This window comes from Phasianus colchicus, chromosome 1, assembly GCF_987193195.1.
Source record: "Phasianus colchicus chromosome 1, bPhaCol1.hap1.1, whole genome shotgun sequence".
Taxonomy (NCBI): Eukaryota; Metazoa; Chordata; class Aves; order Galliformes; family Phasianidae; genus Phasianus; species Phasianus colchicus.
Genome location: NC_143436.1, coordinates 153,227,467 through 153,299,555, shown reverse-complemented (window position 1 = coordinate 153,299,555; position 72,089 = coordinate 153,227,467). Strand labels below are relative to the sequence as shown.

The window sequence follows — 72,089 nt, the reverse complement described above, 5'->3', positions numbered from 1 at the left end:
CCTGGCCACACACTCACCTGAGGTCAGATAGAGAATTGCGTATGCTCACAGTCACTTCACACCCATACAGAACTGCAGGGACAGCATCAAGGTCTAGCAAATCTAGCTTTGTTAGAGTGTAAGAGCTCTGTGGGAAATGGAAAAAGAGTAATCAATGTTGCTGTCATAAAGTCAGCTGTCTCTAGTTCAAATTTTTTTTATAATTTTGCTTCAGCATATAGATAATGAAGAAAACTTGCATAAGATAAAAACACAGTATAGGAAAAACAATCAGAACAAGTAGTGTAATAATAAAACAGTAATGAGGAATCCATACTGCAAAAAGTCAATCTGATTATCATATATATTTCTCTCCCAGGAAAAGAATAATCAGCAAAATAACAAGATTTTGCACTTGTCAGTCAAAATAACTGTCCTTATCTCTGTGCAGTAAGGATCCTAAACTTTACACCATCAAGAATTTCTTGTCTTTCTTAAAATTATTAACCTGCAGAAGTTTTGAACTGAGTCTGAGGTGGAGTCAATCTCAGAAAAGAAAGGAAATGGACTAGTGCCTAAAAACAGTTTTAAGAAAATATAGAAGAGGTATCTGTGGACTTGTCTTCAGTAGAACTAGACATTAGGAAGGCTCCAGTACTCTTGTTATGTGGCCTGAGAATAAGCAACCAGGACTGGATACAGTATGAACACTACAGATATTGTAAAAGGAGGGAATTTAAACAGAATCTGGGTTCTTAATGATGTGGGTTTCTTGAGCTTTGATTTTAGCTAATTGTCCTTGTTTTGGTTGGAATAGAGTTAACTTTCTTCCTAGTACCTGGAATAGTGTTGTGTTGCTGGTTTAGGATAAGAATAATGTTGATAGGTCACAAATGTTTTATTTGTTGCTGAGCAGTACTTATACTAACTCAAGGATTTTTCAGCTTCTCATAAGGCCATACCAATGAGGAATCTGGGGGTGCACTCATTCTGCCAGCGGAACAGAACCAGGTCAGCTGACCAAGACTGGTCAAAGGGATATTCATAATGATGTAGTGTTATGATGAGCTATGAAACTGGAGGGAGTTAGCACAGGTAGGGTGGGTTTGTGTGGTGCTACTCCCTATCGCAATTGCTTTGTGCATCTTTTGTTTTGCATATTCTTTTATCACTATTATTACTATTATTTTCCTTTCCTTTTCTGTTTTGTTAAATTGTCTTTACCTCAACCCACAACTTTTACTTTTCTTCCAGTTCTCTCTTTCATCTCACTGGGAGTTTGAGAGTGAGTGAGCTGCCTGCTGGGTTAAACCACAATGCATTTCCAGCAGGCTTTAATCATCTGAAGTTCAGAGAACTGAGATTTTGTCCTGTTCTTAGTCCAATTACTTTAAAAAACACGTAATAATGTAGCACATTCAGCGTACACCAAGATTACAGTATCAGCTTTGTATAATGGTATTATTATTTTCTCACATTGTTATAAAAAACCATGAAACCAAGGGATAATAAAATAATAGTTGAACTGCAGAAACAACTGCAACAACAAATGAGGCATCTAAGCCATTTTGTCATCTTTCATTTGACCTTTTTTTTTCCCAGTTGGTTCTTTAATAGACTGAGAGACAATATGAAAGTAATGCACTATGCTTTCAGCCAAAGAATGTACTAGTGCTGGCATAGATTTCACGACCCTGCAGAGTTCAGGTATTTATGTAGCCCTCACATCTGAATCTCTCTTCTCCCTTTGTCTTATTAAGATAACTTGAATTTTTTCTCATTGCCATAATGCTTTTCTTTTTCTCTCACCTATCACAAATTCTTGTTTAAAACCACAAAGAAAATTAAGGTCACTTCAGCTTTAAGTAGTCTCACTAACTGACATGAATAAATACAGAACATTTAATTTGAAGAATTTATTTTTATTCCGTAAACTTTTACATGTGTACATACATTCCTATGTCTCTTTGTGGACAGTATGCAGACTGATTTACAGATAGAATAAAAAGCCTTGGAACTTAATGTCTGGTTATAGAAGTGCAACTTGGTAAGCTCTAAAATGATCACAGAACTCAAGACAGAAATATACCCCGAGTAACTACTTCTGAACAGTGAAATAGCCCAAAGGAACTACAAGGATAATATATTTTTTACTCTTTCAGAAAAGCAGAATAAGTATTTCACAGTAATAAGCTGAAATACATTATTTCCTTCCTTCCTCAGCTATCTAGGTTACAAATCTGTTATGTAAAAAAGATATATAATATAGATAGACAGATCTATAGTTTCATAGGCTTGAGAAAACATGACTAACATTTATATCTTTCTTTGTGAAGATGTATGGAATTACAATGACACACTTTGACTATGACTTGTACTTACTACTTCATGGTGAAATTTTTGATTTTTTTGAGTATTTTGGTTTATTTCCTAGTTTTTGTTTGTTTGTTTGTTTCTAACCTATTTACAGACTCCCACTTAAAAAAAAGAAAAAAAAAAAAATTGCATTTAGTTCCTTTTCCTAAAGATAAAAGTTTATGAAAAATTACTTAATTCTATGTGCTTGCAGATATTTGATTGTCTCCACAGCTGTTTAATTGACAGGAGATACTTTACTAATACTTTAATCTTAAATTGTTTGTTAATTTATTTACTTGTTTACTTTTTTTTTTTTTTTTTTTTAAGAAATTTTTAGAAATTAGTTAGAAATCTTTCAAACTATACTTTAACTCTCTTGTCTGTGAACATTGAAGTTTCAAAGCAAGGTGGCTGGAATGCGTAGAATCTTATCCAACGTGTTGTGGGGCTTTTACTGGTAAAATAACTAAGAACCATTGTGCCATGTTCTCACTTCCCAGCCCCAGAACGACACTGAGGAAAAATATAATGAAACTGAAAACAAGCAGATGAGGTAAGAAAAAGGAAATGGCTTACCAATTACTGTCACATGCAAAACAGATTCAGCTTAAGAGAGATTTATGTAATTAGTGTCTATTGAAAACAATATAGAGCAATGAGAAACAAAATCAAACTAAAAACACCTTCCCTCCCATCCATCCTTTTCTACTTCCTTCAGTCAAGAAATAGAAACTGTGATCAGCCCATAAGGCTTTGCTCTCTACCATTCTTTATTCCTCATTCTATTCCTCTGCTCTGATGTGGAGTCCTTCCATGATCCTTCCCGAACTGATCCTGCCCACAGACTGCAGCTCTTCAAAAACTGTTCCAGCATGGGTCTGTACTACAGTGTGAAATCCTTCAGGAGCACACCGCTCTAGGTTCCCACAGATGATAGATCCCTCAGATCTTCTGCTCCACCATAAGCTTCTTTCCACTGAGACTGTTCCATCAGGCCATGTCCATCTGCTTCACTGTGGGCTTCTCCGTGAGCTACACATGGAGATCTGCTCTGTGCGGTACCTCATGGGGTACAAGGGGCCTCAGTTTGGCTGGTCCTGGGCAGCAGGGAACTTTTCCTACATGGCTGGTGCACCTCCTACCCCTTCTTCACTCACTTTGGTTGAATACTTTGCTGGTTATTTTATTTTATTTTATTTTACTTTATTTTACTTTATTTTTGTTTTTGGCCATCTTGTTCTTTCTAGTCCCAGATTATGGGGGAAGAAAGAAAACCACATCTGGACATGAATTTCTTACGGTTCTGTACCATCTTCATTTATTCTTTTTTTCTCTAAATTCAGTGTGATTCACAATACTTTTTAAAATTCAGATTTTGAACTGTTACTTATGTAGAATAGCACCTTAAACATAGAACAGGTATTTTTTGAAAACAGTATCAGTACAGAAGTATTTCTCTAGTTATAAAGAATAGCAGCAAGATATTCCCTGGCATACAATTTATTTTCTCTTTAATCAGGTAATAATGGACAATCTTTCCTAAACAGTAATTATTTCCCCTTGAGCAATCAGAACAAATACACACAGACTACTTAATGTAAAACATAGACTATTCAGCGTAGTTAAGCATACATTGCTTTGACTTCCAGCTGGCCCTGAATTCTTTGCAAAATACCTGAAGTTCTTTTCTTTAGTCTCTGATTTAGCTTACAGCATCAGTTGATAGGTTGCAAAAAATTGGAAACTGCAATGTAACAATTCCTTATATAAAATTTTTGGACCTACCGGAATACAGTTCCTACTTTATGTGGTTAAATATTTTGTTTCCATAACCATTCAGATCTTCTGAATGATGCTTGAAGCTTTGTTTTCTCTATCTGGAACACAGCACACATGCTCCAATGATGATGATATCCACTAAAACCTTATAGATCACCATCCCTCAGCTGTTAACCACAGTTTTGTAATGGGTCTGCAAATCATCTGGGATCTTTAATTTGGATCTGACTGTTCTGCTTTAGATAGGCACATCTGAAACAGTGAAAAGCTTTCTAATCCTTAATGCTTTTCCTTATAAGAGTAAAACAAAGACCAGCCCAAAAGGCAAAATCAAAGCACTAATGCCCTCAGAATAAGTGAATATGAAGGATATAGAAGAAAATATAAATTGACCCTTGTAGAATGACATCTCTCTCTCTTTGTCTTTTCTTTTCCCCCTTTGTCTCACTCCAATTTATAGGAGGGAGAGGAGGTTCTTTGACATATGTATACCCAGTGTGAGATTAAGAAACAGTAGTTCAAATGTTGATCTGACCAGTTTATTACAAATCTTAATCAGGGTGATGGGGCAGGGGAGAAGGGCGATAGAAAAGATAGGAAATAGAAGCAAGGAGTCTTTGTAGGAAGCAAGAGGGAGATAGCTACCAACATGGATCCAGCATGGTTCGTAGCTCAGTCATTGATCTTCAGTAGTGGTAGGCCGTTGGGCATTGTTGTTCCCTTGATGACAACAACCTTTAAATGGTAGTACCAACTTATTTATAAGTCCAAAGTGGTTGAGTCAGCTCTCTTTGGAGTGACAGCTCAAAACCAAAGTGGTTGAGTCAGCTCTCCTTTGAGTGGCAGTTCCTGTCTCTGAGGTCTTAACAGAAACTCCTTTGTTCCCATCTTCTGGACCTTGTGGGTAGATAAGAGGGAGCAGAGATGCTCACCTGCATCCTGTTTTTCACAGGTCAAGATGGTATCATTCCCCAGTTTTCCCATACCAAGCTGGAGCTATTTAGTCACAGGCCAGATCTTCCACCAGTAAACACTCCTGAGCACTCTCTTCTGGAGGCTCTGGTTTCAAATGTCCACAAAGTGATGTTGATTGTAACACATTAGCACCCATCACTTGCCTCCTCAATAAATCAGTTAAGAGTCTTATCACAAGAAATACCTCAGGAAGCAAGCTTTGAGCCAAAAAAACCCCAAGGATTCTCATACCTTTACATAACTTTTAAGAATACTTGGGGTCACCAAAATCTCTAATAAGCCTCTATATGTAGAAGAGAGTTATTTCTTCTGTGCATCCAGGAAACATACTACTTTCTGTCCGTCTGAGCTATTTGGTTTTTCACAGAGAAAATGTTGTCTTCCTCTCTTTCTATGGATTTCTACCCAACTTTGACAATCTGAGAGAAGAAAGCATTCCTTTCTGTGACCTGTGGAATACTTCTAATAAAACATACCATTGAAAAGGTAGACAAAATCAAAAAGACAAAACACTCCTCATAAAACAAAAGATTTAAAATGTACAAAGTGATTTACTTAAAGAGGTATCCTTAAAAGCTAGGTATTGACCAAACACGTTAATTTCTTCTACTAAATAGCACTAAAATGGAAAAATGCAGAATGAAAAAATATATATATATATTATTTCTCAATGCTTTGTTTTTATTTTGTTTCAACACATATTGTAAATATTAATGTGCTAGGATAATATATAGCCTAGAATGTTTTCTTTGATTTTAGGGATCTTTGAACTCAGCTGACATTAAGTTTAGCAAATTTTTAAACTTAAATTCAATAACCATCACTTTATGCATTTCTGGTTTTACCTTACCTTATACATATCTAGGAAATATGCTAAATACTCTAGTACAACTCTAGTCATGTTTATGTGGAAGACAATGAAATTTTCTGAAAAGCATATATACTACTTACATGCGATCCAAAGTCATATGTTACTCATTTAGGAAACTCTTTTTTAAAAGTATTATGAAATCTTGAATTATTTTCATGAATAGAACATTTATATCCAAATACATTTTTTTTTTTTAATTTTTTAACAGTAGTAGACACCTCTTTCTCTGTCCTGTGACATTAAAAAGTGTTTGAGTCTTCTGAACTCTTAATTTAACCACCTTGTTTGTGTTGAACTAAATAATGTGAATTGAGTCCTTCATATATGCATATATATATACACATAAGTCCTCATTAGATGCTACATTCAGTATGTTTTCCATCTCATGCGTATGCACACATACACATAAATATATCCATATATAGATATATAATTTCAATTATTTTCTTGTCAAGTCAAAAATGATCATAAATATCTTAATAATAAAATAATGAGATTTTCAAAATGAATATTTTTTTATTGCTTACTGCACCTGTTACATAGATTTAGAATACACTGGGAGAAATATTTATGCAAATTTACACACATGATATGTTATAATAAGATATGTTCATGTAGAACTGTTCCTTTTAAATCAAAACGTTAATTAATATTTCAGGAATTGCATTTATCTAATAATTTCAGCAGTATTTATTCGTGAAGTTGACACGCAGTGAGATTAAAAAAAAATAAAATATAATAAAAATAATAAAAAGTATTATTTATATACTTTATTCTAATTTTAACTTACAGCATATACTGGAAAACAGCCATTTTATTCTAGAGCAATTGGGAAAAAATATTAAAGATATATAATTAGAAATGTGTAACAGGGAAAGCTGTATTAACACTCCTAAAGTGAATACTCTGCTTTGTTCGTATAATAAATCTAGTGATTAAATATGGAACATTCATGGAACATATTTCAGATATAGTCTTTTTTATTTGTTTATTTATTTATTTATTCATTCATTCATTTATTGCTGTTGGCTACTTTATTATGAATTAAACTTCAAATACTATTGTCCACTCTGATAAATGCAAGTTATAATATTTGAATTTCATGAATAATCTAGAGTTTAAAATCTACAGAGAGCAAAGAGACAGGCATTTTTTTTTCTTTGTTTGTTAGATTTTTAAGCATGTAGAAAAAGGAAATGTCCAAGAAAGTAGTACACACCTTTATTTCTTTATTTCTCACCCATATGTTGTAATTATAGGACATAATTCCAACCATTTGGATGCAATGTTATTACAGCTATTAGCAGTTATCTAACAGTCAAGTTCATGTAAAAGAAATATTTACTCATTGAAATTTTTACTCATTTTCCTACTAAAGAAGTTTTTTTTTTCTCACTGAATATCAGAATAACATGATAGTAATGTACTTTTCCATGAACTGTTATATATATAATTATTAAAATTTAGTTTTTTTTTTTTTTTTTAAAGTGTATACAAATGTGCTTTAAAAGCAAGTACAAATCCATTTTGAAATGAGTTTAATTGTGCTAATTCTTTGCATTTTAAGTCAAGAGTACAATGTGGTCATATTTTTCCATTTTTACTTCAGAAAACTTCCTAATTTAGATTTCCAGTTTAACTACATAGGGACTGAAAAAGTCAAGCCTTAAGTATTATCACTGTAAATACATTAGATCCTTTGAATACTCTGAGATGAAACGCATCATTCCAACACTCAATAAGAATATACCAGCTTGTTTGTTTTATATGAAGGACAATTTATCTATCTATCCATTCATCTGTCCATCCATCTATCTATTTATCTATCTATTTATATGTGTATTTATCTATTTAATTTTAAACGGACAATTATTAGAAATAATTTAGAGAGCATATATGCATAGGCTTTATTTTCTTTTTTCCTTCTTTTTTTATTCTATATGCTGTATTTTAATCAATCATATATTATTATTTCTAAACAATACAAAAAGTCAACTTCATCACATCGTTGTTCAGATCTAGATTAATAGCTCCAATGTCAAATAAAAAATATTCTTTTTTCTTTTTTCTTTTTTTTTTTTTTTTCCCCCCACTATTATATTGTCCTTTCTTGGTAATGTGGAGGCTAACATAGGTGAATAAAATGTTTAATAGTTTTAGCTGAATAAAGATTTAATAGTCAGCTAAACCTTACTTGGAATATAATCCTGCAAAATTTTCAAGGAAAATATAAACCTACATAAAGCTGAGATAGCAAGAAAAAGATTGTTTAAAGATGTTTTTTGTATGACTCCTGGTTCACAGGAGGGTTCAGATTTTTAGGTTGCTTTTGTCCTTTAGGACTTCTTTTTAAAGTGCCTAATGAAACTAATATGTATACACACACGCAGCATTCCAATCTCTGTCATGTATTCTAACAGATTTGATCTCAAATTTCATCATATTGAGCTTTGGTAAAATGGTGCCCTTCGTCTATCCACACCTCCACTGACTTTGATACTAAACTACACCTGAAACCATAGAAGATTCACAGGCAGAACTGGATTGTAGTACTAAAAAACAAAACAAAACAAACAAAACAACAACAACAACAAAAAAACAGTCAACATTCTATTACATTTGATATATAGTATTTTATGAATGAGTGAAAATGTAGATATATAATTTTATTGATCAAAAAATTATTTTTTTTTTACATATGACAATGTTGATGACATTTGATTACTGAACATTCAAGCCATGAACATTTTTACTATGTAATAAAATAGTTTATACAACAATTAGATAAATAGCCATTAAAATCTATTTTGTTTATCCAGTCTTTATCAGAAGAAAAAGAATGTTAGTTACATTAGTTATATATATATATATATTTTAGTTAGTTAGTTAGTTTGTTTGTTTTCCCTGAGAAGTTGAACCTTTTTCTGCTATGACCCTTATGACAGTTAAGCATTTCTCATTAGTGAACTTCTGGTGATTACAGTAGATCTCATCTGCCACATTTTTTTTTTTTTTTAATGTCTTACCTCTCCGGGTTTATTTCTACACTTTTTGTTAATCCTTCCCTGCCATCAACATCTTAAGTTTACGTTACATCTTTTAATGACGTTGGTTTTCTTTTATTTTTTCACCAATAAAATTGTTTTGGAAAACCAATAAACAAATAAACAAAAAAATTACCTTAAATATTTTGAACACCAATCTGGATTTTTACAAATATGTTGCTCACAATTGCTATTGACAGAAAATTAATAGATTAATAAAAATTGTAATAAAAATAAATAAATGAATGAATCAGAATGCATTCTAAAGTCAAAGTTTTTTTTCATTCTGACTTTGTCCTTTTCAAGAGTCAATGCACCACAGAGATTTCATGACTATGTTGGCTGACCCGTGAAATTGCCTTTTCCTACTTATGCATATATTAACAAACATTGATTTATTATGTCCTTCCTGAAGTATATGGGTCGATGGTCATTGCATTGTGGAAATGTAATACAGAAAATCTCTATACTACTTCTTAGCACGTGCACATGTACTGATGATTTCTTTTCTTGTTTTTCCTGGTCTGATCTGGACTGTTCTTTGGAAAGAGAAACAGAGGATATGACTGAGGAGTGTAGGAGCTAAACAGATCTTTTTCTTCTTGAGCTTCATGATTGGATTAAATTGATATTACTTGTTAGAAACTCCTATTTACCTTTTTACTACCAAACATTTTCTTCAAGGTAAGTGTCCAAAGAAGCTGAAAAGTTTGGAATGATTTTCATTTCTATTTTGAAAGAAAATAGAAGAAAATAAAATTAGTCTGCTGAAACATAAACATATCAACAAAGCACAGATATTAAAAAATAGGGACTCCTTTTAGTGCACACTATTTATTTATTTATTTATTTTTAACTGAAAAAATGCAGAAGTCATAACTACAAATGATCTTCATCCTCATGTGAAAATACACTTTAAAAATACATTTTCTGTGCACATAATTATTGTAAAATGTATCAACTAGCATCAGAAATTAGTATGTGGAAAAAATAGAGAGTATGAATTTTGAGTATGGCACAAAAATACAAAAGTAAGATTGAGCTGGCAGGTGGCATATATGATTTAAATGTTTAGAAGCTCTGTTTGTAACATAAAAGAAAGTGAAGAAAATATGAAATAATGAGGGTATGTGGAAGTCACAGAAGTCATAGAAGTAATTATTTTACTTGAGTAGACAAGCAAACTATGCTTCAGTTAGAAGACTTACATGATTTTGAGTGACTTTGGTGATCCAGCCTAGGATGTATGTATAAAGGCCTTTCAGTGTTTTGGTGGACATATTATTTTTAAGCGTTTTCCTTTTCCTGTCCCTTCCCCTCCCCCTTTCCCTTCTGATCATTCTTATATTATTTATCAGCTCTTTTGAGTATCCCATCTCCATTTTATTCCACTTTTTTTCTCTAGTGACAGCTTTTGCCTTAGTGATACTTTATCCTTCGCAGTACAAATCCCTCTGCAGCAGAACATGGAATTAGTTAATTGCTTAAAGATTTTTATTTAGTTTGTATTTTTTTTCCCAATGCTTTTATTATTAATATTATTATTTAATTTTATTCAGATCTCCTGAATTTCGCTTTGTTTTCACTTTCTACTCCTATCATGAGAATCATTACATTCTGTAGAATAAACATACAACTTCTTTGGGCATTTTGGCTGTTAATGCTCAAGTTATGGGTATCTGACTGGAAGAGAAGAAGAACTACAGTCCCCAGGGGGCTTCGTGGTCACAGAGAGTCTTGAGATATAACTCCTGGCAAGTTCACCTGATGCGCTCTTCTTTGCCTGCTCTTCTTCGCTTGTGATTCTTCATTGGCCCTCCTCCCGTCTCCCTGCTGCTCAATTGCACTGTGCATCTCACATCAGAGTTGTGGTGAGGCCTATCCACCTTTCGGACATTTTCTCTCTCATTATATTTGATTTATTAGCTTCAATTTTAATTATATTGTATTATAGTGTGTTATCTTGCATTCTGATACTATATTTAGTAAATTAGTTTGTTTCTCCTCAGATCGTTGCTGTTTTTAATTATTTTGGGGTCCCCTGTTCCCTTTTTCCGGAGGCGTGGATTTTGTAAAATCCCTCCACCCCGCTAGTCACGGAACTGGGTCAAACTGGCCCATAAACCGTTGACAAGTCATTGCAATGAGGTGGTGAAATTCCAGCTGAGTGTATCCAGCAGTGTAAGGGAGATGAGGCTACCTCAGTTCTGTGTCTCAGAATCCTACCAACAGCAAGACTAAAGGTGTATTATCAGCAGATGCAAAAACATACATATGAACATAGAGACCACAGATATGTGTATACATACATACATATGCATGTATATGTGTGCATCCCAGGATTCTGAAGGAGCTGGCTGAGGTGGTTGTCAAGCTGCTCTCCATCATATTTGAAAAGTCGTGGCTGTCAGGTGAGGTCCCGGATGACTGGAGGAAGGGTCACATCACTCCCATTTACAAGAAAGGGAGCAAGGAGGGCCCAGGGAACTACAGGCCAGTGAGTCTCACCCCTGTGCCTGGGAAGATCATGGAACAGATCATCCTGGATGTTGTATTAGGCGCCAGCGAGGCTACGGTATGTGATGCAACAGGACCTCCCCTGCTCAGTGACTGGACAATGCATGCTTAAGGGGTGTAGATGAAGTAGAAGATGAATGCATTTAAACAGATGCCACATGGTAATAAACGCCATTTTACTGTCCACTACATTGGTGTATGCCGGCAGTTCTTGGTACTGAACAGGGGGGGACTGATCAGCTGAGCAAACCTCATGCGCATGGTACTCAAATCTGTACAATATACACTTTGGAAAGAGGAATGGTTGTCTGAACTCAGGCGGGTAATAGCAGCCGCACAAAATGATCCAGGTCACCCTGTGCATGGCACGAACCTGCTGAGGCTTACAGGATCAGCAACAGGCATGGTTACTCCACGCGGTCAGTTAGCTCAGTTGCGCCCAGGGGAATTAATAGCAACTACTGATGTGGCCTTAGGGGCCTTCAGGAGGTTCGCCCGCCGTGCAGAACCATCCACACCATAGATGGAAATAATCCAAGGCCCGACTGAATCATTCCAAGACTTTGCCAATAGGTTAATTAAAGCGGTTGAGGGGTCAGACTTACCCAGGGCTGTTCATGGCCCTGTAATTGTGGACTTGAGGATATTAAAAATCTACTTTGTACGGCCCCTGGAGAGATCACCACACTAGGAGAGATCATTAAATATGTACCAGACAAACAGAAATCCACTCCCTTGACTAATGAGGGCCTAGCAGCCGCTCTTGCTGACACAATGGCTGTGGCTTCAATGTCGCCTAAGGGTCCCTGCTTCTGGTGTGGGCAGTATAGCCACATTAAGGCCCAGTATAAAGCCATTAGGGATGGGGAAAGGGACAGTGTCACCTGTCAACTGTGTGGAAGAGAGGGACATAATGCTCAACAGTGTAGGTGCTTTAAAATGCAACCGCAGGGAAACAACAAGGGGAAGGTGCCTAGACCCAGGGCCCCTCCCACAGCCATCAGAATGGGCCAGTACAGCAGACGTCCTTGCCCAACCCACCAGTTCTGCCAGCCCCGCCGTTGAAATTTATAACACGCCCACCGTGGCATTAACCCTAGACTGCCAGGACCGCCCACTGGTCAGGATTTTCATGTCGCACATTAGCCTGCCGCCTGAATTCTCAGGCCACTGTTCCATCACGGTCACAGCCCGTCTTGACTCAGGGGCAGATGTTACAATGGTTTCTGACGGAGACTGGCCCAAGGAATGGCTGGTGGGCCCAACTGAAGTCATCAGAGGAGTAGGGGGGGCTATTTCTGCTAAAAGGTGCCTAGGAGAAGTAGAGATCATTTTAGTTAACAGGGACGGCTCCTTGGAGAGACCCTCTCTGCTTGTCCCGCTCATTGCCAAAATCCCGGGCATGCTGTTAGGGCGGGACTTTCTGAATAGGGTGGGTGCATGTATCACAAATTTATAATAAGGGCCACTGTCTGCCAGCTATCTACTGCATACGGGATACCCTTGCAGTTGAAACGGGATGCGCGTCCCATTTGGGTAGATCAGTGGCCCCTTCCTCACGACAAACTTAAAGCACTCGCACAATTAGTCTCACAAGAACTTCAGTTAGGGCACATGGAGCCCTCTCTCAGCCAATGGAATACTCCGATCTTTGTCATAAAGAAATGCTCTGGTGCCTTCCACCTGCTGCATGATCTGTGTGCAGTCAGTGCTCAACTCATGCCTTTCAGAGCAGTGCAGCAAGGCAGGCCAGTACTGTCAGCCATACCCAGATGATGGCTGTTGGTGGTCATTGATCTTAAAGATTGCTTCTTCTCTATTCTTCTTGCCGAAGAGGATCGGGAAACGTTCGCTTTCATGGTACCAATGCTCAATAACCTGTGCCCCACTGAGAGATTTCAGTGGCGTGTCCTTCCACAAGGAATGACATGCTCTCCCACTATTTGTCAGCTACTGATAGGTAAAGTGTTGCACTCGGTTAGAAGAGATTTCCCTCAGTATCTGATCTCACATTATATGGATGACCTCCTGCTTGCCGCTCCTACTGAGTTTAGGGCTGCAAATGCTCAAGTCACAGGTGATAACCACGCTTACCGCCGCTGGTTTCACCATTTCAGAGCAAAAGATACAGAGGGGCCTGGGAGTGGAATACCTGGGGTATAAGTTCGGCCCAGAGATGATCCAGCCAATGGATCTTACCATTCAACCACACATTAAAACCCTATGGGACGTGCAGAAACTGGTAGGAGCCCTTCAGTGGGTTCGCAGTGCCCTGGGAATACCCCTCGACTAATGAAGCCCTTTTATGATCAGTTAAGGGGCTCTGACCCAAAGGAACATAGGGACTTGACCGATGAAATGGCCGCAGCTTGGCAAGAGATCATGCATAGCTGCATGGAGAATACGCTCGCTCAGTACAACCCCGACTCAGATCTTGAAATAGCAGTGACTCGATGCGAGGCCGGTGCGGCCGCCATTTTGGGCCATACCCTTGATGCCAAGCCACAACCTCTGTGGTTGTGGTTCTCAGTGCAGCCTACGGGAGCTTATACCTCATGGCTTGAGATTTTAGCAATGCTACTCAGAAAATCCTGACTGCTATCATTGTGGGCCCTAGCAAGAGAGCCTGATGTGATATATCTGCAGAGCTCATGATGTGGGACCACTCCCTGAGGCCCTTTTCACAGCTTTACAGGGCTTCGGAGGGAGCATTGAGTACTCTGACTCACTTCCTATTTTCGACTTAGCCAGGCCTCTAGAGATCTCTCTTTGATCTTGTGTCCTGACTTCTCTGCTCAATGGACCCACTCTGTTTATAGATGCTTCTTCGACTACAGGTCTAACTTACGAAGTCTAACTTGTCTGCTGCACAACACCATTGGGCTGCTGCCATTGCTGTAATGGGCTTACCTAGGCAGATTAAGACCAATAATGGGTCCTGCTTCATCTCATGCTCAACCCAAGAGTGGCTAGCACTATGGGGCATATCCCAGATCACAGGCATCCCTGGCAACTCTCAGGGGCAAGTGATCATAGAGCGTGCCAACCGCCTCCTCAAGGACAAAATACGCGTCCTTGGGGAGGGGGAGGGATATAAGGACAGGATCCCTGTTGCCAGACAGGCGAAGATCCTAGCAAAAGCTCTGTACGCCTTGAATCACTTTGAATGCGGAGATTGCACTCGAACTCCCGTACAGAAACACTGGCAACACAAGATTTTAAGTGAGGGGCCTCCAGTCAAGGTTAGAGTGGACAGCGGAACATGGAAGATAGGCTGGAGGGTATTAGTATGGGGAAAAGGATATGCCACAGTAAAACAGGAAGAGACGGGCAAAATTGTATGGGTCCCATCACGGAAGGTTAGACTGGACCTCAAAAATAACACTGTCAATCACTTCTCACGTTCCTATAGTGAACAAGATAAGAGCTCTTTCTTTACAGAAGCTGCTGGTGGAGATGCCAAAGCTGGAACCTGAATGACCAAGAGACTCACTGCGGGACAAGGAACCATTGCTTAAGAACAAGATGGGTCTGTGTAGTATGTCTGTTACACTCCTACTAACACTGGGAAGTCCCGGGAAAGGGGTTCATCTCTTAGCACAACACATCTATGCCAAGATGTGGAAGGTATGTTCTGCTTCAACCTAAGTGACCTGAGTGAATCTGTACACAAGAAGCTGGAATGGATGAAGGGACATACTCAGAAGATAAAAGAATAGGTCGACCCATTTGGTGATTGGATTCAGGGACTATTTGGTGGGATTGGACCGTGGTTTACTCAGATACTTGAAAATATAGGCCTAGTACTTTTAGTCTTTATCTGCATTATGCTATGTATGATGACATGCTTGATCACATGAGGAATGGGCATGTGATGCGAGACAGCCAGCATGGCTTCACCAGGGGAAGGTCATGCTTCACAAATCTGATGGCCTTCTATGATGGAGTGATGGCATCGGTGGACAAGGGAAAGGCAACCGATGTCATTTACCTGGACTTGAGCAAGGCCTTTGACATGGTCCCCCACCACATCCTTATCTCCAAACTGGAGAAATGTGGATTTGATGGGTGGACCACTCGATGGATAAGAAACTGGTTGAAAGGCTGCAGACAGAGGGTGGTCATCAATGGCTCTATGTCCAGATGGAGGCTGGTAACGAGTGGCATCCCCCAGAGGTCTGTCTTGGGACTGGTGCTCTCTAACATCTTTATCAATGACATCGATGATGGAATGGAGTGCACCCTCAGCAAGTTTGCTGACGGCACCAAGCTGAGTAGTGTGGTTGACATAGTAGAAGGAACATTGAAGAATCACAAAGATAGTGAAAGGACTGAAGCAGGAGCATCTCTCCTATAAGGAAAGGCTGAAAGAGCTGGGATAGTTTAGACAAGTGAGGAGAGTGTCTGTGGGGAATCTTATCAATATCTTAAAGTATCTGAAAGGATGTAACAAAGGATCATAGAATAATGGAATCATTCAGGTTGTAAAAGTTCTTTAAGATCACCTAACATAACCATTAACCCAGCACCACCATCCCCACTAAACCATGTCTCTAAGTGCATATCTACCCTTTTATTGAAAACCTCCAGAAACAGTGACCTTAGCACTTCCCTGGGCAGCCTATTTCAAAGCCTCATTACTCCTACTGAGGAGAAATTTTTCCTAATATCTAAACTCCCCTAAAGCAATTTAAAACCACTCTATACTGTCCTGCCACTATGTATCTGGGAGAAGATGCCAACCCTCACCTTGTTAACCACCTTTCTGGTAGCTCTAGAGAGCAATAAGATATCCACTGAGAGACCTGCACTTCTCAGACTAAACAATCCCAGTTCCCTCAGCTGCTCCCATAAGACTTGTGCTACAGAATTAGGGGGTTGGGTACCCTGAAAATAACTGTTCTGACTATGAAATACACATATAAAGAAGGCACTGAGAAGTTCAACTTCTTCCTCATCCTCAGTGATAAAGTTCCTCATCTCATCCTATATAAAGTGGAGATTATCCTTGGCCCTCCCTTTGCTCTTAATGTATTTGTAAAAAACATTTTTTGTGTTGATCAGATTAGTTCTAACTTGGCTTACGTCTTTCTCATTTTCTCTTAAGATATTCTAGCAACATCCTTGTACTCATCCCAGATTGCCTGTCCCTTCTTCCAAAGATGGTAAACTCTTTTTTTCAGGCATCTCAGCAGAAGTTCCTTGTTCAACCTTTCTTCCCTGATGACTCATGTTATAACATAGGGGATCAGCCTGTAGAAACCAGGCTCTTTTTAACAGGGCCAATCATCAGGGCAAGATACAATGGAACAAAATGAAACACAGTATGTTCCACCCCCACATCACTTTTTTTTTTTTTTTTTTTTTTTTTTTTTTACTGTAAGGATGGCTTATCATTGGAACAGAGTTCCCAGGGAGGTTGTGGAGTCTCCTTCCTTGGAGATCTTCAAAAACCATCTGTGTATAGTTCTGGGCAAGCAGCTCTGGACATCCCTGCTTGAGCAAGGGTTTTAGGCTAGATGACTTCCAGGGATCACTTTAAGCCTCAGCCGTTCTTTGAATGTTTGATTCTGTGACTTTTTTTGTTTGTTTTCAAGAAACCAATTATGGAAAATATAAAGTCTATATGTTCTCACTTATGTAACAACTATTTGAATTATTTATCATGAAATTATGGAGTTAATTATCATGTCTGAATTTCACACTTCTGATCCTGATGTTAGCATATATTAATGCATCTTTTTTTTTCTTAGCCAGTACCTCTAACTACAGGAATATAATGCATACAAAAAAAAAGGAATTGTGTACAGAGAGACTTCTTAATCTGATATGATTACTTTTTATATACATTCCAGTTTTTTTAGAAAAGTCTGAAATTCAGTTCTCTTCATAGGTGAATCCAAATTAGCTTACAGTGAAAAGCAGTTCTGACGTCTTTAGAACTGATGGTAAAGTTTTCTAGTTTTATAAGGATTTTAACAATTATTTTGAGGGAAGTAGTTTAAAGCATAGGGAGATATAGTTAAATTAGGGATGTTTTCTTTTTTTTTTTTTTTTTTTTCCTTTAAAGAAGGAGGCTATCAACTTTTTTTTTTTTTTTTTTTTTTTTTTTTCCTCCCCCACTAGCAAATAAGTGTTGAGAAACTGGAACTTTGTCATACCCATCTACACAGTCATTTAAAAGGAGATTTTCCCTCAGTTAGATGGCATATGATATTCAGAGTTACGACCTGTCTAAGGCTGATCTTTTTTCCTGTTTGTGAGTTCTGGGCAATTACCAACAACATTAAATGCAGTAAGATCAAGTGCCAGATCCTATAACTAAGACAGGATTAGTCCTAAATACATGCATAGACTGGGGAATAAAAGGTTAGAGCAGCCCAGCGGAAAGTGCTGCGGGGGTTCTTGTTGATACAATATGCCCTTGCAGCCAAAAGGAACAAAAGTACCCTGGAATGCATTGGGCACAACATTACTAACCAGATCAAGGGAAGGGATTGTTCTGTTTTACTCTGGTGCAGCCTCACTTTGAACACTGTGCAGTTTGGGGCACCAAAATATAAGGATATGAAACCATTGGAGAATGTCCAAAGGAGAGCTATGAAGATGGTGAAGGTTCTAGAGGACAAGACGTATAAGTAGCAGAGATCAATATGTTCATCTTAGAGAAGTGAAGACTAAGGATTGTCTTGGTTTCAGCTGAGAGTTGATTTTCTCTTTTTCTTCATAGTGACCTGTGTGATGCTATGTTTTGGCTTTAGGAGAAAAACAATGTTGATAACACAAGGACGTTTCTAGTTGTTGCTGAGCAGTGCTGTACAGAGCTAAAGATGTTTCAGTTTCTCAGCTTCTCACACTGTCCCATCAGGAGCTAAGATGGGGGCTAAGAGGGTACAAAAAGTTGTGAAAGGATAGAATCAGGTAAGCTGAACCTAAACTGAACAAAGGAATCTTCAATACCGTATGACATAATGCAAAAAGACTTGAAGAGAGTGAAGAGCTGGCCAAGCAGGTGACCACTGCTCAGAGACTGGCTGGGCTTTGTTCAGTGAGTGGTGAGAAATTGCTTTGTGTATCACTTGTTTTATGTGTGTATATATAATAGTATATATACATAAGTATAAACAGTATAATAGCAATGATAATTATACTGTTATTTCTTTTATTTCTCTCTTCCTTTTCCATCTTAATAAATACTTTTTGTCTCAGTCTATGAGGGTTTTTGTTTGTTTGTTTGTTTGTTTGTTTGTTTCCTTATTCTCTCTCTCATCTCATCTGGTAGGAGATGGAGTGAGTGCGGATCTATGTGGTGTTCAGCTGCTTGCACAGTTAAACCACAACAAGGTGTTAATGTCTTCTCTGGTGACCAAAGATAAGACCGGGGGAACAACATGAAGCTGCATTAGAGAAAATTCATATTGTATGTTAGGAAAAGATTTTTCACCGAAAATGTTCCGGGCACTGGAATAGGCTCCACAGGAAAATGATCATGGCACTATAACTTCAGAAGTTCATTAAGCACTTAGACAACACTTTGAGTCACATGATTTGATTTTTGGTTAGCCCTGTGTGGAGTCAGGACAGGGACTCAATGATCCTTGTGAGTCATTTCCAATTTGGAAATTTCTAACATTTTATGATTTTACATCTAAATATAGCTGCATTTGCTATCGCTTGATACATTGTTTTCAAATTTCTTTTACAAAACAGCATGGAGTCACCTGTAGCCACTTTTTTTTTTTTTTTTTTTTTTTTTTTCAATTAGTTATCTCTATGGATGTCTAACCACTTTAGTTACAATGATACCTTTTCACACGCTGCCAATATCTGCATTTTGTAACTGTTGCTAGGTTTTGTGCTAATGACTAGCTGTGAACAAACACTGAACCAGCTTTCATGTAGCCATAAAGAAGTATTGAAAGATACTATTAAATGTATTTGTATTATGAAAATATTAACAGTTTGGTCGTTATAACAAGAGATAAACAGGCTGGACAAACACAGATTCAAAGTGCAAAATAATTGTGTACTGGCTGATGCACACAGATATCTGAGAATATCTCTCTACTGTGTTAAGCATTCACCAATCCCAATATAAAACATTAAATGAATTTTCTGATGCTGTTGGTCATATGGGAAATGTTCAGTACCTCCTTCTCCTTGAAATGAGAGTGATCATGGATGATGCTCAACTACTGTAGTGAAACTACTTCCTGCACATCCTCCCTTTCACCTTAGGATTCTATGTATTTACACGTCATGGTTTGCTTTCATGAAATCTTGAATCTTTTCAAGAATCCTACTTTTTGTTTATTTATTTATTTATTTTCTCTCCTGTATCTTTTACTATTTCATTTTGCATAGTCTGTACTCTTTTTCAGATATTAGCAATCTCCTCAAAATTTGCAGGAACCTAGCATAACAGTACAGTTCTGCTTTGAAGTACTTCTGGAGAATTTACTATAAAGACAGATTTCTAGGCCAAAAACCTACTTTAAAAAGCAACTGATTTTGTTGCATTACAGCAAGTAAAAAGTGATTTATTTTATTTCCTCCCCTTGCATAAAAACAAAGATGAAGCCATACTTTTACAGAATTGCAGCAATAAATTAATTGAACTTTCATTCTTCTTCTAGCAAGCTAAGCGTGACATGTTTGCTTGGAGTGAATTTTAAAAAACTGCTTAGTAAAATTACTGAAGGAAATGCATTTGAAAAATGTTATTGGGGAAAATAAAAAATAATAATAAAAAATAAAACAGCATCAGCAACATAATAACTTCTAGTACTCTATCAACTGTTAGAAAAATGTTCTGGTAATAAAGTAACAAAATTTTTCTCTGGAGTCTCTTTAAAATGAACGAAGTGTATCAAAAAAAGTAAACTACAAAAGAATGGGGTAGGGTGCTTCTCCATAAGTTGTACTGGATGTGGAGGAATAGTTTACCTTAATTTCTATAGATCAAGAAGGAAATTATGAATGAAATTACTGGGAGTATAGGTAATACTTGGAAATGGGAATATATAATAAAATTAATTTTTGTGCAGGAGCCAAGCGTATGATTCTTTTAAATAGTCTACTTTAAATGAAAGTTGTGAAAAAGACTGATGAAGAAGTAATAGTTGGAATATAACTCTTGAGAATAGAATAATTAAGATTAAAGCATTTTTAAGGCTTCTAACTATCAAAGCAGGTGGGCTAATCACTCTGAACTTTTAAACATACTTACAAACACAGCTAAGAAATTCAGGTGCTCAAACTGGTCCTATAGAATTGGTGGACTGGGACTTTAACTTCATAGGGATGAAGTTGCTTTCCCTTTGTCTTTGACACTCGGGTGTGACCAAAACCAAAAAGACTGCTAAATATAAAATGTACACCTATTTACATCAATTCAAAGATTGCCAATAAAATCCTCTGAAATGTATCAGTATTAAATTAAAATATAGAATTATAGAATTATTTGAGTTGAAAGGAAGTTCTAAAGATCATCTAGTCCAACTTCCCTGCAATGAACAGGAACATCCATACCAGGTTGTTCAGAGCTTGGTCCAGCTTGATCTTGAATGTCTCCAGGGACAGGAAATCCACTGCATCTGTGGACAGTATGTTCCAGTTCTTTACTACCCTTACTGTATTTATTTATTTATTTATTTTCTTCTTGTTTTCAGCCTAAATCACCTCTCCTTTCATTCACCTGTTCCATCACAACAGGTCCTGAAAAAGTCTGCCTCCTTCTTTCTTATGGCCCCTTTTTAGATACTGAAAGGTCACTGTCAGGTCACTCCAGAGCTTTCTTTCCTCCAGGTTGAATAATCCCATCTCTCTCAGCCTATCCTTATAAGAAAGTGTTCTATACCTTGGATGATTTTTGTGACCATCTGGATGTGCTCCAGCAGGTCCATGCCTCTCCTGTACTGAGGGCTCCACATCTGGACACAGTACTCCAGTAAGGTCTCACTATTGCACAGTAGAGGGACAGGTTCAACTCACTTGTCCTTTTAATGCAACCCAGGATGTGATTGGCTGCATGGACTGTGAGGGCACATCGCTGGCTCATATCCAGCGTATCATCCAATATCCCCAAGAACTTTTTGGCAGTGCTGAGCTTCACCCTTACATCCTCCAGCTTGTGTTGATAGCAGCGGTTGCCACGACTCAAGTACAAGATCCCACACTTGCTTTGTTGAACCTTACAATCTGCTCCTGGACCCACTGGTTGAACCTGTCTAGGCCTCTCTGGATGGCATCTTGTCCTGATTTGTGTTTATTGTATCACACAGCTTGGTGTTATATGCAAACTTGCTGAGGATGTACACAATCCCACTGTCAAGTAATTGATGAAAATAATAAAGATCATCAGTCACAGTAATGACTCCTGAGGGACACCACTCACCACCAATCTCCATCTGGACACTGAACCACTGACCATCTACAATCTTCAAACCAATTCCTCTTCTATTGAACAGTCCATGTATTAAATCCATATCATTCCAATTTGGAGAGAAGGTTAATTTGTAGGACCCTATTGAAGGCCTTACCATAGTCCAAACAGATTATATCAGTGGTTTTCCCAGTACACATTGATGCAGTTATGCCATCAACTTATGCACTGGTGCAGCTATATCTTTCTATTTCTCTTTGTACAATACTGACAAGCAGTTTGTTACTGGTGTTCCTGTTCTGAGATAAGCTTCTGGGAATACAGGGCCTGGGTTTGTAGGTTTCGTTTTCATCTTTCTTGTAAAAAGACATCTTCTAAATTTGGAGTGGATGTCTATTTTAATCTTATGGAATGAAACACTGTAAAACACTGCAAAAAATCAGTGGAATAAATCTTCATTTCTCCCAGGTGTTTTGCAAGCATTTTCAGGTTCTTTGTTTCATTTATATATATATATATATATATCTTTAAGATACTTTAGATTTAAAAACACTGTGTATGTGTAGAAAGCAATCAGAAAATCACCTCAAATCCAGCTTACATCCCATCATGTAATTCAATCAGTATTTGTTACCTGATTAAAATATTCACAAAACTCCTGCAGTTACACATCATGAGGTAAATAAAAATTAAATTAAAAATAATAATTAAGGTGACTGAATTCTATCCTAACAAATGAGAGTTCATTATCTTCCAAAGCAGTCTAAAACAAAAGCTTGTTAAAGAACAACATCTAGTAAAGATTACAGATTAACAATGTTTATTCATATGGGATAAGTTGTTATGAGATTGTGAGGTTTTTTGTTATGCTGTGCTTTGCATATGCATGAAAAGTAACTGTTCTGCTGAGAACAAAAGATCTTCACAGTTTTGGATACCAAGGATTACTTCACTAAAATCAGCCAAGCAAATTTAACTACATATTAATTTAATCATACCTTTCTATATATTTATTTAATTTAAGGCAGTAAGAGTCATAATGAATACTGAGTGGCAATAGCTTTCCTTTCTTTCCCAGATACAAACAAATGCTGATAAGAATTTCTGCTTTTCATCTAAGAGCTTTAGGTATTTCAATTTTACTTGGGTACCTGGAAAAGAAATGGAAAAAAAGTTATTCTAGGAGTTATTTTAGAACACCTAAATGACTCTGCAGTTATTGGTCATACCAACGTAGGTACAAGAGGGGAAAATCTTGTTTAATGAATTTAAAATCCTTTTATAACAGTGTTACTCAATTAGTTGCCCCAGGAAAACAGTTGCTGTAATCATTTTGAATTTCAGCAAAATATTTGGTGCTGTCAGTCACAGTATCCTAATGGAAAGAATATCCAGCATATAGTCAGACAGAAACATAATGCAACGGGTGAACAACTGGCTGACAGGTCAGTGTAAAAGTGTGCTCATGCAGCTTCATCTCAAGTACAGAAGGAAATTTTGGACACCACAGTGTAAGAAAGACACAGAACTACGAGAGCACATAAACGAGGGCTACAAAGATCGTGAAGTGTCTAGAGAGCAAGAGTGGTTGAAATCAGCAGATATGTTCAGTCTAAAGAAGAGAAGACTGCGGGGAAACCTCATTACAGTTTATAGCTTCCCCACAAAAATGCTAGGCAGTGGAACAGGCTCCCTAGGGAAGTGACTGTGACATCAAGATTGCCAGAGTTAAGAAGCATTTGGACAACACTCTCAGAAATGCAGTGTGTATCATCCGAAAGGATGATACTGTATGGAGCCAGGAGCTGGACTTAATGATCCTTGCTGGTCCCTTCTAAATGAAGCTATTATTTTGGCTATTTTGGCTAATAAGAAGAAAAACAATCAGATAGCAAATATAAATGAAATACAAATTTTATTCTTTATTAATAAAAGAAAGATCAATCTATTAAAACTGGACTATGAGAAAAATAAAGAAACAAATATATTATAAAACCATACATGTGAAAGCAGCTCTATGTCTTTCTAAATGCCAATGAAAAAAAAAATATATTTTTTTTTTTCTTGGAGCTAGAGAAATCAAATTTCTAAATTTCTATGTATTACAGTGGATAAGGGCTTTTTTTTTTTTTTTTTTTTTTTTTTAAGGGGATTAAATGATGGGGTGACAGTAGCCTGCTGTAAAAAAAAAAAAAAAAAAAAAAAAAAAAAAAAAAAAAAACAAACAAAAAAAAACAGATAAAGATTAATAGAAATCCATGTATACACCATATTTTGTAAGCTGTATTGCTTAAACAGCAAAAAATGCAGTTCTTAAATTCTTATCAACGGAAAATGTTACAATCTTTCAAATTATTCTGTGTGTCGTATATATATGACTAAAGCCTGATTAGATTTTAGACAAATCCCAAGAGATTTTTATACACTTTGCCAAGAGATCTGATGAAAAGTGGAAAATTAATTGGTTAGTGATCAATCCAAAGTAATGAGATGCATAATGAATTCCCAGGAAGAAATCTATGCAAAACCTCTCTTCCTTTGAAATACACATACACCCCTTCCTCAAACCCCGTGACTAGATATTATTTACTTTAATAATCACTTGTCTGTTTAAGATTAAATCTACCTAGTATTCTGTGGAATTGTGCTCCACAGATCAAATTCATGTTGAATACGCATTTTCACAATACTGTGATTCCTTAGTTAAACCAGTAACTTTTAGCCAGAAAGTATCTTATACTATATATTCAGCAGAAAGAAACCATAATGAAATTTTCAGTAAGACTTGATTGAAATGAGCATGTTCAAGCAATAAGCTAGAAATCTAACTACTACTGATAAACGTGTTGAGAATATGTAACTTCAGTATATTTTAAATACTTGAATAAATTAGTTTCTTGCTGTGGTTAGTCCAAAACTGAATTTCTGGCTAGAGAAAATCAAATTTTGTAAGAAGAGTTGTTCAGTATCCCTCTCTTCCTTACTTATAGTCAGTGTGTATGGAAGGTGTCATGGAATTCTCTCCATATCTCTCTGTGTCCGTAACATTTGGACAGCAGGCTCACAGGCCCACTGGCCTTGAAAAGGGGAGGTGGGGAGAGGAGGGAGTGTCAATGGTTTATGGGCCAGATTGGCCTGGTACTGTGACTAGGGGATCCATGGACCCACACCCTGAGAAAAGAGGAAGGGGAAAAAAAAGGAAAGGGTAGCAAGATGAGAGATGGGCCTAAAAATGTAACAGCAGCTTCTGGCTTTGGGATCTCAGCAAAAATTCCTTTGTTCCCACCTTCCAGGCCTTGCCAGCAGATAAGAGGGAGAAGGGATGCCCATCTGCATCCTGTTTTTCACAGGGCATGATGGTATCATTCCCCAATTTTCCCATACCATGCTGGAGCTATTTAGTCACAGGCCAGATCTTCAGCCAGTAAACACTCCTGAGCACTCTCTTCCAGAGGCAAGCAACTCTGGAGGAAGGGGCTTTCAAATGTTCCCAGAGGGATGTCAATTGTCGGTAGCACCCATCACTTGCCTCCTCAACAAATCAATCAGGGACTTATCACAAGAAATACCACAGGAAGCAAGCTTTGAGCCAAAAAACAAAGGATTCTCACAAATACCAATAACAAAAATCATAAAACCATGACAGATGGAAAACAAAACAAAACAAAACAAAACAACAACAACAAAAAGAAAAACACATAAAAGTGGAAAAATGTTTTCTTTAACTTCTGTTAAATGTGAAGCCAGACCAGAAACACAGCTGTGCCTCTTGCTATTTTGGTGCTACTGAAGAAAATGATAACTAAAAGTTTGACCTTTTATACCTCAGAAAGCACTAAATTTCAGCCTGAACCCCCAGCATTTTTACACTTTTATGGAAAAAGAGTATTTCAATCATCCATGTGGCATAGAAGAGATATTCCTTCATTCTGATCATAAGTTCCATTCAAAGTAATGCAAAATGGATTTGTTGGATACTTCCTCTTGTTCACTCCAAAAAGCTTCATTTAAGTCCAAAAAAGCTAGACTAGAAAGTCTATCTGCTACCTTAACTTAAAATAATTATAATAGTAGTAATTGATAGGAGCTACAAAGCTCATATCTCCCCATGAGGAATTTTAGAACTTATGTGAACTGTTCAGGATTCTGTCTGGCAAGAATAGATGCAGAAGAAAAAACTGCCTTAAATCCACTGATTTGTTACAACTTCAGGCCCATTAAGTTTAAATGTGCTTTAAACTCATTAAAATTAATGGGAATCAAATGCTTTTTAGTGTTTTTCTGAAGGTAACAGATTGGTGAACTGAGACCTCAAATACTGTTTTCTCTACACAATACTTAAAACATTTTTAATGTAGACTAAAACCTCAGTCTCTCAGGATAAAATAAATTGGATATAAACTTGATCTGTTCTTATTTTGTGACTTTTTTGTTTTTAATAACTATAATATTACAAAATATTTTCACATTTAAAATATGGGGGGGAGGGGGAGAAACATTAATAAAGTAACAGTATGGAGATAAACATGCAACTTTCTCTGCCTTGGTTTATTGTGAGCTATAGACGACAAAGTAAATCCATTATATTCTGTAAATTAACAGTTCATTACACTTCACAAAACCACAGAGAGGATAGTCAGGATGACATCAATATGTCAATCAATGCTGCCTTGCTCTTCTCAAAGCAATTTGAAACAGGCTGCCCAGAGAAGTTTTGGATGCCCCATCCCTAGAGGTGTTCAGGGACAGGTTGGATGGGGCCATGGGCAGCCTGGTCTGGTATTAGATATGCAGGTTTGTGGACATGCATGCAGCAGATGAGTTGGAACTTGATGATACTTGAGGTCCCTTCCAACCCAAGCCATTCTATGATTCTATTCTACAATTCTATGTACGCGCTCCTTGATGACCAGAAGTATACAAGTCATCACAGAATCACAGAATGGCCAGGGTTGGAAGGGACCTCAAGGATCATAAATCTCCAACCCCCCTGCCACATGCAGGGCCACCAACCTCCGCATTTAATGCTAGACCAGGCTGCCCAGGGCCCCATCCAATCTGGCCTTGAACGCTTCCAGGGATGGGGCATCCACAACCTCTATGGGCAGCCTGTTCCAGTACCTCACCACTCTCTCTGTAAAGAATTTCCCCCTGATGTCCAACCTAAATCTCCCCTCCCTCAACTTAAAACCATTTCCCCTTGTCCTGCTGTCACTCACCCTTCCAAAGTGTTGCTTCCCCTCCTGTTTGTAGGCTCCCTTTAGGTATTGAAATCCTGCACTGAGGTAACCCCGCAGCCTTCTTTTCTCCAGGCTGAACGAGCCCAGCTCCCTCAGCCTGTCCTCATAGGGGAGGTGCTCCAGCCCCCTGATCATCTTTGTGGCCCTCCTCTGGACCCTCTCCAACAGCTCCCTGTCTTTCTTGTACTGGGAGCTTCACATAACTAAGATAAGAAACAGAAGATAAGAGACCTGAGATTTTTTACTTGTCTGGCAAATTCTTGGACCTTGAATATGTTTACTGTAATATACTGTCCTCTGTCTTTCTGTTTTGCCTGGATGTTTCTGGTGAGTGAAAATGTTGTCAGTAGTCTTTTTATGTATAGGTACAAATACTAGGATAAGAAACAGAAGTACTAAGCTGATACTTTGTTTTGGAACACTGACATCAGAAACTGTTCTCTTATCCCACAGAATGCAACTGAACAATCCTTGTAACATGAAAAGGAATCAATCAATCAATCAATCAAACAAACAAACAAAAAACCCACAGCAATAAAAATTCTATAATTAGAGACATATTAGTAACAAGTTTTTAGGAAAGTATAAAATGTACATATGTATACACATTCACCATGCATATAGTGCTATGACCTGGATTTCTGGGGCTTCTGAAGAGTAGTAAGAATATGCATGACAAAGAATGCATTAAGATTTTCCTGAATTACAAATGGAAAAGCATCCTCCAGATACTCTGTATTAAATCTACTTAAAAGAAAATTGGATATGTATAAGAAAATTTTTAAGATGAATTAGCAGAGAGTGTATACTTTGATGATTTGTCCAAAGAGTGGATGTATGAACACACTGAAGTAAAAGAACCTTCCATGGGGGAAAAAAATAGCTGTTATAATAAGGATCACACAATTTAGCCATAGGGAGAATACATCAGGATTGGCCATAACTAATTAGATTAGAGGCAGTTGGCTGCCTGTAGATTAAGTAAATATAACTGTAAAACTCACATTCCTGAGTTGCTCAATTACATTTTTTCAGAATCAGGTATGCAAAATCGGTCAGTTTAGTATCCCACATTGATACAAAGTTTACTACTACTTAGTTATCAATAAAGAAATTACGTATTCTACCACTATTTAGTCTCATACCTTGCCCTTATAGCCTGGATGCAATCTGGATGCAATAGCAAAACATGTGCTACGATGCAACCTAGGGCCTGAACACTTCTCTCTTTGGCCAGTGACGTGTCCTGGTCACAGCATGCTGCAGCCCTGATCTGAGTGGTGCCTATCTGTTCCCTGGTTGCTATTAACAAGGCACTGCCTGGATGGACACCTTGGGGTGCTCTGAACAAGTTTACCCTCACTGGTCCTGATTTTCCTATCACCTCAGTCCAGTATCATTGCCTGGCCTCAACCTGTCCCTGTCCATACGGAAGTGCCCTGTGCTCAGGATTGGGTCTCCCTGGTGTTCCTGGCTACTCCGAGCCTGGCTAGGGCAATGAGCTGCACCCTGGTGCCAGGCCCTGCTCTGATACAAATCGTGGCAAGACCCTGTGGATCCCAGCACCCTGGCCACATGGTACTACTTGTCTACTGTGTGCCCAGTCAGTGTGCTCCCTCGTGTTCTGTTGTTGTTTATTTTGTGATAGTTTGAAAGGAACCAGTTATCTGAAGAAGACTGTGGCAGCCTGTCACTTGGCTGTACCAAATGTTACATAAAGGCATAAAATAACTCTCAAACCACAACTGTTATGTTGAATATAATTTCTTCCTATTTTCTTTTTATTTTCTTCAGTACAGATATTTATTACACAAATAGAAGAGGAGTAAAAAAAAAGATAAATCAGGGAAAAATAAGATTTAGAATAGCTTATAGCTTAAGGCTACTATAATGACATCCTTATGTATTGAATAATGTATTCTGGTATTAATCAGGCAGATAAATAAGAAAAAAAAATCATCACTATTTAATAATGGAAATTTATAAATAATATCAAATAAAATAAAGGACAAAAATTAATATTTAACAAAGTCAAGATTTGATTGTATTTCACTATTTACAAAGCAACATTTACAACCTACATTTAGTAAATAGTATGCAGTAAATCAATATTTAATGATAAAATCAATGTAGTAATAATTTTAAAGAAATGAAGCTAGTGCAAGCATTTTATTTGTAACACTAACTTCAGCTGATTTTTAAATGTCGCTTTTCTTCTCATTCATCTTCAGTTCCCCAACTTTAATTTTACATTAAAAAATATATATATATATATAATAAAATAAGGAAAGAGAGAAAGAAAGAAGCTTTCTGTAGCCATCTGTGTCTTTTAGTTCTCCACATTATATGAAGGAAAGAGTGATCTGCCTCCTCCAGCTACTCCAGCCCAGTGCTTCTTCTGCCTGGCCACTAAGGCCCAGCCCAGTCCAGTGGTGCCTGGGATCCCTGCTTCAGTCAAACTCACATCTCCAGACTCAGCAGCCTGCTTGTGGATGCCCGAGCACAGGCATAGCCTTTCTGCCTTCACAGCAACCTGCCCAGATTTCAAACACTCTCACCCACCCCTTCTCATTGGGTGCTCCAGTGTGAAGTTTGACAGTAAATGCATATGCACACTCCAAGCAGATCTGGTTCAAGGCATATATAGATGCTGCCCCAGCAGCCAGCAGCAAGTACGTGGGATGTGACCTGTGGCCCTGATTATTCACCAGCATGGAGCCTTCGCTCGCCCGTCTTATCCTATGCTCCAGCAGTTGGTCTGGGGATACACACTGCTCCTGTCCCAGGATCTGGGAGTTGAAGACTCTCAACTATTCCAGGAGGTGATTCTGAGACCTCACTGATTCCAGCAGCTGGCACCCTGAGCCACACAGAGGCTCACAGAAGTTCATTCCTCCTCATAAAGTCTTCCCAGGAGCAGGAGTCCCTGCAAAACAGAGACAAAATGGGTTAGCATGAGAATACATTGAATTAAGAGAAGAAGTAGTAAGACACAAAAATATGGGACAGATTGTGGTAATCATGAGCAAGGTTTAAGCCAGACAAGGTCCCATTATACATGTCCGTCCTCTTTTATACTCTTTTCTGTTTTTCTTCCCCCTACACACTCGGAGCTCCTATCTTATCCTTCTCCTACACATTACATTATCAGTTTGCAAAGTCTCACCATTCCGTCCAACATGGAATCATAGAAAACAATGTTTGAGTTGGAATGGTCATATAGTCCAACTCCCCTGCAAAGAATTGGACACCTATAGCTAGATCAGGTTTCTCAGAGCCCTGTCCAGCTGAACCTTGAATGTCTCCAAGGATGGGACTTCCATCACGTCTCCAGGCAACCTGTCCCACTGCCTCACCATGTTTATCTTAAAAAAGCTTTTTCCTTCTTTCCAGTCTAAAACATCCCAGTCTAAAAGTTATCCAGGCTATTATGTCAGACCCTGAGGTATACAAGTTAATATTTAGCAAGAAGATAGGAGAAGAAAGAACAGAATGCAGGGATCAGGCACACTATTCAGCCAGACCAAAATACTGACCAGTCCAGTTTACCCTATTTTTGTTACTCCCTTCTCCCATATCCTTCATGGGTTTACACAGCTCCACCAATTCCCACCTATTCTAGTCCTTAGCCCCCATGGTTCACAGTCTTAAGCTGCAAAGTCCAGGTTGATCTTACTGGAAGATGTATCTGTGTTTTCCTCACAGCCTGTCAATTAGCAGGACTGGGAGATTTGTTCCTTGTCATTTTTTTCCATGTTTGTTGTGTAATGTCTGTTGGCATATTCTGTTTCTGTTTCCCCCTCTTTTCCTTTCGTTTCTGAACACAGAAGGTATCCAATTAGATAACTGTTGGAATAAGCATTCTTACATTCATCCCCTGCCCTCATAAGTGTGACTGACCAGGTTTGGTTCTCATCACTTCTTCCCTTATCTTACTGTTAGGTTTGTGTTCTTTTATGTTCGAGTTTATGACTTCTTCCTTGTCTTATTTTCTCCTGTTAGAGTGAAAAAGATCCTTGACTAGATACCTTTAATGGAGAGGAAAACCTCCTTCCACACTTTAACACATTCGAGATTTTGTTATTTTCTTTTTAATGTGATAAAGGTAATTCTTATTCAGTTAAAACACTCCAGATTCTTTCCAACAAAATAAAACTGTAATCCACTAAACAGACCTGCTTCAAAAAATAAGAAACTGATAATTGCAGATGCATTTTAACTTTAATTTTATTTTTCATACGAAAAATAAATTCTTCTAGGGTTTTTATAAACATGCAGTCATATCTAATGATTTTTGTTTTATTTATTTATTTATTTATTTATTTATTCATTCATTCATTCATTCATTCATTCTTTGTTCTTCTGTATTTTTATCTCATACAATTCCCTGTTTCCCCAAAGTCTTAAAGTCTTACATTTTTGGCTATCATTTAGAAAAACTTTTTTTTTTTTTTTTTTTTTTTTTTTTTTCCCCCAAGAGACATACCTATACTATCTGCTTCAGTATTTTCTGTAGTATTTTTGCTTTGGATAGCTGTTTTTAATGAGCAAAGCATCAGGTTTCACATGAGATATGTCTCATATGATTATCCCAAATGAAAGTTACAGTTTTTTCCCACTAACTTAAAAATACTTCACCAAGCCTCATCCATTTTTACAGAACAACAGAATTCTTTTAAAGAGACATGTAATTGTGTTGAATTTTGAAAGCATTGTAAATTATGCACAATCAACAAAGCTATTATGTGGTACTGCAGAATGTACAACTAATGAAACTGTAATCACCAGACCTTATCATTCTAAGTGAAGTTCTAATTTAATAGTATAGTCTCATATCCTCAAGAGACATCTAACATTTATTTATCATGCCAATTTCCATTACCTGATAAAAAAAAATATGTGTTTATTCTTTTAAATAATGCTAATAGCATCTTGAAAAGGTCTACAGTTTCAAAAGGTTTGTGGCAATGTACACATATACATCACATTAATATGTACATGCTGTAGTATACCTCATTAGCAAAGGATTTTATAATTAATAATTTGACCTTGCAGATGTACCCTTCTGTGACCAGGCCACAGATTCAATTGGTTTTGTACCTACAAAGGACAAAGAATACATGAAATGCACTGGATTTTCATCTTCTCACTTCACTTCAGGTATTTGCTCACTGACATTATTTTCATCCTCCTAATGTCCCACTTCTGAAGTTCAGTTCAATTTGCAAACTAAGACTTTATTTTGCATGCAACAAATCAGTAATAAGTATTTATAACTATTGTGGAAATATTTTGTGAATACTGCATGACTTGGCCTTAGCTGAAGAATTGTATTGCTGATAGAACTTTCATACAATTCCCATCCATGCTGGAGCAAAGAGGGACTCAGAAGTGAGATGTCAGTGAGAAAGGCTAAATGTCGTTTGCTTAGAAAACACAGACAATTCTGGTGTGAACACCACTCACCTACCACATACATCTTGAAAAAACAGAAAATTAAACATTTCTAAGCACCCTTGATAGTACCTTCCACTCTAAAATTCATTTACAATATATTTTAGTGAGGAATCTAGCACAATGGAATAAACATGGAAATTTCAATAGTAATAAATTCACAATTTATGTTCAAACACATGATCATATTATCTCTCTAGTTCCAAAAAATAAGTTTCATTTTTGTTGTGTAGTTATGTAACTAGTCATTTCTACCTTTCTCTTCCTATGCTGCAGTTTCCTCATTCACTTTCTATTAAATAGGGATGAAAAATCTGAACAATCCATGAGAACTGTCTTCACCTTCTAAGGGAACTTTTCTCTCAGCTAATATTGGTATATTGGTTAGAATCTTATTCATGGTAGCATAGGAAGATATTAATAAATATTCTTTGTAGCCTGAAGAGTTTATGTAAATGTTTCTTTGAGTTTTATCTCTTGAAGCTGTCTCACACATTGTTTACAGAATGGCCAGGATTGGAAGGGACCTCAAGGATCATTAATCTCCAACCCCCTGCCACATGCAGGGCCAGCAACCTCCCCATTTAATACCAAACCAGGCTGCCAGGCTGTTTAGTGCCTCTAGGATATCTACTAAATTACCAAAATCACTCGAGCTTTTCAGAACTCTTGCCTATGCACAAAACAAAGCATCTAAATAATTTTGTCCTTATTTCACTTAAAAAAAAACTCTACATAGGCTTGTCTGTTTAACATTATTCAGTGATAGATGGTTACACTTCTTCACAAGATTATTGATAATGGTGTCCTTTTTATTACCAGTGACAATAGTATTTAAGATATCCAAAGTTCAAAATATAAATCAGTTTTGCTCAGATCTTTCTTATAATAAAACATGTTTAATAACTGAAATGTAAATTATGTTTTATGTAATTATTTCCTTTGCTATCAAAAAGAAGATGCCTGAAGAAACATCCTTTGTTAGTGATGCATCTTCCTGCTTACCAAGCAAGTTGTCAAAAATATTTTAAAAGGTTTATGTTTCCATTTATAAAACTAGATATTTTTCAGTATAATGAACTCTGTCTCCAGACCATGGAAATAGAAGTACTTTACTTCTTGGAAGTAAGTAAGTAGTACTTTTTTCATGGAAGTACTTTAATTTAATGGGGTCATGGAAATGAGCATTAAGAACAGGTGAGAATGCTTTCTGGAAGTGGGCAACAGTACTTATGCTTTTCAGGACTTATTAACAGTTTGCATGATACCAGTGAATAACTCATTTAAAAAAATCTACAATTGTTGCTTTTCCCTACCTAAATAAGCAGGAGCTAAAAAAAAAATAAAAAAATCACTGATTCATAGAATAATAGAATTGCTCAGGTTGGAAAAGACCTTAAAAATCATGGAGTCCAACCACAACCTAACCATACTACCCTAAATCTAACAACCCTTGGCTAAATAATTTCGTTGAGAACCACATCCAAATGGTTTTTAAATCACCTCACTGGAGAACATGTTCCAGTGCTTAACAACTCTTTCTGTAAATAAATTCTTCCTGATATCCAACCTAAACCTTCCCTGGTGCAACTTGAGGCCATTTCCCCTTGTCCTTTCACCTGTCACCATCAAGAAAAGAGCAACCCCGCTTTCACTGTATGCACCTTTCATTTATTGGAAGAGAGTAAGAAGGTCTCCCCTCAGCCTCCTTTTCCCCAGACTAAACAGTCCCAGTTCCTTCAGTCTCTCCTCATAAGGCATATTCTCCAAGCTCTCCTTGTTGCCGTTCTTTGGACATGCTCCAGCACCTCAGTGTCCTTTCTGTGCCAAAGTGCCCAAAACTGTACACAGTACTTAAGGTGAGGCCTCACCAGTGCCAAGTACAGGGGCAGGATTAATTCCCTAGTCCTGCTCGTCATACCATTCCTGATACAAGCCAGGATGCCATTGGCCTTCTTGGCACCTGTGCGCACTTCTGGCTTACAGACAGCCGACTGTCCTTCAGTACACCAAGGTCCCTTTCCATCAGGCAGCTTTCCAGCCACTCCTCCCCAAGCCTGGGGTTGTTGTGACCAAAATGCAGGACCCAACACTTGGCCTTATTGAAACTCATACTGTTTACACTGTCCCATCAATCCAGTCTTTTCAGGTTCCTCTGTATGTTTTTCTCCCCTCAAGCAGATCAACACTCCTTCCCAACTTGCTGTCATCTGCAAACTTACTGAGGGTGCACTCAACCCCCTCATCAAGATGATTGATAAAGATGTTGAATAGGAGTGGTTCCAGTACTGAGCCCGGGGAACACCACTAGTGACTTGCTGCTAACTGGATTTAACTCCACTGACCATAAATCCTTGGGCCCGCATCCAGCCAATGTTTCATCCAGTGGAGCGTACATCTATCCAAACCATAGGCAGCCAGCCTCTTCACAAGAATGTTATAGGAGACAGTGTCAAAGGCTTTACACAGTCCAGGTAGATCACATTGACAGCCTTACCTTCATCCCCTAAGCGGGTCACCTTGTTATAGAATGAAATCAGGTGTATCAGACAGGATCTACCATTCTATAACCCATGCTGACTGGGCCTGATGCCCTGGTTGACCCCTTGGTTGGTCCATGATGGCTCCTGAGATTGTTCCATAACCTTCCCTGGCACTGAGGTGAGACTGATAGGTCTGATAGCTACCAGGATCATCTTTCTGGCTTGATAGCTACAGACCTATCAGTCTCACTTTAGTGATTCATTGAATCATAGAATGGTAGAAATGTTTGAGTTGGAAGGGACACATAAAGATTGTCAAGTTCAACTGTCCTGCATTGAACAGCTAGATCAAGTTGCTAAGATCTGCATCCAGCCTGACCTTGAATGTCGCCAGGAATGGAGTATGGATCACTTCCCCAGGCAACCTATTCCAGTGCTTCACTACCCTAATTGTAAGAAGCTTTTTCTTATATACTTTCTAAATCACCTCCTCTTTTAGTTTGAAAACATTTTCCCTTGTCCTATCATAACAGACCCTGCTAAAGAATCTGTCCATTTCTTTCTTATAGCCCCCTTACAGATAATGACAGGCTGCTATCTGATCTCCCTAGAGCCTTCTTTTCACCAGGCTGAACAGCCCCAGTTCTCTCAGCCTCTTTGCAGGGGAGATGTTTCATCCTTCGGATGAAACCATCATTTTGTGGTCCTCCTCTGGACCCATTACAACAGGTCCATATCTTTCTGTACTGATTACTCCACATCTGGATGCAATACTCCAGGTGAGGTTTCATCAGCACAGAGTAGAGGGATGAGATCGTCTCAGCCAGCTGAACACACTCATTTTTGATGCACCCCAGGATATGGTTAGCTTTCTGGGCTATGAGAGCACATTGCTTACTCATATCCATCTTACTATGCAGCAGTACCCCCAAGTTCTTTTCAGCAGAGCTGTGCCCTTTCCTTATATCCCCCAGCTTGTACTGTTAGTAGGTGCTGCCACAACTCAGGTAAAAGACCTTGCACCTGGCTTTGTTGAACCTCATGATGTTCTCCTGTACTGTTCGAGGTTGTCTAGGTCTCTCTGGATAGCTTGACCCTAATGTGTATTGATCGCACCAAACAGCTAGGTGGAATCTACAAACTTGCTGAGGATGCACTCAGTCCCATTGTTGATATAATTGATGAAAATATTAAAAGGTATTGATCCAAGTACAGACTCCTGACACCACTCATCAGCTGATCTTCATCCAGACATTCAGCTATTGACTGCCACTTCTTGGGTACAATCTTGCAATGAGTTTCCTGTCCATCAAACAGTCCACCTATCAAATCTCTCCAAATTTAGAGAGAAAGATGATTTGCGAGAATATGACACAGACCTTACCTAAGTCCACAGAAATGACATCAGTGGTTCTTCCCCTGCCTATTCATCCAGTTATGCCATCAAATTATGCACTGTGCCTTTCTCTTTATACAGTATTGACCAGCAGTTTGTTACTAGTGTTTCTATTCAGAGATATATTTCTGTATAGTTGTTATGTCTTGTCTGTAAGGAGAGGTAATGGAAGACCAGATTCACAGCATTAGGTAAATAAGATAAAGGCCAGATTAGATTAAGGTAAAACATAAACAGTCAAACACAATCATCAGTTTTAATGAGAAGACATAAGCTACAATTATCAAAAAAAATGGCACTTTAACACTTAGAATATATTTTATAAGGTGTTTGGCTAAACAATATAACCTTAAGGAACAAAAATAAGTCTCGTACTTACTTTATAACTTTACCGTGTATCAACTTTTTGACACATATGGCTCTTAAGAAATTGAAATTTCTTAACATCATATAATAGCTTTACCACAGAAAAAGATCAAAAGGGAAAACTGGGACAAAAAACAAGAGGCAGAAAAAATGGACAGAAAAAAAGATTTGACACTATTTCAAAAGTCTGTTTTGAGGAGTTCCAATACCAGCCCACAGCACTGCATGAGAGATAGAAAGATGAGCATGCTCATCCAAAGGGCATAGTCTTGAACATTCAAACAGCAGTGATGACCACTAAGAAGATGATGACATGAGGCCCCCCTCAGGCATGCTTTTATACCTGCTATGGTTGCAGGGGCACTGTCCCAAGGTCATAAACAAACAAATTCACAATAACAAGCTTGAGGAAAAAAAAAAAAAAAAAGTTTGTAACAAAAACTTAATCATGAGAAAGGCCTATTTGTCAGTGAAGCAGGACCATCCTGAGAGAAAACGGAATCTCATACATACTGATACAATTCACTGACTTGTTATCATAGCAATGGCCTTGAACTGCAAGTGTTTGAAGCACACCAAATACACCCCAGAAAATCAGAAAGTGTTGCTGTTGTTTCCTTTTCTTTTGCAGTAGTGCAAGAGTAGCCATTGATTATAATCTGGTGCTTCTCTGTACTTTGTACTTCTCTTGTCTATTCTTACCATATTCAACTGGCATATAAAAAGGTGCCATTTTTCAGGCATAGCAGGAATGAATTTGGCCATTAGGTTTCATATAAATTTCTTCTCTTAATTTCCTTAGAAAGAAGACATGACACCATAACTACGTAATCAAACTGTTTTTAAATAAATTACTTCTGCTTATCATTTTCTCATATTTTTATGAGAGTTTTTGTTGCATTATGACTTTCTACCCAGGTGCTTTTAGGGATCTATACACAATATTTCTGTCAATCAGAAGTGCAATAGAAATTACCATATCTAAACATGATTTTTGTGTACACAAACCCATGTAGAGTGGATTACATCCTAAACACAGTTAACTCTCAAAATTGCAAAATATACAAGCATGTGTAGCAAAGCACGATAAATTTATATAAAATTAAAAAAAAAAAAATCTAAGTGAAATTTAGATATACAAAGTATTAAGATTCTCAGAGCCAGAGCTGAATTTAACACACCAGTCAACAGAGTTGTGAGAAATACAATCAAGATCAAAAATTTCTAATCAGGCAAAGATCTCTGTGAAGAGCAGTTTATTCATTATTGCAATAATTTGCACACACACACTACTGACAAGGCAGAAATTGCACAACTAGTCAGTGAAATCCATTCCATTATATACTCTGGGTCCGACACAGGTAATGACTTTCCTGGCACTCATTGGTTGAGCATCTTGGGCTCACAATCTTCTGATGCTGTTGCTACATTACATTTCCATACAATATCTGTTATCAACCCATTGTTTTTAGGTATGTTCTGTACTTTTAATGGCGGTAGGAGGACAATATTCTCAAAAATTAGCACACTCATTCTGTCCTGTACCAGACTCTCCCCTACCCAATACTACCCTATATAGTTACCTTACCTAGTGCCTATTCCATTTCTACCTAGGTCAGAATGCCCCAGTCTCAACTTTACTCTGTTCAGGAGCTTTCTTTGTGAAAAACATCCTACGCTACATACAGAAATACTGGAAATTTCCAGTGCAAAAACACAAGCTATCTCTCACAGAATGAAGAACCAGGCAGTGCAATATAGAGTTGTCTAGAACCAGCATCAAATAACATAATTCTATACCCACTATAAATTGTAGCCCCATCACTGTTAATCCAGATATGATATTCAAAAAGTTATCTTGAAATGGCTTATATATCATCCTTGATCAAGATTTATATTCTATATGGTTGCATGAGGTGCAGGTGGCAACATTTTAACAGAAAAAGGCCTGTAGGTCTGGCGTCTGTGAGGAGACACCAAGGGCTGTCCCATGTTGGATGCAGCAAACTCCATCTGGCTCCAATGCACCTGTCTTGGGGTGATGATGAGAAGGAGCTTCAAAGTGAGGGAGTTGTGTTTTCTCTGCAAACCAATTGTATCAATCACGCAAATCTAGATTATATCATGATTTTGTCAATGAAATGTTTGATCTAGTAAGCTGTCCAGAAAGTAGAAGAAAACTCTCTTCTACACAAAATATTTGTATTTGTGATTCTTCAACCCCCACTTTTTCCCAAATTTTGGATAAATTTTCTAAGATTTTTTTTTTTTAATTATAATCTGACAGCTGAAATCCTCCTCTTTATCTTATCTTTTAGTCAGCTGATAAATCTAAGTTGCAGTAGTTCACTTGAAGATAATAGTTTATATCAATCTATATCTTAAAAAGATTGAAAATTAAATTTCTTAAATTGCTTTTTCATACTTCTATTTTTATAATGAATACAAATTATCACGAATTTACATTTGCTCTACCAGTATAATAATGCTTACATTTTTCTGTGGAAAGTTCATGGGAATGTATTTGAAATTTAAGAAATTTTATAATCTTCAGATTTTATTTTTTTCTACACAAGAACCAGATCAAGATAAGAGATATCTCATAGTGTGAATATTTCATTTTACTCTATTTTTGTTTTCTTTATACTTCACTTAAATAAGTTAAATCTCTACTTATCTTTACTTAAATAAGTTAAATCTCTAAATGAGAAATCTCTCCTGAGAAAATCATGATCACACCAGAATACATTTTACTTGGAAAAAAAAAATTTCTTTTCTTTGAACCTTTTGCAAAAGTCAAAAGCATATATGAAGAGAGTGAGTTAAACACCCAAAATCTATAAGCTGTAAGCATAAAGAAGATGAGCTGCTGTAACAAGGAATTTATAAGAAAAGTATTTAGGGGAAGAAATGCATATGATAAACACACAGAAAAAAAGCTTTTACTAGGAGATGATTTTAATTGATTTTAGGTGTTTTGTTTTTTTTTTCTTCTAAAAATGTTTCTAAAGTTTCTACTGAAAATCTTACTTATTAGAAAGCATTTACACAAATTATATTCTCAAAGAATGATCTCTGAAGTTTTTAAGTAATGCATTAACTTTGAGAATTTCTCCACTGTAATTTATTTCTAGAATAAACCAAATTCCTGACTATTTTATCAAATTAAAAGTCTGTATCTGTTCAAGAATCATCAGATGATGACTGACATGATGACACAGCTGTCATGTGAAGAGGACAAAGAAATTTTTCGGAAAGCAAACCCTTTTGTGTTCACGCTTGTCCTCGGATATCAGTGGGGCTGGGAGCAGCTGAGCTTAGATTCTGAGTGATGCAATAACTCTGTTCTAAGTTTCCTGAGAAAGTACTCAGCATAACCATGTGTGCAAATCTTACCCAATAGGAGTCTCTTTGAGGGTGGGAATCAGACATTCTCAGCTTGTTGGCTGGCCCTAGAAGCCAGCAGTGTCCTGATTTGTCTACAATGGTACCTTCCCCAAAAATCTTCTGCTCTTAAGACAGTTTTACACTGTTTTCCACATTTCCAGTGGACCTTGTGTGACTGTAGTCAAAGATACCTGTATCTTGCAAAGTTTACTCAGAGAACATATTTTTGACAGAAAAGTGGAAAACTGCTGGCTAAAGGTTGGCTCAGAAAAACCATGATCAGTTCTGATAGTATCTTCAAGTCCCCATCTCTGCAGGGTGATAACTGAATTTAGCCACAGGACCTCCATCCCACTCCACACTCCATGTTGTTTTTTCCTTTGAGTCAGCATATTAGGCTCCCTGGTGTTTGGTAACAAACTAAGGTTTGCAGATCTTATGTTGTTTAGGGAACTATTATGGAACAGATTATCCACCACATTCCATCCTGGAGGGTTACTTTCTCTCAAGAGGAGGATCTTTCGATAGATCATCTCTGGTAAATGTTCTACGTAATACACAATAAGACTATCACCACTCAAGCTTTACAGTATTTAGAAGGAATTGGAGAGGTCACATAAAGTCTTGCTATTAGGACTAGAGCTCAAGGGGCTCTCAATCTGCTCACTATTTATGGAGTAAGATGACTGACTCATAGTATTTAGCAGAACAGTGATATTAGCTCTGAGCAAGGCCTTAAGAATCACGTCCAAGACAAAGGAGGATGTTGAAGAGAGAGCACACCGTCACAGCTGCCCAGCAGAGAATACCCAATGAAAGAGAAATATATGCATGAATTGGATGGCAGGAGTTACCCCGAGTCATATTGTTTGAGTATAGAGTAGTGGTAGAGAGAAAGAATAGTAATATCAATTTGAAAAAGTTTTGCTTTGGTATATAACCAGAACGCTATCTTTTTCTCTCAGAACTGAAATAAGCTCTTGGCAACTGTTCATATTTATAAAATCTACATTTTGAAATCTACATTTTGAAAATAAGCTTTTGAGTTTTGCAAAATCTGAAAACTGATTTTGCAAAAATCTAAGATTACATATTATGCTGTGTAGGTCAAAAAACTCATCCATGAAATACCTTAAACATTCAGCTATGACTAGATACACTTTAAGAAAAATGTAATGGAAAAAAAAAAAAAAATCAACAGTCTGCAGGTGATTTGAGTTGAGGGAGTAGTAAAACTTTACATCCAACCTGAATCTTCCCTGATGCAACTTGAGTCCATAAACAATAAACATAAATAGTATCAATGGTGTATAACTCTAATAATTATCTTTTTTGAGAGTAAGTAGATCAAGACCTTTACTATCTGTAAAGATCACAACCACTTTACTGTTCTAAGAAAGTTCCTAACTAGAGATTTTTTTAAAAACTGAAATTTTGTTTAATTATTATACAATTATTATAATTTATTATATATAATTTATCATGATGCTAAATTACAATGAATCTAAAGGGAGTTAAAAATGTCAGTGGTAACTGAAGAATTGCTTCAGTCCTTCCAAACACTGAAATCAGTATCAGGTGAGCTAATGAATTTTATGACCCAAGGATAGCTATGTTTTCCTCACTCTTTTTATGCCAAAATGTTAAAAATAAATTACAAAGATGATAATTGTGTAAGTACCTATTGAAGATAGTAAGCAGCAGTCATGGTGCATTGAATCTATGGCAGATCACAAACTTTTACTCAATGGAGTTTATTAAAATGCCAGTAAAACAAATCATTAGGCTAATATTAATTATTGATAAAGGAAAACTTTAGCCCAGCAGGTGACCAGTTCATCTATTTGAGCTGAAAATTAGCAAAATTCCTGCTCCAAATCTTTTTTGCTATTTGATTATTAAAGAATATATTAAAAGAATTTTAACTAAATATAACAAAATTGTTAAGCTTCATTATGTATATTAATAGCTATAGTCTATATTTTATATAAAATACATTGAATAGAAATCTAATGACTCACATTGGCTGCAAATACAATAAAAGGTAAGTTGGAATTTCGTATTTAGGAGAGAATAAAATTAAATGAAATAAAATACATCTACAAAGTCTTACAGGAGAATATGAAGTAACTAGCAAAGTAATTATAAATTTAAAGAAAGAGAGGTGAAGAAATAACCTTCCTCAAATTGTTGTATGTGTAGCAGGAAGCTTACTCGTACTCCTCTCAAAAAAGAACATAAAAGGCCTGTGGAACACAATTAAGAACTGGGTGCATAACAAACATATTTTGTATTAGCTTTTTTTTTTTTTTTTTTTTTTTTTTTTCCCCTCACTAGTCCTGAAAACTGATTTAATCAGAAAACTAGGAGAGTGAAAAGTTGTAAATACTGGATATCTGTTGTAGTTCTTAGATACTGACAGGTGCTGTTGCAGTCAAAGCACTTAATAGCTTAGATGTTATTGAAAGGCATAGATTAATGAATGATGTTCACTCAGATAGATGGCTGGTTAGAGGGCAATTACTATTACTATTATCTGTGCAGACTACAGAGTTCATACCTCATCACAACCTAGCTCTTTTAAAAAAGGGCTAAAATCAGTCTCTCAAAGGGACAGAGACGATGGTTTTATTGTTTTTTTGTTTGTTTGTTTTGTTTTGTTTTTTAATCCTTATGTAACTTCAACTGTACTTTTAAAAAGAGAATTCCTTATTGAATTGACAACACAGCAAAAATAAAGAGAACAGCTGTCTGTTTCAGTTTCAGCTGCTAAACAGTTTTTGAGCTATGGATTGAGATGCATCTTATAGACTAGTTTGGTTTGATTTATAGTTCTGCCATGTTTAAGGTCTCTAAATAATGTACCAGAAGTTACATAACTGCAGATATGCACTCAATTTGGTATTCTTCATAACAATTTTTGAATGTAGATATATTGGGAAGGTTGACAAGTTGCACCAAAGAAGGTTTAGATTAGATATAATGAATAAATTAATTAGAAGGAGAATGATTAAGCACTGAAGTAGACTGCCCAGGAAATTGGTGGAGTCTCCGTCTGGATATATTTTAGAGAAGTGTGAATATAGCACTAAGGGACATGATTTACTGATGGCCCTCTGTAGATCAGGTTAATGAGTGGACTTGGATCATCTTGAAGGTCTTTTCTAACCTAATCGGTTCTATGAATTTATGTTTCTCTGCTATTTTCTAAACTGTAGTATCAAAAAATTAGCTGTATTCTTCAAAATATATTGTGGAGTGTTTATGTACTTCACTATTTTTATGTTTTTTTTTTTTTTTTTTTTTTTTGTACTTTATTACCTGAGGAATTAGAATAATTTGGATATTTAATAGGTTTTGATAGATATATACTAGGCTTTTATAGGCTTTTATCTAATAGAAAAAAAAAATACTACAAAATCCTACCCACCCCGCCCCCCTCCCCCCCCCCAACACCTTTTGACAGTATTTCCTGACAATTTTGAGCAGGCAAGCTTTTAGACTGTATTCCAGCAAAGTTAAGATGTAATGCACAATAAAAGAGAAAGCAACAGTCATTTGTAACATTGCTTCAATATTGCTGTTGCAAAAACAGTCAGAAGCATAGCAATTTTGATACCAAGAGCACAGAATCCACATGAGGTTCTTAGTGCCATAGACAGCTTGCTTGTTTAGTAAGACTAATTTCTGCTTAGAAAGTTGCTTAAATTTTTTTGCTTGTGAAGAAAATAAAGCAAAATGTACCTGAAAGATTTGCAGTATCTTTACAGCATACTGGGATTTCAAAGCATGCCTATAATTCAGAGGCAAAAGTTGTATCTTCTTAGACACAAATGGAGCATAAATTTTCCCTATGTGGTATTCTCTGAGCCCCCTATTAGCATATTCAAACTGATTTGGAAAGAAAATAAGAAATGATAACATTAAAGAAATACCAAGACTAAATCTTGGAACAAGGCATATGTAGACAGATATGCTCTGTTGACTGGAAGTTTTAAAATTCAAAACCTAAAATATTAGTATTAGACCTAAGGATACAGTGTGAACAGAAGAAAGCACCAAAAGTCCCTTGTGCCTGACACTTTCTTGTTAGAATCAGATATGTTTAAGTCAATAGAGATCATTGTTATTATGATCATTCTATTTTGTACAACAAATGTTTAAGATTTCCAGAAACTGTTATCTAAATCTCAGGATAAGGTGTCTTGTACATAGTTTGTGTCTGACAGCTATAGTCAAATATAGGGTGAGAATAGTCACTTATCTACACCTAGGTTTCTTTTTTCTTTCTTTCTTTTCTTTCTTTTTCTTTTTCTTTTTTTTTTTTTTTGGTGATTTCTCAGCAGTAGTGGGAACCAACTTTTCAATTCCTGTAACTGTCTACTAGGTTTCCCAGTTTCTTTGTTGTTAATACATGTAGAAATAAGTCATTTATCTTGTATTACTAAGTTGTAGTAGTACTCCCAGGTTCATAAATATATTCATGAAAGGGAATTACTTACAATTTGCCAGTGAGAAGTAGATTCAGTATTCTAGTTTTCAGTCTTTGTTTTCTGGAATTATACAATAAATGTCTTGAAAAATTAAAATGCTCTACAGTTACTTTGTAGTAACTTTTCTTTTTTTTTTTTTTTTTCTTCTTCCCCCTTTCCTGTCTGATCAACCAGTTACCAGGCTTATTTTTGGTTTGATTTCTGGGAGGGCTTTCATCCAGAAGGGACAGGCTATTTGGGGAGATTACAAGGCTGTTGCTAAGGTACGCAGGATGGAAGCTAGGAAGGCAAAAGCCCAATCACAAGATTGGAAAGGACCTACAAGATCATCTAGTCCAACCGTCCTCTCACTACCACTGATACCACAAGCTACTAAACCATATATTGTAGCTCCCCATCCAGACTCCTCTTGAACACTGCCAGGTATGGTGACTCAACCACCTCCCTGGGCAGGCCATGCCAGTTCCTGACCACTCTCTGAGAGAAAAAAGTTTTTCCTTATGTCTAATCTAAACTAAAGCAGCCACCTTTTTAATATTCATATTATATTTTATTTAAATAATTAACAGGGAATAGTTACAGTTTTTATTAAATAATCAAGTTTTTAAAACTATTCAGTTATTACAGTCATTCTGAAAATACTAATGTGCCACTTATGCACTTTCAGGGTGAGGTGTCTGTATGTATGTAATTTTATTTCAAGGATAAAATTATTGTAAGACATAAATAATCTGCTGAAGTACTCATAAGCAGTCCTTTAAAATCAATTTGTACATAATCCAGAATCAGTCTTTACCTACTTAACCTTTAAAATCTGAAATAATTTCCCTCAAAGGCAATCATCAGAATAGAGATAACTCATAGAATCATAGAATGGCTTGGGTTAGAAGAGAATTTAAAGATCATCTAGCTCCAACCCCCAAATAAATTTCATATTTTAATAAATACTGCTTTTCCTTTTAAAATTGGCCAATGAAAATATGTATTTTTTTATTATGTTGAACAAGTATTTTGTATTAACCCAGAATTTAGTTCTTAAATTACAATATGCTTGCAAATAATACTGTGGGGTTTTGTTTGTTTGTTTGTTTGTTTTTAATTGTTACAGTTTGTACTGAAATTGTCTTTTATTACTCTCTTATATTAAAAGCTGGCTGCAGAGAATCTTACTGCATAGATTCATTTAGATGTGCATTTTTTATTTTGATTTATCAACTTATAGTATTGAATCCAAACAAACGCACCAAACACAATAGTTTCCATCAAAGTTATAGCTTCTTGGCAGTTTTCAAGTCATAAAATATTCATAGTATTTAATGTATTATTTAGAATTATGACAGTAGGCCAATCAAGATTATTTGATTTAAGATGAATTATTTTCTTTTAGCTATTAATTGATTGCTACCAAAACTCTGAATAAGCAAAAATAAACAAACAAACAAAAACATTAGATATGTCTCTAAACCTTAAATTACCATTTCTCTCTTAAGTTTACATCAGAAGCTCATAGATAATGGCTTAGTATCACATGAAGTAAATATATTGTATGTTTATGATCACGATAATAAAATGTATGCACATTACTTTCAAGGTAATTGATTTTTAGATATGTATTGAATGAATTATGCTAAAGGAATTTATCATTTGAAAATTAATGTGCATTTTATTGGTTTCCTAAGGGATTCTGAGTGTACCTAACACTGTCTGCTCCTGTTCTTATACTTTTGAAGAAACTCCACTGTTTTTTTTTTGTTTTGTTTTGTTTTGGTTTTTTTTTTTTGTTGTTACTAAAAAATAAAAATCTCCCAGCAAATGTACACAGTATTTGACACAGATACATTCTACTACATACACATCTAACTTTTAAAATCCATGTAGCACACAAGAAAATAGCATACTGTTATTTCCGTGGAAGACATTAGATTAGTACATAAACTAGACCTTATGTACTTGTCTAAAAACAGAGGAAAATGTTGCCATAGTTAAACTTCTAACTCTTGAGGTTGATATTACTTCTCTTGTCAGAAAAAAAAAAAAAAAAAAAAAAAAAGTCTTTTTTTTAAATACCTCATTACTACTCTTTTACTTGTCTTTTAGTTTTTTGACAACAAGTTCAAGAACTAGTATCTGAACAAGCAGACAAAAAACAAAAACTCAGTGCCTCCAATTTCCAGAGAAAGGCTATGAAAGTGTTTTTTAGAAATTGTTTCCCAATATCAAATTCATTCCTCCTAAAGCATAATGCAATTATAATGATTTATAATTTTTTTTTTTTTTTTTCTTTTCTTTTTCCCCCTGGTATTTCTTGGGGTTTGAAGGTATTTTTTTACCTTCTCTCTGGATAGCCTCTGCATTGCCTGAGAAAATCCAGGAGGGCATACCCTCCTAGTGGGTGACACAGGCAAACTGGTAATAACAGACAAGGAAAAGGCTGAGGTATTTGCTGGGGTCTTTAACATTTTATACTCTTTAATATCTTATACTCTTCAATATTTTCATCAATGACATTGATGTAGAGTCTCAGCAAATCTACTGATGACTCCAAGCTGCAGGGTGCGGTCAACACACCAGAGGGACAGGATGCCACCTGGAGGAACCTAGACAGGCTTGAGCAGTGGGCCCAGGAGAATTTCATGAGGTTCAACAAATCCAAATTCAAGGTCTTGAACCTTGGTTGAGGCAACATCCAGTACAACTACCAGTACAAGCTGGGGGATGAAAGAACTGATCACAGCCCTGTCGAAAAAGACCTTGGGGTACTGGTGAATGGGAAACGGCATGAGTCAGCAATGTGTCCTCACAGACTAGAAAGCTCACTGTATCCTGGGCTGCATCAAAAGAAGCGTGGCCAACAGGTTGAGTAAGGTGATCCTAACCCTCTACATTTTGCTGGTCTCATGGAGCTATCTAGATCAGTCTAAGCCCTTGACAGGGAGGCAGTAGGCCCGTGGGACCCCGGGCCACAAAAATGGGAAAGGAAAAAGGGGAAGGTAGGGAGATGGGAGCTGGGCTCAAAAAAAACAAAACAAAAAACCCACAGTGGAAACCATCTAAGGAGGAAAATGTATTTTACTGATATCGGAATACAAGATAACACAATATGATACAATCTAATTGAAATTGAGGCATAATATATAATATTATATTATATATTATATAATTTATATTATATATATTAATATATATTTAATATATATTATATATTGAATATATAATATTACATTATATATATATATTATAATATATACATACAATATATATATATATTATAATAAAACAAATATAATAGGAGAGAGAGAGAGTTTTCTGAAACTGAGCAAACCTGAAGGTGCATGGCTTGGAAACATCCCCAGACTCTCTACCAGACACTGAGTGAGAGAGAGATGGAAGCTCCCATCTGAATACGAGATCCCGTGACTTCCATGATGTATCTTCCTCTCTGACTGTAAGGTCCCCTGGGACATGTAGTTCTTCTCTTTTGAGAACCAGGTATCTGGAAAGTTGTTAATCCACAGAACTAGAACATTAATTCTTTATTTACCTGTGTTCCACATGATGTGGAATACCAATAGCAAAATTACAAAACCATGACAGCTGGTGAGGTCTCACCTGAAGTACCGAGTCCAGATGTGGAGTACTTGGTACAGTAGATACATTGACCTGTTGGAGTGTGTCCAGAGAAGGGCTACAGAAATCATCTATGGAATGGAACATCTCTCCTATGAGGACAGACTGAGACAGCTGGGTCTGTTCAGCCTGGAGAAGACTGCAAGATGACCTGATAGCTACCTTTCAGTATCTAATGGGGAACTGCAAGGAAGAAGTGGGCAGAGTCTTCAGCAGAGTCTGTGGCAACAGAACAAGGGGAATTGGTCTTGAGCTAAAAGAAGATAGATTTAAGTTAGATATAAAGAAAAAATCTTTTGCAGTAAGAGTGGTGAGGCACTAAAACAGGTTACCTAGTGATGTGGTTGATGACCTATCCCTGAGACTTTCAAGATAAAGCTGGATAAGGTCCTGGGCAACCTAACCTAGATGTGGTGTCCCTGTTCACTGCAGGGGATTTGGACTAGATGACCATTAAAGGTCCCTTCCAACTCTAAGGATTCTATGAGTCTATGATTCTCTGATTGTGAGCCCCAGTACTCACTGATTATATATTGCAGTTAAAATCAAATCTCTGCTGTTTTTCTCAGTGTGGAAAAATGAGCCTTCTACTAACTACAGCCATTCTTTGCTGTACTGCCTCATTATTAGGGTCTGGATTTGATTATCTTCAGAGATCCTTTCTAACTCCTACAAGTCTTTGATTCTGTGTGATTATAATTTGCAGTGTTTTTAAACTGTATATGAAAATCTCATTGAAGGTGAAGAATACTTATACTACTGTATATGAAGATGTATGTGCATTTACAAGTTTTTGTTTGTTTGTTTGTTTGTTTGTTTGTTTTTAATGTATGTCATTGTAGATGTTCTAGAAAGTTAGCATTGCTGCTGGTTGAAGGTTCATTTGTGCCCTTCTCTCAAGCCTATCTAGGTTCCTCTAGATGGTATCCCTTCCCTCCATCATGTCAGTCACACTACTCAGCTTAATGTCTGTTGTGGTTTAACCCAGCTGCAGCTCAGCACCACACAGCCACTCTCTCACTTCCTCCCAAGTGGGATGACTGAGGAAACTGGAAACAAAATAGAACTTGTGCGTTGAGATAAAAAGTACTTATCGAGATAGAAAAGGAAAATGGAAGCAAAAATGTGATTGCAAGAATATATATATTTCTGTAGTGCAATTACTTGCCACCTACTGAACAATGTTCAGTTAACAATACAACCATTCACTGACAAATGACCTGCTAACATCTCATCTCCTACTAGTGAACACCTAGACTATCTCTGAGCAGCAGCTGACCCCACAACCATTTCCCCACAGCTTTATAGCCTTCTTCATGCCTAATTCAGGCCAACTTTTCTGTCTCTGCCTCCATCCCCTACCACCAAGCCAGAATGGTTGTGACTCTTTCATGCTGAGTCATGAGGTGCACACCCTCATCAACAACAACCAAAACATCAGTGTTCTATTAACACTGCCTCAAATTAAAATCAGAACTGTGCCTTCTGCAAATTTGTTGAGAGTGTACTTGGTCCCACTCTCCATGTCACTAACAAAGATGTTAAATAGGGACCATCTCAATACTGATCCCTGGGAAATTCCACTTGATCTCCACCTGGTCATCAGACTATTGACTGCAACTCTTTCAGTGCGGCCATCCACTCAGTTCCTTATCCACAGGGTATTCCAACTGTCAATTCCATGTATCTCAAATTGGGAGGTAAGGTTGCTGTGTGGGACAATGTTGAACAGCTTACTTATGTCCAGGTAGAAGATATCAGTTGCCCTTACCTTATCCACCAATGCTGTGATCCTGTTACAGAAGGCCACAGAATTTGTCAGGCACGATTTGCCCTTAGTGAAGCTATATTGGCTGATACTGATCACCTATTTATTTTCCACGAACTGGAGCATGGTTTTCATTCTGTTTGTCTAATAGGAGGTCTACAGGACTAAATGAGAAAGACATCTGAGGGACTAAGGAAAATTTCTTTATGTTCTGTTTTGAAGGGAAAGTAATGCTCCCTTAGGATATGGAGTAGTATTTCTCAAAATATAGAAGAGGAATTTGGACTGTTTTTCTGTAATAATACCAACAACAAAAAACACAAACAAACAAAAATGTATGTAAGCATTCAATAAATTTAGAGTGAAAAAAAAAAATAAATACTGAAACAAACAAACAAACAAAAATATTTCCTCATAGGAAACCCGTTGTTCCTCACTTTCCTATGGCCTGGCCAGGGTTCACACCATCCCCACTATGACCCGACCATCTCACCACATTCACGCCAATGTGATGTTAGGCTAAACAGCGTTTATTGCAAGCAAAATAGCGACCTATATATTTTACATGCTTACTTACATTCCTACGTCCACGTGCGTTTACTCGCGTCTAGTGCTTCCACACCCCCAAGCGTGCATCACATCTCTTATCACAGAGCAGGGGAGGTCCTATCGCGTCACAGCCTGCCTCCTTGTAAACGCCTATGACAACACAAAAACCAAACCACTGTTATATTTCCTTAACAGAAATTATAAGAAGCAACATAATATTTTCTTGATTTTGGTAGATTTCTTCTTTTTTCAGATATTTGTGATTCTTTTCCTGCTCTTAGATGTGTATCTCGTATTATTCCCAAAATGCAATTTTAACATAGTAAATTTTTCTTTTAAATAACTATTACAGTTCTACGTTTCTATCCTTCTGTTTACCACTGCTTTATTTCCTTCTCCTTTTGTTATCTGTGATATTTAAAATATTTTTACCTCAGTAAGTTTTGTCCCTTGTGTCTGAAACCTCTCTGCCCCACCCTCAAACCTAGAAATCCCATTTGATGAAGTAAAGACACTCACAGACATTTTAAAACTTTTATCATAGTGCCTTCTGTCTATAGAATAATAAATAAATAAAAATACAAAAAAAAAAAAAAAAAAAAAAAATCCACCACCAACAGATCCTCTTATGGAAAGAGGATTAAAATTAGCTTTGGTAGAAGAACCCCTGTTGTCAAATACAGAAGAAATCCATTCAGGAATGATGATACATAATTTAGAACAAATTCACTATCAGTATGAGGAATTTTGTGCAATTCTTGAGCTGTGAAATGTGCCTCATTAATTCATTTCTCTTATATTTTGTTACCTTTACTTTGCTGGAATTACTGACATCAATCTTGGAAGTCCTAATAATTCTCAGACTTATGGAAATACAAAAATTTTGAAGTCATGTCAGTTAATTTTCTCAGAGAAAGCCCATCAATAGACTTCTAAGCATGTTTTAATACAGAAAATAAATGGTAATGCCAGCACCTATTAATCTTCATTATGGATGAGTTTTAAAATGCTCATCTTGTTCTTGCCATTGACTGAGGGTTGAACTTAATCTTAGTAAATATTTGACTGTTTTATTTTCAGCTGCATTTGTTCATCATTTGTCAGAATATAACTAATGAATTGCTGGATTCCTGTACATTCTTCCTGTTTCTTCTGAAAGTCAGACAACAACTGATAAGGAGCCACTACAGTAATGGAAATCTTCTGTAAATATAGCATTTTTATAAGGTGGACTTGATATCAAGCTTACTGAAATCATATTGTTGACTTAACATGCATTGGTTTTGATTCTAAATTTCAGCAAGAAATTTAAAGATATTTGAAATGTACAGACAGATAAACCTTTATTTCCTCTAAGAAACTGAACTGAAATCTAATTAGATATTTCTCTGCTATAGCTCTCATTTACAAAAATTATTTAAAATTGGACATTAGGAAAAATTTCTCTCTGAAGGAGTGGTTAGGCGCTAGAATGAGTTGCCCAAGAAAGTGATGGAGTCACCATTGCTGGAGACATTCAAGAAATGTTTCAGTGTAGTACTAAGGGACATGGTTTAGTGGGGAAATATATGTGGTATGTGGATGGTTGGACTGGATGACCTTGGGAGTCTTTTCCAACTTTAGTGATTCTATGATTCTATGATTAATTTCACATGGGCCAACTTTTCAAGTCTGTCCAGGTCCCTCTGATTTGCTTCTGTTCCCTCTGTCATATCAACTGCACTGCTCAGCTTGATGTCATCTGCAAATATGCTGGAGGTGCACTCAATCCCATCATCTGTGTCACTGATAAAGATGTTAAAGAGTACTGGTCCGAAGGTGGAGCCCTGAGGGACTCCATTCATCACCAGCCTCCTCATGGATATAGAGCCATTGACCACAACTGTCCAGCTGCAAATATCCACCAAATTCCTTATCCAAAAAATAGTCCCATAGACTTATACACATTCAGTCTCATGAGGCAGTCTTGGACTTGCTCTTCTCTTACAGTGATCAGAGACATGAGAAGTCTGCCAGACAGCAAAGACTGAGGCAAAGAACTGATTGAGTACCTCAACCTTCTCCACATTTTTTGCAGCCAGTTTTCCTTTCTCATTTTCAGATGGAGTACACTCTCTTCAGCTCGTTTCTTCTGACCAGCATACCTGCAGAATCCCTTTTTGTTATTTTTCACATTTTTCCCAAATGCAGTTCTACCTATGGCTTGGTTTTCCTAATCCCATCTCTGTATGTCTGCATGGAATCTCTGTATTTTTCCCAGGTGATGTGTCCTTGCTTCCACTTACTGTACATGTTCTTCTTATACCTCTTTTTAACCAACAGGTTCTTCCCCAGCCATGTTAGTTTCCTGTCTCTGTTTGTTTGATATGGAGGGACAAAGGGCTCATACTTTAAGATAGACATCCTTAAAGAATTGCCAGTTTTGCTCTATTGCTTTTTCTCTAAGGATTCCAGGGGAAAGGGAAAAATACAATATAAACTGCTGCTAATAATGCATGTTCAACTTTAGATGATTAACACGTCAGAATATTTGCTTTTTAGTACTTTTTGGATGAAAGAAGTAGACAATTTTACTATTAATTACAAATAATACTGAAAATTGTGCATCAGATTTTCTGGTTGGGAAAATATTGTGTGTATAACAATGTACTTATGATTGATACCTATGCATGCCTACCATATTTCTTTGAAATATTAACACATATACTAGGAAGAGGCCATGATATACATATGTAAATATATGCATTCAAATTCTCCATCTCAAATTTATGCAAAGCTAAAAAAATAGTTACAATTCCTTTGTGCAATTCAATTTATCCTAATGTATTCATCTAGAAAAGTGAGAAGAGATGTGCTCTAGAACAGCTTATTCTTGACACTGAAAAAGAAACTTTAAGATCTATAGATTTCTAGCATCTGGACTATCACATGAAAGGTGATAACATCCTCAACATGAGTCAGACACTGATAAATAAACCCTAAATTCTTCAGTGACTTTCTCAGAAATTTATTGAGAAACAGCAGAATATTGGAACCACGGGATTGTAAAATATTTCAGGTGGGAAGGGAATTCAGAACTCTTCTAACTCTGCTCAAACCAGGGTCAGCTCTGAGGTCAGGCCAGATTATTCAGGGCTTTGTCCAGTTGGGTTATAAGAATCTCCAAAGCCGATCTTTCCAGACAATTTTTTTCCAGTGCTTGACTGTCCTCATGAGGAAAAATATCTCCATAAATTCAGTCTGAATCCTACTTATGATCATTATCTCTTGTCCTCTGAGCGTACACTGCTGTAATGGCCTGCCCTTGTCTCCTTGGTGCTCCCTGTAGGTGCTCTGGGGCTGTTGTTAGGTCCACTCAAAGCTATATCTTCTCCAGGTCAAGTAAATTTTGGTCTCTTAAATTTTCCTAAAATTTAAGTAAGTACACAAGTCCCAACCATCGCAGAATCCTGCTGAACTTCCTGAATTTTAACAATGTGTTTCTTGTATTTAGGATACCTTAAGATCTAATGTAGCTCTAAGGTTCATCTTCATTTATCTACTTTCATGAATGTATTGGAATAACTCTGGAATACTTTGTGACTTTTGAGTTTTAAACAGTTTTATTTATTTATTTTATTTTTTTTTTATTTCTATGCAGAAGTTTATTCATTACAGCTCACTGGCCTGGAATTAATTTTATTTCCAAATTTGCACATTTCAATTGCTTATCACATTTGAAGCTCAAAGTAAAGTTTAGGAAGAAGTAATCTCCAGCAAATTAAATCCCTCTTTATAACAAATCTAATTTTTCAACAATTGTAGACAGGAATGTGATTTTTTTTTTTCTTCTTTTTTTTAAATTTCCTTATTAAAGTCTACCAGCTGCATTTTCAATATTTGAATTATAAATTTTCAAATGCTGGCTCCTTCATTCCAAAATTCCCCTTGCTAATTGCAGATTCAGTATAAATTATGTATTGTACTTAGCATTTTATGTTCTTATATTTAGCAACACAATCAACTTCTTTTAGTATGCGATTCCTTTATTTGATGTTATTAGTGTTTTGTAAATATATTATCTATGCTCCATAGTCATTTGAATCACTCAGACATCATTTATTAAGTCACATTTTACACATTTCTGAGACTGTTCTTTAAACAGTACATTTTTTCCCTCTCTAAGCATGCAGCGTGTGGGTGTAATTCTATTACACGACAGAGAGTATTACAGATTCGTGGAAAACACTTTCCTATATAAGTAGTCTTTGGATACATGAGTGCTTTCAATACTCCTTGAAAGCAGTATACAGGAATATAGGGCTGGATGACATGCTTGCCAGTGTTCTGAAGGAACTGCTTGATGTGGTCACCAGGCTACTTTTCATCACATTTTAAAAGTTGTGGCCATCAAGTGAAGACCCCAGTGATCAGAAAAAGGGAAAAATCACTACCATTTTTAAGAAGGGGAGAAAGGAAGACCTGAGAAACTGCAAGCCAATGAGCCTCAGCTCTATGCCTGATAATATCATGAAGCAGATTCTACTGGAAGCTATGTTAAGGCACATGCAAAACAAGGAGGTCATCAGATACACTTAGGACAGCTTCACCATTCATTTAATCAATCTAGTGGCCTTTTATGATGGAGTGATGACATCAGTGGACAAAATAAGGGGAATTGATGTCCTTTACCTGGACTTCTATAAGGCCTTTCACAGAGAAATATGTACTTGAAAGCTGGACTGGTTCAATAGTCACAGCCAGAAAGCTGTGGTCAGTGGTTCTTTGTCCATGTGGAGAGCAGTGATGAGTGATGTCTTATAGGGACCTGGTCTTGGGACCAGTGCTTGTCAACATCTTTATCAATGACATAGATTATGGGATTGAGTATATTCTCAGTGAATTTGCAGGTGACACCAAGCTGAGTGGTACTGTTGGCACAATAGAAAGAATGGAGTTTGGTTCAGAGAGACCTGAACAGGCTTGAAAAGTGACCCCACATGGTCCTAATGAAATTCAACAAAGCCAAACCTACGGTTCTGCACATAAATCAAGGTGATCCCAGACATATTACAGACTGGGAAAAGATCTCACTGAGAGCAGCCCTCCAAAGAAGGACTTAGGGATCCTGGTAAATGGAAAACCTAACATGAGCCAGCTGTCTTTTGCAGCCCAGAAGACAAATGGTATCCTGGACTGCATCAAAAGAGGTCTGGTCAGCGGGACGAGGAAGATGATTGTCCCATTCTACTCTAACTTCATGAGGCCCCATGTGGAGTACTGTGTACTAAGCCTGAGACTTTAAGCATGGAATAGGCACAAAGAAGTGCCATGAAGATTATGAGAGGTCTGGAGTATCTCTTTTCTGAAGAAAGATTGAGGGAGCTGGGATTGTGTAGCTTGGAGAAGAGTCTGAGGAGACCTCATTGTGGCCTTCCAGTACTTGAAGGGAACTTATCAGAAGAAGGAGGTCTGAATTTTTCATGGTCTAATAGGGATAGGACAAGGGGAATTAGCTCTAAACTAAAAGAGAAGAAATTTGGGTTAGATGTTAGCAGTAAATTCTTTACTCAGAGGGCAGTGGGGCACTGGAACAGGTTGCTCAGAGAAGTTGTGTTTGCCCCATCACTGGAAGTGTACAATGCCAGCTTGGATGAGGCCCTGGGCAGCATGATCTAGTAGAAACAACACACTTGATGATCTTTAAGATCCCTTCCAACCTAAGCCATTCTGTGATTCTGTGACTGTGTATGGACATTTCTCAGAGCTTTTCCTTTTCAGAGACAATTCCAATAGATCAGGCACATTGCCTCCCAAACATTTCAGTCACTAATTAATAAGAAAAACTGAGAGAAAAAAAAGACAGTTCAGCATATGTATGTATATGATACATCTTTTTAATAGTAATGACTAAGCCCTTTTAGAAATAGAATAGCTTTGTTTATAAATATGGAACTTTATCTTTTACTAAAGGCAGTATTCAAATGTGAGAACATTGAACACTACACAATCTTTGTTTTCATATTTTAAGTAAATGTATCATGTTTTCAAGTGTTTTATTATATTTGAGCTTGAAAAAGCTGTTTATGTGGAAGAATAGATTTTCTCTAGGCTTTTTCATCTATTCTTAACAGAATAAGTTGTAGAATCTGAGACAAATGTAAAGCTGTATTTTAATTCATTGTTGTCTTAAAATTAATAGGATATATTATACTAAATTCTAAATAATATATGTATCTTGCAGTTCTGAATCTTTCCTATCATAGGAAATTCTAGAGCAGGGGTATAACTTGTTATTTTCAGTTACACGCTTGTAGGTCAAGGACACAGAGAAGTGGCAGACTAAACCACATAAAAAGAATTACTGAAAATATTTTCCAGTGAATTATTGCTAACAGTCATGTAGTAAAATCATATAATTCTCCAGGGCTATGTCATACAGAAAACAGCTTGATTGATACTTCCAGTTTGGTTTGATGTTTTCCTGGGTAACGAATCTTCCTGTCCTCTTTGATCTCTATATGCTCCAAACACATTCTCAATTTTATTGTCTATTCTTACTGGTTTACATATGTATAGAACTCAATATAATTAAAGTAAGGATCTTATTTTGCAAATGAATTTAGTTTAGAGTTTATCAGTTATATTAAAAGAAAAAAACTTGTTTGCTGTGTATAGAAGATGCTAATAAATAAGACTAATTAAATGATCTAATTCACTGTATTTTGACTTAAGAAATTAAAATGGGACTAATTCTAGTTTTAGACAAGAGTTGCACATAATTTCCTCTGGAATGCCCAGAACTGTGTAGGATTTCTCTACATTTCTCCACAGGACTTCTCTTCTATTGAAGACAACATGAGATTTCCCCTATATTCTAGGAGCTACATGTATACTGAGCACACTGGGTGTAGGCTTTGGAGTGAATGGCAGACTCAAAACTAGCATAGAGTGCATATCTATCTGAGTCTTGGTAATGATGCAGGCATATGAAATACAGAGATATGCAGAAGGGAATAACAGAGATAACATGAGAATCAGGAGAAAAAAATGGAAAAAAAAAAAAAAAAAAAAAAAGTCATTTTCCTGTAGAAATAATGGTAACTATAGAGAGCTTAGGTATTCAGGATATCTTGGAAGTAAATATGAATGAATTCTGAGAGGCTAAAATTTCCTGAAGCAAGTAATAAAACAAAAACTTCTGCAGACCTTCTTTTAAGTTTGAATAAAGATGAATTTGAAGTAATACTGGGGAAAAATGCCTAACCCTCTTTAATTTGGGATTATAATTTTAATTACTATTATTATTTCATTTATAAAGGTGAATAAATAACAGGCATGAGTGGAAAACACATAATGCAGAAAAATGCATATCACCATACCAAATTTTGCTGCTTCAATTGACTTTTATCTGCAATTAAAAAAATAAGAAAATAATTAATTAAATTTAATGGTTTTATTTGTTTATTTGTTTTTTAATGAGAGGTTCTGTAAGGATGGTTTCTCTCTGTCTCTAGAGTCTCAGTTCCAATTAGTTTTAAAATCTTGACTTCAAAGGGTACTTGATCTAGTCTGTTGAACAATTTTTTTACCAGACATATTTATTTAAGATACAGTTTGTTTTGTTTGTTTTTCTCCACTTGACCAAGCGAAGTCTTGGACTTGTAATTGGGCATGCATGCAGTAAATATTGTTTCCAGATTTTGCATTTTCAATCCTCTGATCACTAATATGATATAGTTCATGAATACATGCAGGAACTTGGCAGATATAAAATTGAGTTGCACAACACATAGGAATGCTGATTTCCTATTAATTGTTAAGTTTATAATCAGACTACAAAATTTAGAATCACAGAAGATTATTTGAAGCTTTATTTATCTCTTCAGATTTGTCTTTGAGTTTATTCCAATATATAATTCATTCTGGAAGCAATTACTAGTTATATTTTTCAGCTTTGACCTACATTGATGTTTTTATTGTGCAGCTGATTTCAACAGATGTACTCCAGATGACAGTGGATAAGGATTTAGGCTGAGTTGTTTTCATTTTCTCATATTTCCTTAGTTCAACCATGTAGAACCACAGCTCATACAAGCTAGGAGTACTTCTTTATATTTTTCTTTATTTGAAAAAAACATCTTTTTATTTTCCTTCCTATTATTTACTATTTATAAAATATGAGAAACAAAGTGAGGGAAGCTAAATCTTACATATCTTTAAATTTTATTGCTTATGCTGACAGGTGAAAAAATAAATCTATAACTAATTTTACAGTGTTTCAAATTTCTGAAATAGAGAACAATTATAGATAACTGAATTTGCCAAGAATGTAACTGTGCTAAAAACATGCAAATGAAAAGATGGATACAGAGAAGATTCATTTGCGTTTAAAAGTGGTTCCTAAGGCTGTCAACTTTGTGCTGGTCTTTTCTATTGCCTTGTGAGAATAATAATAATAATAATAAAAAATAATAATAATAAAAAAGAGCTTTTAAAATTACTCTGTAACAATTGCTCTATAACAAATGTAAACATCTGCTACCTGAGTATGATATGAGGTTTTTCAGTACTTTTCAATGTATACAGGAAAGATAGAGCTTCTGTCCAAAAATTAGCAATGTGATACAGAAATTGAAAATTAATGAGGCAATGGAATTAATTCATTCAAAAAGTGGGAACTGTTTTTTTGTTTGTTTGTTTGTTTGTTTGTATTCCCTGCTGTGAAATTCTAATCAGTGAATCTTTTTCTTTAATCTTAATCAAAGTGTCTTCCTGTTACCTAACTCTGAAAGTTTCCAAGGTATCTGTGTTCTCAGAAATGGAAAAGCACATATCCTCGGTATGGGAGTCATCTACTTATGTTGGTGTATTTTGACTATGTACAAGGAAGGAAGGAACTACCTCTTATAAAAGTGTCTTTGGACAGGAATGACTTTTAACTTAGACAAGTTTTATGTAAAGTTGTAAAAAAATTCATAATTCTAGAAGTCCACAGAAGATTTTTAGAAAGGTTAAAAGTGTAGGCATGAAAGGAAAGTGTATGAAACTAGAAGAAATACCAAAGAAACAGCACAATTTTCTGACAAAGCAAAAATCACAGTCTAAAAATTGGTGTATGGCTAAATGAATAAAGATTGCTGAAACAGCAACTATGGAAAGAATATACAAAAGCTGGATAAGGCAGCTAGAAAGTAATTGGGAAAATTATAGGTGAGAATTTTTTCACCAACTTACAGTATTCTCGAGTACTGTTGAACAACTTTTTTTAGTGAGTGACCTTTCTGTTAGCATACATGAAAACAATAACATTTAAATGAATATTTGAAATTTATGGAAAGATCATTCTGTATTAATTAGTCTGAGACAGGAGGGAAGCACAACTGTAGAAACATGGTTGTATGATACATCATTCTAGTCACAGAAAAGAAACTTCATTGTTAAAATATCTTCTAATTTCTCCTAGAACATAGTCATGCTTTCGGTCAATTGCAACATCAGACTGGTATCACTATGCAATATTTTCTCATGATTAAGGCATTTACACAATACCAAAGTGATTTAATTTGGCTTCTTACTCTGAGATAATATATTTAATCTTCCTGAAACATTCTTTACTGCTTATGTGAACTTCCACTAAATATTCATGAATGTATGTAGATGTATTAGGATTCTAGAAATGTTTTAGGATAAAAATAATTTAAATCTAGAACCACAAACATGTTTGTTGTTGTTGTTTTTGATCTCTTTCTTTCCTTTCACCTCCCCCTTTTCACCTTCCCTCCCTCCCCCATTTGAAATATTCTAATCTGTATGCCAGAAACACTCTGAAGTAAATCCACATAATCCATAAAGACATGTTTTGAAGAGAAAGCCATGTTCTGAAGAGAAACCTCCTGGCTAGTGATCAAGAAGCATTTTCCTTTTGATCAAGGAACAAGAGAATATTTGTATTTCACAAGTCAGCACAGAAGGAAAAAAAAACTTCTAAAAGCTACCTTGAAAGTTATTAGTAGGAGATGGTATTAAAGGTATTTGGATTATTTACATCATGCAGAACTCTGGTTTAAAACAACAGAAGCAGAACTAATTTTCAGACTGGTAACAGAGAAATGTATTCAGTCATACAAAAGAATCATTCTCCTTTACTGGTTGGGATGACATTTATATTACTCTGTACTAAATTGGAATTTGATTGGATTTGAAACATAGATTATGACAAATAAAAGTTTTATTTTTGCTATTTGGATGTAAGGAAGAAGATAATCGTGGATTATCTCCATTATTAGTCAGGCAGTCAGGGAAATAAAGTCCAACATTATTTTCCTTTTAAAATTATTTTAGATAGGCAGAGAGATGGAGATTGCAGAGGGACAAGTATTCATACTTGTCATGGTTTTGTCTTTTTTTGTTTTGTTTTGTTTTGTTTTTGTTTTAATAGAATTCCACATCATAACATCATGTAGAGCACTGGGAGTTAAAGTGTTAATGCTCCAATTCCAGGTAACTATCCGTATACATCACAGAAGTCATGGGATCTGATCCTTCCAGGGTGGGGTGGTCTCTTGCTGCCTGGCAGTGGGTGCTGGAGGGTGCTTTCCTAGCTGTTCCGAGATTTTCAGGTTTGACTCGGACTCAGGAACTTTCTCTCTCTCCTATTTTATTTGATTTATTAGTCTCAATTTCAATTAGATTGTATAATATTATCTTACATTCCAATATCATAGTTAGTAAAATAAGTTTTCCTCCATAGATCGTTGCTGCTGGTTTTTTTTTTTTTTTTTTTTTTCCTTCCTTGAGCCAGCTCCCATCTCCCTGTCCCTTTTCACTTTCTATTCCCATTTTGTGGGGCCAGGGAGGGCCAAGGGGCCTACTGCCCCTTCTGTCACGGGCATAGATTGATCTAGTTAACTCCATGACAATATTCATATACATAAAGTACTAAAAAATGAAACATGGAGCTACAAATCCTGAAAAAATTTGTTTGTGAGGAAACCTTTTTTTTTTATTATATTATTTTTTAATAAGTGCTTAGTAATTTCAAGTGGCCACTATAATAATAGGTAATATTCAAAATGAGACAGGGATGAGATTTTCTGAAATAGCAACAATAAAAGCTGTAAAAATGTCCAGATGATTTCTATTCCAAATATTTTCATTTAAAAATAATAAAATATATATCAGTCTGCAACTGAGAAACAGGAAAAATGTCCTAAATTAGTATTTCCATCCCCCCCCCCTTTTTTTATTTTATTTTATTTTTTTTTAAGTTGAAATGAAGCTAAGCAAAATCAGTTCCACTACCAAGACAGTAGCTGAACTATGTGAAAAGTTACTATTTTATGTAGACACTGGGTATCAGCTTCCAAATATTATTTCTATTTATGGTGTGGATTGCCTACAACGTTATGAAAAGACAGTAGAGTCAGTCTGCAACCTTATTTACAATGTAGCTGTTGAAAATTGATGAATCATTAAAATGAACATAGATGTATTCAAAAATGAATAAAAAGAAGATATCTGAATATTACTGGGAGAGCAATCCTCAGCAGTTCTTGCTTGAAAAGCAAAGTTCTCTCACTCCCCCTCTTCAACAGGACAGAGGGAGAAAATGGAATGAAAAAGTTGATGTGTCAACATAAGGACAGAAGCAAAACAGACTTGGTGCACCCCTGCAGCCCTTCTCTGTCAAAATCTTGTCGTGTATCCCCAGTACAATAGCTTAAAAGCTACGAGATATATATTGAAGGAATCTTAACAGAAAGTCACAGAATAAAGCTATAAGCAGTAGGGATAAAGAGAGAGGGGAATAACAAGGTGATTTAGTATCAGTAAAAGTACTTCTAAATTATTAATATAAATTATTTGACAATTTAATTATATATGTATATTTTCATTTTACCTGTCTTCATTATCTCTTTTTTTATTATTATTATTATTATTATTATTATTATTATTATTATTATTATTTACTCATTTACTAGACTTACACCTTTCTTTTTCTTTGTTTGTGTGTGTGTGTTCATTTTCCTAAAAGAATTAAGATAACTTTTTTTTTTTTTTTCTTGTATTTTAGGTAAGTACGTTTACAAATTAAGTTGAAAGAAGGAGGCGAAGACAAGAAAATATATTAGAAACTGTTTTACCTTCAGGATAAAAGCAGCTCTTCTATGTTGACAGAGATACTTTTAGGAACTTTTAATGAGGCTGCAGTGGTGTGTATGTATTTGCTCTCTATTTGTTTTGGCAGTTATTCTGTTGTCATGATTTTTTTTTTTTTTCCCCCAGCATGCTGTGAGGAAGGAAGATGAAAGGCTTTTAGAGCCTTTTATAAAAGCAAGAGCTACCTATTTTCTGTTTAAAATAATTTCCATGTTCTGGTCTAGAGTCTTAAAAGAATGAAGCTAGCAGAACACTTTAAAGCTTGCAGTTACTGTAAAAAAGAATGTTAAATGTAAGATTTGTGGAGAGATGCTTTTGATTACTCCATGTGCTGACTGCAATTTTTCATTTCATGTTGCTTCATTGTATTAAAATAATTAGGAATGATTAGTGGATGGTGAAAGAATCAGTGTTCTGAATACTTTTTCTTCACTTCTGGTATTAATAATATAAAGGGATTAATGCATTTCAAGCTTCAGATCTCATGGAATGGGGGTGAGAGAGAAGATTAGAAGGGTCCCAGTACTGCATATGGATTCTGAAATTTTTTGCTAATCTGTGATACCAGCACATGCTGGCTGTTACTACCTAAGCTAAAATCAGTCTATCTCACTCCTAATGTCTTACCTTTATTCCCCAACCCAAACCAGAAAGCAGGGTCTCTGATTTCTACTGCTGTGTCTCACTCTATATTCCTTCTGGGGCTTCTATTCCTAGATGCTCCTCCTCTGACTAGAAGCAAGCTGCAACAATTGACTAAATATTACTCGACTCAAATAAAGTCTCCACAGAGGCTGGCAGGATTTGTTTCATAAACTGTCTGAAAGTAGCTTACATGCTATTACATACTATTATTCTGTGTTTTGAGAATTGATATATTATATAATGAGTGCCTGGACAGTTTTACTTCTGTGCTTCACATCTATGTACAGGAAACTTCAAGTGCAGAGATATTCTTCTCCTTCTCCTATAAGGAGACATGAATTTATAGTGGATAAATTCAAACAAAATGCTAAAGAAGAAAAAAGAAGAAAAAAATATTCTATGATTGCTTCTTTGTATTCATTTTCAGTATGTACTTCAGAGTATTGTTTTTGAATATAGCGCATATCTTTCTCCAAAGAAGAAAAAAAATTTACTGAGAGTAACTCATAGTCATAGTCATAGTATTTAAAGATGTACATCTAATTTTCTATTTTTTTACCATTAGGAACCTGAATCACAAGGGTATATTTTCTTCTAAGTAAGTGTATATTCTCATGTAAGTTATGAACATTTCCAAGAAAAAGACAGGAATATTTGAAATTTCCAATTTTATAGTACAGATTGTGGAAGTTTGCATTTGATCAAATCAGACTGTTTCAGTTACAGGACCAATTATGAAATCTTAAAGATTGACAATACTTAGATAGCACAAAACTTGAATTGTTACAGGGGCTGCTGTGAAAGTAATGCCTCCTTTTTTATTATGTTTGTCTACTACGTCAGAGACAAATGTTGGTGCTATGGCAGTAGAGGTTGAATGTTTCCCCTAATATTCCATTACATTTTGTTGCAATGTGAAAGACAGCAGCAGAGGGGCAGTCTGACAAAATGGCATCTGATTTGGAAGTGCATGTGAGGCAAAAGCCTGTAGCTGAATTCCTCTCTATGGGAAACATTGCACCCATTGACATTCACCAGTGTTTGCTGCATCTGAAGATCTACTTGTCATATGCATTGCTCATCATATTTTTTCTTGTGTTATTACTATTTTTATTAAAGTATTTATTAAACTTTTGTTATTTTCTTCTGTGCTTTTCTTACTGAGATTAGACAGAAAACCACACCTCTTCATCTGCAGAACAAAAGTAACAACTGATTGCTACCCGGAACCATTCTACTAAGTTTTTTTCAGTAGATTTTAATTTTCCTGGAATAAATTGTTTTGCCACTAAAAAGACTGACATGTTAGGCAATCTTGAACAGTAAATGAAGTTAGTCTACTAAACTCCAAAAATACTGTGTACTCATTTTTTAGTGTGAAACCAAAGGTACTGTAGCCTGTAAAAAAAAAAAAAATCACATTAAAAATGACTTGAATCAGCAATGTCAATGTAATTTTTCATGAAAATCTCTCAAAAAAAACCCCTACATTTTAAGTCACCACACCTGCAAGCCACAGCAGGAATCTGAACATGGCTCTGACTCTTTGCTGCACAGTCTCTTGTTCAGAAACCAAGGGTAAACCTCATCAGTACATCATTTTTATATTAAACAGATCCTGCCAAGAAATTAGTATGAAACAATTCAAGCTCACATGCTCTCATCTGTATATCAGTTTAGAACCATAGAATGGCTTGGGTTGGAAAGGATTTCAAAGATCACCTTTTTCCAACCCCCCTGTCATGGCAGGACTGAAAACCACTAGACTAGACAGTCCAGAGTCCATCAAGCCTGGCCTTGAACTCCAACTAATTATCAAATTTGTAACGTGAACTACAATGTAAATTTCAAAAATAAAGAAGTTGCTCTCAGAAGTGCTTTTCACTCTCACCTAACACATAACACAATAAATTGTGATTACAGAAAACTTAGGTGCTCACTCCACCGTCACAACCACATTCCTCTTGAAAATATTGAAACACAAGAAATTTAATATTTTTATTTAATATAAAATAAAATTAAAATTAATTTAATATTAAAATTAATATTATTAATATAAGACCCTTATATACTGAGAAGCCAAGTAGAGATAAAACCCCTTGACTCTCTACAGGTCCACCATCCCCAATGCTGTGTACTTTGCTTGAGCTGTTTTGTAAGGCTTTTTGTTCAGAGTGAATTGAGGAAGAATTTGTTGTTACTCTTTTTTCTTTTTCTTTCTTTCTATTTTTCTTTTTTCTTTTTTTTTTTTTTTTTTTCCTATAGAAATTGTTTAATCATGTTTTCCATAATTGGTCACTTGCAGAAAATAGGATCTATTTTTATTTAATCTGTACTGTTTTAGTGTCTTAGAAAAAAAAGTTTAACTATAAGGCTAAATGTTGCATACAAAGTTGCAGGGTTGTACAACTGTTACTCTGTCATAGAATCACTCAGGTTGGAAAAGACCTTAAAGGTCATTGAACTTGAAACTGAAAAGAAATGCTTACTAGCAGTTGTTCAAAATGTATGTATGTAAAATATAATTTTGGTCCAAAGAACTATTTTAACCCAAGTTTCATCCCTATAGTATCTGTAAACTAACAATTTATTTTACCAAAGTGTAAAAAAAAGGGAAAAAGAAATTATGTTCTACTTCCATTGAATTGAAGCAAACACAGAAAAATTATGCTGTGATATTGATGTACATTTATTCAGCTGGAGGTTACAAACCAAACCAGCAGAGACCACAAATAATCGGCAAATCATTTTTAAGGTCAGTTTAGTAATACCTAATAAATATATCTTCTGAAGTATGTATGTGCAGTTTAAAGTTCTATTTTAATGGATTTTATATATCTTGTATGTAATTGCATATATGTTTTTGTTGTCTATAAATCCATATCTAAGATCCATAGAGAAACTTTTTTTTTTTTTTTTCCATTGAAATATGTTCCAAAATAAGGGAGTATATATGAAAAAGCTATTTGCAATCTGACATGGCCGTATTAGAAAGAATGGAAATAGAAGTATCTGAATATTATAATTTCCATTCATGACATAAGAGTTATTACGCTGAATTGAAGGTTCAAATATATAAAGAAACATACAGTTCAATCCCCCATTTCCTACCACTTCCCAGTCTGAGGTTTATTTGTTCATTCATGAATGAACAAATGCAGGGCTGTAGCAGTGGGGTTTTAAATAAGCATTTTTCAGTTGTATAGTCCATACTGGATTTTACGTATGTTAACAAAATGGAATGTGATATATTAAGTCTTATGAAATCATTGTAAAATAACATCTCTTTTTTAAACCAGTCTTTGGTTTCTTTATTATCTGCCCTGTTTATATATACTTTCTATGGTAATGATTAACAGACTAGTCAAATTAACCAGTTTCTTTCTAAAGGTTTTCAGAATGCTTCAGTCACATTGTTCACTGAAGCAATATTGCTAATGTCACATTCTGCACATATAGCTAAGATCATTTAAACTCCATTTTCATATTTATTCATGACTTCAGTTAGTTTCAGTTCTATCATGCTGATAAAAGATATAGTGACAAAAATGTTTATTTTAATTGTAGAAGATTTATTCACGTGTCAATTTTACAACATTATAACTCTTCATCTCACCTTATTACCACCTTAGTTATTAAAATATGAATTATTAATGAGAAAAAAAGAAAACAGATAACATGCAATTTTGAAGTGTCTTGTCCTCTCCTTTATCACCTCTAGCTTGACTCTAGAAATAATGTTATACATTTTAACTGAATTCTATTTGAAAAACAAAAATAACATCATTATAACATCATTTTACCATAGAAACTTGGAAACATCTTTTTTAAAACAAACAAACAAACAAACAAACAAAAAACCCTGCTTTAAAAATTGTTTAAGATTAGTCCAGATGCATATGACAATGAGATACATTTGTAAACATAAACTAAATCTTTTCATAGAATCACCTATACAGAGTGGAAGGAGCAGTCCTTGAGAGCAGCCCTGCAGAGAAGGACCTGGCGGTCTTGATGGATGAAAAGCTTAACATGAGCCAGCAGTTTGCTCTTGCAGCTCGAAAAGCAAATGGTATCCTGGGCTCCATCAGAAGACGGATGGCCAGCAGGGACAGGGAGGTGATTGTCCCCCTCTAATCTTCCATTGTAAGGCCCCATCTGGAGTATTGTGTCCAGGTCTGAAGATCCCTTGCCAGCATGGGTTCACAAAGGGCAGGTCCTACTTGACCAACCAGATCTCCTTCTATGATCTAGTGACCTGTCTGGTAGATGAGGGAAAGGCTGCTAGTTAAGTTTACATAGACTTCAGCAACGTCTCCTTTGACACTGTCTCCCACAGTATTCTCCTGCAGAGTCTGGCAGCCCATGGCTTGGACGGATACACTCTTGGTTGGATAAGGAACTGGCTGGAAGGCCGGTCCCAGAGAGTGGTAGTGAATGGAGCTAAATCCAGCTTTCTAATATGACCATGTCATGAGTGGGGTTCCCCAGGGGTCGGTGCTGGGGCCTGTCCTCTTCAATATCTTTATTGATGACCTGGATGAGGGCATTGAGTGCACCCTCAGTAAGTTTGCAGATGACACCAAGTTGGCTGGAAGTGTTGATCTGCCTGGGGGTAGCGAGGCTCTACAGAGGGATCTGGACAGGCTGGATAGCTGGGCTGAAGCCAATGGGATGAGTTTCAACAAGGCCAAATGCCAGGTCCTGCACTTTGGCTGCAACAACCCCAGGCAATGCTACTGGCTTGGGGCAAAGTGGCTGGAAGACTGTGTAGAGGAAATGGACCTGGGGGTATTGACTGATGCTCGGCTGAACATGAGCCAGCACTGTGCCCAGGTGGCCAAGAAGGCCAATGGCATCCTGGCTTGCATCAGGAACAGTGTTGCCAGCAAGAACAGGGAAGTGATTGTCCCCCTGTACTCGGCTCAGGTGAGGCTGCACTTCAAGACATTGAGGCCCTGGAGCGAGTTCAAAGAAGGGCAACAAAGATGGTGAGGGGTCTGGAGCAGAGGCCTTATGAGGAGCGGCTGAAGGAGCTGGGATTGTTCAGTCTAGAATAGAGGAGGCTCAGGGGAGACCTTATTGCTCTCTATAACTACCTGAGGGAAGGTTGTAGTCAGCTGGGGGTCAGCCTCTTCTCTTGTGTAGCTAGTGGTAGAACTAGAGGGAATGGCTTCAAGCTGCACCAGGGGAGATTTAGGCTGGATGTTAGGAAATACTACTCTGACAGAGTGGTCAGGCACTGGAATGGGTTGCCCAGGGAGGTGGTGGAGTCACCGACCCTGGAGGTGTTCAAGGAACATTTGGATTTTGTGTTGAGGGACATGGTTTAGTGAGTACTATTGGTGACAAGTGGATGGTTGGACTGGATGATCTTGAAGGTCTTTTCCAATCTTGGTGATTCAGTGATTCTGTGAAGAAAGACAGAGAGCTGTTGGAGAGGGTCAGAGGAGAGCCACAAAGATGGTCAGGGGTCTGGAGCACCTCCCCTAAGAAGACAGGCTGAGGGAGCTGGGCTTGTTCGGCCTGGAGAAAAGAAGGCTGCGACGTGACCTCATTGCAGCCTTTCAGTACCTAAAGGGAACCTACAAACAGGAGGGGAATCAATTCTTTGAAAGGGTAGATAACAGCAGGACAAGGAGAAATGGTTTTAAGTTGAGGGAGGGAAGATTTAGGTTGGATGTCCGGGGGAAGTTCTTTAGAGAGAGCGGTGCTAGAACAGGCTGCCCAGAGAAGTTGTGGATGCCCCATCCCTAGAGGTGTTCAAGGCCAGATTGGATGGGACCTAGGCAGCCTGGTCTAGTATTAAATGTGGAGGTTGGTGCCCCTGCATGTGGAAGGAGAGTTGGAGATTCACGATCCTTGAGATCCCTTCCAACCCTGGCCATTCTGTGATTCTCTGATTCTGTGATCATCAAATGTCTTGGGTTGGAAGGGGTCTTAAAAGTCATCTAGTACCAACCTCCTGCCATGGGGAGGGTTGCCAACCACTTGGTCAGGATGCACTAGACCCCATCCAATCTGTCTTTGAATGCCTTCAGGAATGGGACATCCACAAATTCTGTGGGCAAGTTATTCCTCATCATGCTCTGAGTAAAGAATTTCTTCCTAAGATCTAAACTAAAGCCTCCTTTTTTTTTTTTTTTTTTCTTTTTTTTTCTTTTTTTTTTTTTTAAACTTTAAAACCATTACTGCTTGTGCTTTCACCCTCAGACCCTGTAGACAAATCATGCTTGACCCTTGTGTAGTTTTAAGTCAGATGAAAAATATCCTCACCAGATGTGAGTTCTCTAGATACAATTCCTTAATTTATGTATTTGCTTTTATTTTACTTATTAGAAATTTCATGCCATAGGATATATGTAGCATTAACAAAAATACATTTTTTAAGCCATGAAGATTGCTTAGGAAGGACAGGAGTTAAAACATAGAAAACTACCAGGATTAGATCAAAGTAAGTGCAGTCAACTTTGCTGCAGAGGCAGTTCTGAAGACTTGTTTGACAAAACAGGTTAAAGCCAGCTTTCTCAGGAATCCTCTGTAAAAAAAAAATGTAACAACTAAAGATATGGAGTGTTTGAAATGTTATTATCTTTTGGGCAATGTCATGCTGTACTATGTGAGTACATAAGTCTGAGGATAATTCCAATTAAAAAAAAAAAAAAAAAAAAGTTTTGGAAATAGTACAGGTTGTCGATGTTTGAACTTTACTATTTCCAGTACCATGAATTTGGTTTGTAGCAATAACCTGTTGGAAGATGATCATGCACTGAACCTTCGGTGGAACAACCTGCTTGGAAGCAGACCAAGACAACCAATCACACTGTATTTATGCCCATTAAGGATTTAAATGGAAAAAAAAATAAGATCTGACCTGGAAAGAATTAATGTTTTGAGATGATGATTCTAAGAAATGCACTTACATATACACGGATGGGGAACCCTATAGACCAGTAACCAAGACTCTTAACTCTGAGCAGAGGAATAGAACAAAAAAAATATTACTTTCCCCTCGAGTTCACAGACTAGGAGTAATTCTCCCATTTGCAAGGGATGTTTAGATTGAGTGAAGGTGACTGTAGGAGAAGGCATGTGTAAATCAATCAGGGTAGAATGCTTAAATGTATTGGTTCTCTAAAATAAATTAAAATTAAATTAAAAAAATTAAAGTGCCCAAATCCACTTTGAGTTGCCAACTCCTCTGCATCATACATGACAGAGTGATACTGTGAAAGTTTGAAAGAGGATAAGAGTAGTTAGCATCACCAAGGAATGGAAACTTGGTTGGGATTGATTGATATACATGCCTTAAAATGCTGATAGATGAGAAAGTCCTCCTTTTTCTCCAACATTTTTACTCCTGTTTTCACTTTCTCCGTGCAGTGCTGTTTCAGGATGAAATGCAGAGGCATTTCATCACAATTCCAGATGTATTATGAGTGAGAATTTAATATTTTCATTTCAGAGTATAGCGCTTATCCAGATACACGAAATGAGCAGTTGTTTCTTCTGGATTATATCTGTGAAGGTAAGAGGAAAAATGCTGAGAACACAAAACTAAAGAGATTCCTCCTATGGCTCAAGATATTCGTAAGTTTATGGTAAGATACTGAATGTGGACAGAGAAATCAAGCTGAAAGTAAATGTTCAAAACTGTAAGAAGAGATTAAATGGTAACGTGGGAGGATTCTCTAGGAGAAAGTGCAGACCAAAGAATCTGTACGTGAGGAAAGTAAGTGGGAACATCTTGTAGCCATGCAGAGGTCTGTGACAACTAGTCCCCAAGACAACAAGTCCCCAATAAGATCGTAGATAACATTAGTTTACCTTGAACCCAAATGTAATGATATTAACCTTACACAAGCAAAAACAGCATGGAAGTATTTTGTATCACTGTGTAAAGAAAGATGTGTAATTGCACATCAGAGGCATTCAAATGATAAAAAGTTGCCACAGAAAATAGGACAAACATGAGAAAGCAAATAGGCAGAACACCTTGCTAAGTACAAGGGAAAGATGATAATAAAACCAAAAGCAAGACAAGCAGTATGAGGAGCAGAGGACCTTCCTTTTCAACCCCCGCTTTATCCTTGTTTTCAGGAGAAAGAGAAAAATATTGAACATATCAAGCATGAAGAGGGATATTGGAAAAGAAAGCTATAAGCCCATTTTTGCTCTGACTTTTCTCACTGACAAGCTCTCAAGTCTGATTACCTTTACTTTGTCAAATAAAAACCACCATATCTGTGCAAAATGACAGCCTTCAACTCTGTGATATTGTGTATGGTTTCATTTATGTACTGATGAGAATTAATAGCATGGAGTAACTAACTATTAGAATGGAATGTGCTGCTAATGGATTACTTTACTAAAATCTTGTTTCAGAGCTTAAAAGAAACCTGATTTATTAGTCTGGTGTCTTCCAAGATGATTATTTTCCTAACTTAGACATAAATACATATTTATACACATACACAGACACAAATATATAAATATTTATACAATGGCTCTGTTGCAACAAAGCTGAAAAATAAGTAAAGTTTAAGCTTCAAATTTCTGGAAGATGTATTTTAGGAAAGGTTCCCTTCTCTTAAAAAAATATTCAAATATTTTACCATTTAATGTCAGTACAA

General features: G+C 36.5%; 1 long non-coding RNA gene and 1 pseudogene across 1 annotated transcript; one reads left to right on the top strand and one right to left on the bottom strand.

The window, feature by feature from the left end:
* The first annotated feature begins 11,656 nt into the window (after positions 1–11,656).
* On the top strand, positions 11,657–12,588 carry LOC149920157 (uncharacterized; annotated as a pseudogene).
* Positions 12,589–29,881: 17,293 nt separating this feature from the next.
* Positions 29,882–62,851, bottom strand: LOC149920156 (uncharacterized). The gene is made up of 3 exons (XR_016468026.1): positions 62,796–62,851; positions 50,699–50,820; positions 29,882–30,073 (listed from the first exon to the last, which is right to left on the bottom strand). It is a non-coding gene; the product is annotated as an uncharacterized LOC149920156 (long non-coding RNA).
* Positions 62,852–72,089: the final 9,238 nt, after the last annotated feature.